This window comes from Caretta caretta, chromosome 2, assembly GCF_965140235.1.
Source record: "Caretta caretta isolate rCarCar2 chromosome 2, rCarCar1.hap1, whole genome shotgun sequence".
Classification (NCBI taxonomy): domain Eukaryota; kingdom Metazoa; phylum Chordata; order Testudines; family Cheloniidae; genus Caretta; species Caretta caretta.
The window spans coordinates 9,439,781-9,511,518 of NC_134207.1; the positions used below are offsets into that span (position 1 = coordinate 9,439,781).

Sequence of the window (71,738 nt, forward strand, 5' to 3'; positions counted from 1 at the left end):
TATAGACTTAGGGTCCTAACTGTAGGCACACGTTTTTTAAAAATTGGCCTGCCCGTGCATGCCCACATATCCTGCACATGCACCAGACCTGATTTTTCTACTGCCAGGCATAGGCGCTTAAAGCAGTGGGGGTAAAACACAACCAGATCGGAATGGGAGCATTTTACACGCGTAGTGGTGTCGATAAGGAGCAACTCCTCTGGGTGGTGGAACACCAGTGTAGAACTGAGGTGAGAGTAGAATCCAGCTTTGAATGACCATCCATAAAAGTCTGCACTGCTCTATAGGCGATGTTCATCTATGTTCAATACACACACTCTTGGATATTACACTTGCCCACACACCATCCCACAGCTGCCTGGTTCCCTCCTAAAGACAGTTATAAAACTAGCCACTTACTCCTCTTTCTCCCCCCCCACCCCCGCCGCCTAAAATGGCCTGTTACCAAAATGAGCCGGGGATGCTAGAAAAAGGCACTGACGTCAATGTAAAAGTAAACCAAAGAGGTCTGGTTCCTGTATTACTCTGCAGGGCTCCGCGCTGGGGAGTAACTGCACTGTCATTCGATTCGAGGATCTGGGAGCAGCCTTCAAGACCCGCAGCTGATCTTTCTCAGTCAAACTGTGTAAGTACTGTGCTCTCCTCTGCACTGACCTCCCTGAGCAGACAGTCGGTCTGATGTTCCCTCAGGGAGTTTTAGCAATTGCAGTTTAGAAATGAAGCATGTTCGGTCCTGGCGGTTGGTTTATACATGTGTTGGAGGGCATGTCTTAAATGTACGGGAGAGGCAGCAGAATACAAGTAGCAATGGTCCTTAAATTACAGAAAGTCTCAGTCATTGATGGCTTTCTAGACAGCAGGGTCATTCTGGAGTTTAACAGTCAAGTATCTGGTTCAAAAATGTCAATATCATTCTTCAGTTTAGCAAGGGAAAAATCCAGTGTTTTCCATGTTGTTCAATTATATCAGAACTGATCTGTATATAGAAATAAACACGTTATTTATATCTGTCTGCTATATGTGCATGTGTGTCAATACTTACACACACGCACAAGCACAGGTGTATATACAAACATCCTGTGGATAGATGTCTGTTAGCATTTGGTATAATATATATAGCTTTACTTGATAGAAGATACCCGTAGATTGTACATGTGTGTATATATAAATCCAGAACTAGGAGTAATGAGTTTAAATTAAGATAATGAAAACTGAGTCTGAAATCTATCAGGATGAATGAACTTCCTAGTGATGGAAGCAGTTGGGGTGTGGGAAGGTCTCCCCAGGGTAGAAGCCCCATCACCTGAGACATTCAGAAGCGGACTGGTGAAAGCACTGGGAAATATACTATCGGGACCAATCCTGGTCTAGTTGTGGGATGGGTTGAATGGCCTCGTAGGTCTCTGCAATGTCTATGATTTGGCTTTTCTGTATCGGTGCACACCCAGTGTGCTCACAGCATAGTTAGTGGGTGGGTGTGTTTAATTGAAAACTCAGTTATCTTTTGGCTCACTTCACACAATGGTGTTAGCAATCAATGCAAGGCACCTTTTCTTTAAACATTTCTTAAAGGCAGACTCCCATTTCTTTCCTTAGCTAAAATCTGGTATCTTCCTGGAGCTATAGCTGCATTCTTAAAGCAACAAAACCTGCTGTATCAGAAAGCGAAGACAGGATGGCAATGTGTATATGAAATGTGGCATCCCTACTTATATACTAAAGGCAGAGTCCCTGATGAAAACCCAGGTGCAAACACCCTGGTTTCTGGGTTTAGATCTAAACTTTGTGCCTTGGGCTCATCGCTAATAAACACATAGCTGTGCAGGACGAGACGGCAGCCATGCGCCAATCATGTTTGCAACCGGTCACATGAAAAATCTGTCCCCTCCAACACTACCCTCTGTGCAACGGTACTGACATAAGGGGGTCACACCGGGAATAAGTGAGGGGAAAAGCGCTGGCCGTAGTCTGGTCAACTTTTAAAATGAGAATGTTTTAAACTTCTTCTGCCAGAAAATAAACCCCTCAGCCAATCCAGGAGAAAAACCAGAGAGACAACTTGCCCCCAAGCCCCAGCACAATGTTAACACCTAATCCCTCAAGTGAGTCTCAGGGACTCATTGATATGAAGGTCCGAAGGGACCATTATGATCGTCTAGTCTGACCTCCTGCACAATGCAGGCTACGGAATCTCACACACCCACTCCTGCGATAAACCTCTCACCTATGTCTAAGATCCCACTGACTCCACCAACTTTTGCTTTGGTCCATTTCTGCCACTTGACCGCCTCCATCTCAGCTGGAAAGCCAGGTGTAACACTGACAGACCCCAGTTGTTGGCAGGAGGGAGATCGAACCTGGGACCTCTGGAGCTTAGTGTGCATGAGCCTCTACTGCATGAGCTAAAAGCGATATGGTTGTTAGCTAAGGCTGTGGAGCAGACTCAGTCTCTCTCTCTGGGTGGTCTCAGTCCCACTAGATGGGACAGAACACCACACCGAGGCGGGGTGTGGGTTACGCAGGCACTCGCTTTGTATAAAATAACCCGTCCGTAAGCTCTTCAGACACATACTGAGCCACAGTCTACCTTCCACTCTGCAGAGTGTAATGGAATCAAAAGCCCCCAGAAAGCCTTCAGTCACTGAGGGGGCAGGAGGAGGCAGAGGGACGAGACCTCTCACAGCTGCCCTCTGCAGCACGCTCTCCTTGTGTCAAGGCTGAGTTCCACGCAAAACTCTACCTGGGAGTTGCAGTGGGTCAGACCAGCAATAACACCCCCGATGTGATTGCAACACCACATACACGTAAACAAGGGACAGGACGACAACGCCGCTCCCCACAGCATGCAGTTCAGCACCGCTGTTCTCTAAAATCCCATTGCAGTCCATGGCGGGTGTGGGGAGAGGTCTGGTACGCTGATCAGCACGGCAGCTGCATTCTACCTGCAGCTCCATCTAACCGTCAGCAGCCGTATCCCCTGTCCAGAGGGAGGAACAAATATCATGGCCCGAGTTTGCAGAAATGAATAGTGATTCTGAGCGTCTCAGTGTTTAGGTGCCCAGCTGGAAGGGGCCTGGTTTTTAGATGGTGGATGCTCAGCGCTTGCTGAAAATCTGAGGTGACTCATGTAGTGCACCCAAAATCTCTGAGCACTTTTGAAAATTTAGGCCAGTGATTCTGCATTGTTTTAGCTCGCTTACAAAACTCGAAAGGACACGTTGTTTATACATTGTTTGCTCCATGGAGTATTATAAGGTGTTGTTGTAAATGCCGAGGTGTTTACCAGTTTACTATGCAATTCTCCATGTGGGTGAACATCCTGTGACATTTCTACAGACGTTTCTTACAAATGTCCTCCTCCAAAGGCCCCTTTGCAAATATTTTAAGGACCTGCCCCCCCCTCTTCTCCCTCCATATACTTTAGTTTTCCCTGTGAGTTTTAGCGGCAGCTCTTTATCACTTCTAGCAGGGCCACAATGAATCGGCCAGCGGGTTAGGGACTCCAGGCCACACAGCAAATCCTATTGATTCTCCTTGTAGGTAGGGGAGGGACTTCTGATCCAGTTGGCCATAGAGAATGGAGAATGAAGCTGGATGGGATCTGGCAAGGTCCAGAAATGGAAGAGATTGGGTTGAGGTCAGGGGCCAAAGACAGAAGTGGGAGAGGTGAGGCCAGAAGGGGAGGAGCCAGAAGACAAGGAATCATAGGCCAGAAGGGGCTAGGTTTAGCTAGGCACTGACATCAATGGGTGTGATGTCACCAGATGAGGTGGTGCCCCTTAGCTACATGATATCTGTTCCATCTCCTATCTGTGCATCAATCCCAAGGAGACGTTTACTGTGGTATACGAATGCTGCCAAGATCCATTCTTTTTTATTCACTGCTTGTTTATTTAGATCTATAAAAGCCTCGCTACGTGCCCATTTCATCAGTTAGAAATACGCAACCCAAAGGGCTGCTCCTCGCACGTTGACAGATATCTATTTACCAGCCAACATGATGGGGGCAATAAAATAAAGCCTGAGGATAAACCTCAGCCCGCCTTGTCCATAAAGACTGGTGACAAGGTGGGCTTGGCAGCATGTCCCCAAGGTTAAAAGATCTGGGCTCTGGCAGTGTGCCCAAAGCCAAATCCCACGCATAGAGCATGCCCGACAGGGAGCTCCCCAGCCATTTGCACACTGATGTTGCTAGCCTCTGCAATGGATGTGCTGCGAGGGACAGAGAAAGGGAGTTTAAGTGATACACTGAGTGAATGATCAACAAATGGTTTTGTTTGGTGCATGGTTCCAGATCTAAGTCATCATGAGGGAATTAAGCTTTGATCTGCCAGCTAACATTGATGGGCATCGATCTTAAGTGTCAATGAATCATTCTAAGAACCGTGTGGGATGTTTGCTGAAAATCTCCATTTTATCCAGCAGCAAAATGGCAGTGGAACCAAACTGGTCTTAAAGTACGAGGCTGTGTTTCTCCTGTGTCGTCATTAGTCATCCAGGCCCTAAGCTCACCATGAACTCTGTGTGAGTGGAGCTCTGCACCCCTGCTCACTGTGAGATTCCCTAGCCCAAGCATGGAGCAGCCGAGTGGGTATTGGTGTGGCTCGGGGAGCTGTTCATGGGGTAAGAGGGCATTTATTCATTCACCTTTCATCCAGAAAGATCTCAAAGGTCATCCCAAAACTACACTCAAGGCGCAACAGTGATGTACTAAAGCAGGTTACCTGCATGCAGCAGGAGGAAAATTGTGGCCAAAGACACCAGGGCAAACAGCTTCTCATATGAAAAGTATGGCAACTCTCTAATGGCCATGCACAGAAGACAGGATCTTGGTATTTAAAATATTCTGTAAAAGACCCGACCCCCCCTCCCCCCCAGACACACACAGAGAGAGCTCAGTTTGGACTTTCATCTTTCTGGGATTCAGTCCTGCAGCTCTAGGAAACCTACAAACCCCAGCCCTGCTGCTCTGAGCGCTATGGCTGTGCCATCCCCTACATCCGGATTAAGAGACTCCTTTGCCTCGAGATCACCTATTTGAATCCAGCTAAGGGGTCTGGCTAGAAGCAGACTGCTGGGGTGGGGGGAGCTGCTGCTATCGCTACCCAGGGCTGTACCTGTTCTGTTGATACAGAGAGAACTTCAGTCTCCCAGAGGCTTCAGTCTGGCACTTTCCCTGGTCATTCATATTGCATGAGCCTGCCACGGAATGAGTATCTGAGATCACTCCAGGCTGCTGAGCGGTATTACACAGGCTCCAGTGCTCAATCATGCCCGTAAATCAGCTGTAGTGAGAAGGACACGGTAGCTCAGCAAATGTGCTTTGAAAAATGAAACACCCTGTTTTGCAGGTGTCAGACTCAAGGATCTGGGCTCCTTTTACCAAATATAAAGACAAAGGTCTCGTGGCTGCAGACGTGTGACAGACACAACACAGGGGTTCGTGCTGGCTGTAGAAAGTGTGTTAGCTGCAGAGGAAGGTGTCACTGTTTTGGTTTATCATACAGCACTGCTTGGCATCTGCCAGCAGTTTCCACACACAGATGAAACGTGGTATTATCTGCATTTTACAGATGGGGAAACTGAGACTCAGAGAGGCAAAATGACTGGCCCAAGGTCACACAGTGAGTCAATGGTAGAGCTGAAAACTAGAACCCATTCCAACTGACTCCTCTGCTCCTGTCCCTGAGCCACCAAGCCCACTACCTTCCCTATCAATCACTTACTACCTTGACACACAGCTGGGGTAGAGCGGTGGGTGGGAGGGGAAGAGAAATTAAGTGATATCAGTGAGTTAATGGACCAGCTTTCAATTTTGGAATATTTGAGTTCAAATGCTGGCTTAGGTCACAGGCACATGAGAGGTTGATTGTCCCGTCCTATTCTCCATTAATACTTAGATCGCCCCTCAGTCCAACCCAATTGGCAGCCTCTTCTCAGAAGGGACTCAGGATGGAAATACTAGTTGTTACTGGAGGTCAGAACAAAGATTCACTAGCACGGGTGTAAGAGGAAGCTTGCACAATCCTTGTCTGTGTCTGGTCTGGTTCATACTGCTGCTATGAGTCCCTCACTTTCATGAGTATTAGATGTACTGAGAAAAAGCCAGCTACTAATGCCCCAGCCATGATAAATCCCTTTGGTATGATTACACACCTAAGAATATGCATGATCATTTTAAAAGCATTGATTTATTAAATGCACTTGAGGCGGTTTAGTCACTGGTCCTTGCCCAAGAGAGGTTAACAGTAGATGATGATTTACAACATTGGGACTGATCTATACTTGGCTACGATGAGATGGCAAAATTTTAAAATAAAAAATGTGTGGTTTATTTGTCCTGGAAAAGGAAAGGAGACAAGAGGAAGCACAATCTATTTTAAGAATCCTTGTGTGACCCGAAAGATTTTTGCAAAGGAGGAACCAAATTTGTCCAAATGAGGAACTTGTCAACCTGAGGGCATCACCTAAGTTGCATTATAGTAAAAGGAGTGAATTGCAGCTGCAAAACTGCTTAGGTAAAAGTGGAGCAATGCATGCTGGGACCTGTAGTTTCTGCAGGCTGTACCTGTCATACAGATTAAGGTGGACACACTCCGCTTTGCAGGCACAAAATATTTGGGCCCCACGCCAGACTCGACTTGATAAACTGAAAAGATTGATTTCCTTCTCTTTCCTGCTGATGATGCCTCAATTTTTACTGCTGCCGAAGCCAACACATCACCATAAAGAGAACGTGCCCCAACAGCAGAAGCCATGCCAAGGGCTAATTCGGTGCTACGTCCTTTCAGTTTCAGACAGAAATGTAAACCCAATTCATGATTAAGTCATATCAAGTTTGGACGCCTCAAATATATGTGTGTCTATGTGTATGATGGATATGCGTGGGTGTGTACAGACAGAAAATAGGTATGTTAAAACTGCTGTATATGCAAACCAAGTGCAAATTGTAAACTGGACTCTATTGTGTCCATTTAGCTAACTAGGTTTTGTAACAGATTTGTGGGTCTACTGGTTCTTGGGACCACTCGACCTCCAGTTAAAGCCAACAGCCACCAATGGAACCCAACAGAGGGAGGCCAGCTGATTTTGTTTGAATGAAGTGGACTATCATTTCCATTAGGGAGCTCCAAGATGATAGTGTTCGAGCCTTAGGAGGGCAAGAAACAGGATCTGGTTTGGGTTGATACAGGGCACAGCCCGAGACAAAATAATGAAACATAATGTAACAAAATAATGAGAGAAAGCTGCAGAAGTGAATCAAGATTTTACAACACAGGCAGTTTGTACTTAAGTCCCTGCCAAGGAACTCGTCGCGTGTCTATAAAAAATGAGGGTTGATTGAGGGGCCTGAGTCTTCCAAGAAGATGAATTATGGATGACCTTATGATTTAGTTCTGGCCCTCCCCAAATATTGCCTTTAGTTGCCTGCTCTGCAGCAAGTTCAAGGCTTCCTTGGTAATCTGCTGTCAGGAGTTACTCTCTGCTGCTACATCCCCGAGGGGGGAAAAATTCTCTTGGACTTTTGGTTAACCAGAGCTACCTCTGAGATAGCAGAATGCAGCAGGGTCACTCCATTCAGCCAGTCCCTAGGAAACAGGAAAGACAAAACTGGAATAATTCATAATGTGTTATTCTAGAGAGAAATCTTTCTGAAGAAGTAACAATTGAAGGTACTGTCATCTTACAAACAAAACCCTCCAATCTGATTATCAGGGCCTGTAGAATTCTGCTGCACTGTTTTTAGAATTTAAGAGAAACTGTATATTTTGAATTTTTAACAGTTTTTTTATTCCAATTTCTGATAAAACCCCCTTAAATAAGATCTCCTAATTCTCTCCCCCAAAAAAATCCCTTTTAAATATCAGTGTTTCTGTACCTCTGGTATTTATAAGGGTTTTTTCAGCCAGGGGAAACTGAGACACCAGCCCCACAATGAGCCAGGAGCAGAGGTCCACTCACCCAGAGCTCACTGTCAGATCGGTGCCTGGCTGACTGAAGAACCAAATTACTATAAAGTAAAACTATCCTGGGGAACTGCCAGTGCAAAAGAAACAAACTTGGCAATTAATAGAGAGAAAAAAATCAGTTCTTTTACCAGGTTCTTTCACATACTGCGATTTTACACACCCCATGTGGAGATAGCAGCCACAGAATTTGCAGGGAGAAGCGTGATTTTTGAAGATGACAGGGGCCCTGTATTTTATGTACTTGGTTGCAGGCTTTCAGCATGGTATTTATTATTATCCATTCCAATCATGCCTAACGGCTCCAACTGAGATCGGAACCCATTGTCCTGTACCCACCCCCCAGGAGGGACAATCCCTGCCCTGGAGATCTGACCATCTAAATTGACAAGACAAAGGGTTTGCTGGAAAAGGAAGCATCCCTGTTGTACAGATGAGGCACTGTCTGAATGACACAAGGCCCCAAAGGCATTTTGGGGTAGAGCCAGCAACTGAAGCCCCCTCTTCTGAATGTTAAGTCAGTGCTTTAACCCTAAGGCCCTGACATCACTGGGGCGACTCACCTTCCTACGTGCTTTGCTGACTCAGGCCCTAAGGCGGTTGTCCTGTAACCGACTGCACAGTCACACACACAAGTTGCACGATCGGGGCCTAGGTATGTATCTGATTACCTCCCCGGTACTGGTGAAGTTATATTGACAACACCCCTTCGAGACAGGGCATGTCCACCGCGTGACCCCATTCTAGGGCAGGGGCAATCAAATTCTGCACTGGTAATCTGCAAGTGCCGTAGCTCTTTTTTTCTCGTTTTTCTTTCTGTCCGTCAAAACACAGAGATCGGCGACTGCATCCTGCTGAAATCTGAGCCAGTTCAGCACCGCTAGTTTAACGCTGCCTACCATGTGTAAACACAGATGGCCTCAATCCAAAGCTCTGGATCCAAACAACCCTGGTTTTATGGGTGGGGTGTCTGAAATCCAAACCCTGATCCTGACCGAATTCTGTAGTTCAAGCCCATCCGTGCATTTGCCCCACAGCCCCATCCTGTGAACATCTTTGAGTCAGGCAGGACATTTGTCCCTGGAGCAAGGGCAGGAATTCAGGGCTGGCCCCTCTGTGACTGGTAGAGGTCCCCAGTGACGAAGGAGGTCACTTCAGCTCAGTTGCACCCTTCTCTCCTGTGGGTGCCCAGGGGATGCGTGGAAGGTGTAAGGAGCAAATGGGTTTAGGAAGGCTGGGCTTCCCATCACTGGACTCAGCTGAAACCCAGGTGGTTACATTAACGTAATTTTCTTGCTGTTTGCTGGAGGGAAGGGCCTTGCCGACTGAGACTGTGTTTCCCTGCAGAGTCATTTCAGCAGCCCCCAGTGTCTTCAACTCATCTGCCGAACCCACAATTTGCCAGGTTTCCCCACTCTCACCATAAAGCCGCCCTCCACTCTTCTGGCAGACCCTGGGCACGCCCAGCTCCAGCCACTGCACCTTCCCACTGACTCCAGCTGAGCGAATTACCCCACCGGGCGCTGACCTGCCAACGAGCTGGGACCTGGGCAGGAGCAGTTTATAAGGGGGGCCTGTGCTGAATTCACAAGTGCATCTGTTATGCAAGAGTGATCGCCTTCCCCCCACACACACATCCTCCTGCTCAAAATGCAAATGTCCCTCTGCGTCTCCCTGACAAACAAGCCCAGCAGGAAATCCTTTGCTGGGAACTAAAGAAAGATCCACGTGACACTGCAAAACTGGATGTAGCATTCTTGGCAGAAAGCTTCTTAAGCTTAAAAAAAGAAACAGCTTCTAGTGAGAGCAATGGCGCAGTGATATCACATGGAGCGGTGCCAGAGGAGGGACCTGAGTTCAGACCTGGACCATCAGGGCAGTTCAAAGGCAATGTGGTACCTTCAGAGCAGGAGAGCCGCTCTCACTGAGATGTGTTGAGCACAGCTCCCTTTGGAGCTCACAAAGAGAGGTCAATCGGGAACGTATTAGACTAAAGGATAGTCTCCTTAGGAGTAGTATCCTGATTGTCCGCATCACTTAAAGTTGGCATGGACAGACTGTACTGTAGGGAAGAACCCTGAACTGACCCCCTACATATGGATTAAAAGGGCTTTTAGCTCTGTTCCATTTTCAGCTTCCATGACGCTTCAGCCAGAAGGGTGGGTTGTCCTTGGGAGGGAATTAAGATCAGGAAGGTGACTTCAACAAAAAGCCACCTTTCGTTCTATGGGGGTAAAAAGCAATTGTCCCCTTCTGGTCCATTCAAACCCTTGGGAACCGGAGCTCTTAGAACATGAGGAAATACTAGAGCCCGACTCATCCACAGCTAGAATCTTGTGCTGCTTAAAACAGCTAGGCTGGTGGTGAGCTGAGTCCTGCTTCTTAGGTAAAACAAGCTCATTTTACTGTTACCTCATCCCCTATCTCCCCCACAACCCGTTTGTCTGTTCCACCCACCTGCTCTGTATAATTATAAACACAGGTGGTAAGCTCGCTGGGACAGGGTCTGCCGTTTCCCTGTATTTTTGTAGAGCCCTTAGCACAATGGAACTGTGATCTTTGATTGGAGGCCGTTAGTCACCAGTACAATACAAATAACAATGGTCAATGATGATAATGCTTCAGAGCAGGAGTCAGGAAGGAATATTTCCGCAGTGTGCAGCATGGCCTGGCACAGTTGGCCTGCTGGGTTACTGTATAGGAGGAGGAAGAGGGTGTTTCGTCCTTCTGAATTCCCAGGTATCAGGCACCTTCTGGAGGCAAGATGCTCACTGGTCCGATCTGGGACGGCCAACCCAAAGAGGCAAACGCCATAGCTGGCAATGAGCCTGAAGCAAATATTTAAGACCTGGATCCAGAATCTGAACCCCCTCTAACATGTTGGTTCAGCCCATGATATAGCTAGGGGACCAATGTAAAATCTGCATCTCGTTTTAGAATCGGAATCACTCCCGACCCCAAGAGCTTGTGGGGCTGGCTCCAGGGTTTAGTTCTGAGCCACCTCCAAGCAGGGCTGAGCACTAGCCTGGCACACGGGGTGCGTGATGTAGCCAAGGAGCTGCTCTCCCAGTGGCAGCCACCTCAGCACCGCAACCTGGGGTGTGGCAGGGCACACCGTCACAGGTCCCCTTGTAGAACAGCATGCAGGGGAGGCAGGAGGCGGAGGTGTAACCCAGGGTAGAGTTTGATTGAGCAAGTCTTGGCCCTGTCTGAGCCACCAGCCCTGATGGGTTATGTCTGATATGACAGCCGGCTACCAGCTGCAGTACAAGTCATTGTACGTCCTGTGGCATGTTAGGTTTAGGGCTGTCGTTCAAAATCGAGCGCGGGAGGCTGGGAAGCAGAGCTTGGTTTCCGATCACGCAGTGGCAGCAGTGGATTGAAAGTAAGTTGGGCTCAACAATACTTCAGGGGACCCAAAACGTCAGGCCCCCATGTAGACGCTTCCTTCCAGCTTCCCTGATCCTGTAAACCTCGATTTGCCCCTGGAGGGACTCTACTGGCCATCAAAACCCCGTGGCATTCAAGAGCTGTCTGCCTGAGCAATGAATTTTAGCCCTTTTCCTCAGCTGCAATCACTGTGAGCTAACGTCCTCCCTGCCGTAACTCCCCCGGAGCCAGCCAGGGACAGGAGGGGTAAATCTGGCCCTTCTCCACTCTTGCATCAGGCTCCCCCTCAGACAACTGGGCCCAGTTCCCAAGGAGCGTGAGCCTCCAAATGAAGGGGGCAGGGGGAGAACCAGCCTGAATAAAATGAGAACCCTTCAGAATCCTCTCCCAGAACGTGAACATGGCCCGTGTCAGAGTTGGGAGGAGGAGCCAGGATTGCTGACTCCGAGTCCCCTCCAATAACCATTACAGCAAAAGAACAGCCAGCAGCTCTCTCGGAGCTGGGTATCCTGCGCTCCATGATCAGGTTGACTCGCATCCCCCTCTCTTTGCTGCAGGTAAACGAGTTAGGCCGGGGGGGTTGTGAGCAGAGGGTACACTCTCCAGGAAATCAGGCTGTCACCTGGTGGAATCTCGCCCCTTCTCCACTACACTCCGTCCCTCGGATTAGAACTGAAGCGAACGGTTTGTTCAGTGCCCTTTTGAAAATGTTCCCACACTCCTGTCCAAGGATTGCTCTCCAATCACAGAGCCCTTCTCCGCTGCTGCTGCTGGAGTGTGGGGAAATAAATACGTTTCCCTCGTCAACGCTGATGTAAACATGATGGGACCAAAACACTTGAGAAAACATTTCCATTATCGCTGCAGGTTCCTCCTTCATGTTTCACAAGGAAGGAAGTTCTTGTAAGTTGTGGGCAATGGAAGAAAATGACCCTATTTTTCCCCCTCTATTGTTTGATGAAGTTGAACAAAGAATAATACTTTGCAGTTTGCCTCCCTTTGCAAAGTGCTTTGAGATCTGCAGATAAAAATAGCATTATCCCCATGTTACAGACGGGGATGGTCAGGGTGGAGCAGCATTACGGTGACTTGTCCACAGTCTTCCAGCAAATCAGTGTCAGGATTCACAACCGTAACTAACACCAGTCCTCCAGATTCTCAGTCCTGTGCCAAATTCACTGCATGGTACTACCACCCTGGCTGACCAAGAAAATGAAGGGCCTGGTCTATCAGGATCGGTGATTGAGGAACTGCTACATATTGGAGAGGGAGGGGCTCATTTTTTCCTGAACCAGTTTGCACATAACTAATAGAGAAGTTCCTACTAGACACACCAGTATCGTTCCCACTGTTTGATTTCAATCAATTATTCTTCCACAGAAAACCCCACTGATCATTTCAGTTTAAACCACAAGACTGATTCTACTACTGCCTGAGAGCCCTTTACCGGAGCCAAGGGTCCTCTGGATATGGACTCCTTCCCCTGCCCGACAGCAAGAGGAACACCTTCTTGAACCCTAAAAACCCCATGAAATCCAGATCTAACTGTGTCAAAAGTCCAGGAAAGGGTCAGATTCAGGATTTTGGTTTGGCTTATTACAGAGAAGAGAGCGCCACAAACCTGCGATCCAGATCCAGGCTCCTGCAAAGTTCATGGGGATTTGATCTGGGGATTTGGTCAGGGGCCATCACTAACTACAGTACAATCTTTCATTATGTGACCACGCAGTTCTGGGCACTGGTACATTCTATGCTGCTAATAGAATTATAATGTTAAAGAAGTTCATTCATTTTATACTGCTTCTCCAGTGAGCGTGTGTAATTAAGATAATGCCACTTCTCATCTGATGTCTCATAGCACTTGGATAAGCAGCATTGTCCCTATTTTACAGAAGGGTAAACTGAGGCACAAAGCAGATAAGTGACTATAGACTCCAGGTCCCCTGCCTCTCAGTCTTGTGCCCTACCCTGAATACCCCACTGTCTCCAATATGTTGTTTTAGGTTTAACTAGTACCTTTTCCCACCTAAAACATTTGAACACATTATACAGTACTTTACATCACTGCATATTCATCTGAGCAAGCATGAGAAATTCCAGCCCACAAGCTTGGCATTTTTTTTTGTTTGTTTTTGTTTTTTTGAGACAATTATAAATGACTGAAAATAGGGACACAGTGGCCCTGATGCTGCCCTTGAGTTGTGCCCATGCCTCCTTGTAGTCAGTGAAAGCTGTGCCTGTCCAGCATTTGGCTCATAGACCAGCTAGGCCGTCTCCACCTTAACTGCAGCATCTGGCTAGGCCTACAGGCAGCCATGGGAAACCTGCCTCTCGACACACCATGCTCGGCACAGTCTCACAGGCCACTTGAAATGTTCCAGCTGTTGCCACTGTGACTACAACTCTAAATTCAGCACTGAGGGAGAGTATGTGACAGCAGGGAAAGCTCTCTTTAACCCATGTGCTAGGGATGGGAGTACAGCGGCTGTGTGGCATGCAAAGTCAGCAGGGGGGACAAAGCAGGGAGCCACCCAGTCAATGAGCAGGTGAACAGAACACCAATATCAAGAGAACACCCTGGGAGAAAAATCCCCTCCTTCTCCCTGACCAGGACTTTGGAAAGAAGCCCTCCCAGCACATTTAACTTGAGATTTACTCTCTAGGGCAAGAGCATGTCTGGAAGGTCTCCGTTACGTTCCCATCACAGCCTGTATAGAGGAGAATAAAGTATTTGCTTTGTTTCCATGGGTTCACCCCTTCTCTGTTGTACTCTTCATTCCATTGCATGCCAGCATGGAAGCTGGAGCCTTGGTGGAGAAGATGGTGGGAGAGTGTGATGCGAGCTCCTGCATCAGTCCAATGATTAGCTGAGAAGAGATGATTCATGCAGCCCTTGCCAGGCTGCTTGCTTTTAAAGTCCCTGGGATTTCGCCGCACGCAAGTGACGTGGGTGTCCAGAAGGAAAGCTGTGTTGGAGCTCAGGATGGGAAGGCTAACTGAACTGGAAAGCTCCCGAGGTCAGGGAGGATGTTCCAGAAATAGGGACAGAGAACCTGTTCCTGATTATGGGGAAAACCAAAAATAGACAATTAAAGAATAACACAGAACCACACAAAGTTCAGCCTGAGGCTCCCTGGGAAAGATCCAAGGATGACAACATTCCAGAAAGTGTGGTCAACCAACCTTCTCTAATAACCACTGCTCCAGTGAGACACTGGTGGGCTGAGTTTACCATTGGTCTATTTATGGGCCTGGCCTATGGACCCAAAGTTCAATCTCCCTTGAATGAACCTGTGACATGCTGATTGGCTGTGTCCCAGCCTTCCCCAGTTTGTTCTATTGTGCATCTACACACGGTGTTCAAATATTGCATTAAGCTATTTATATCGAAATTCGGCAGCCACTGAAGAAAACGGCTTCATAATTAATCATATTGGACACTACATTTACCGTTAGTGTTAATTTTCATGACTGAGGTGATTCCTGCCTCTGCAGCTGTGGATGAAATCCCCAATGGCGGGTGAAATTCTGTTCCGTAGCAGGGGGGTCTGCGGGGTGCCATACACATTCCATGCTCCTCAGATTAGTGCCCCCACAGCAACGTGCACAAGGGATGGGTGGGAATGGGACAAGGGGGCAAGGCTATGTAGATGCTCCTGCCTTTATCAACATTCCCTAGCCCTGCCCAGAGGCTGTATTACAGTCAAAGGGGCTACTGGGGTAGTGTCCATGAAGCGACTCCAGACACGCTCTGCGACCATTGCCTTGGGAGGCTTGTCTTGCGTTGGCCCTGTTTCAGGAAGAAGCTCTTAGTTACTATTATCAATAAAATGGGTTGGATGGTTTGTTTGGTGAACTCCCTGTGGAAACCACACCCTCTCATTTGCTGCATTCAGTGTCAAAGAGGAGTTGGACATTCACAATACATGCACATGTAATGAGAACTGGGTTTCTTTATTTAGCCAGGTCTGACCAAAACTCAGAACAGATCATAATAATCCAGCTATCAAACCACTGCTACTGAGACTGATTCTGTGGTGAAACTTCTAACCACTTTTTGGCCTGTCTTCAACTGGTGCCAATCTGCTCACTCCTTTCAGTGTCTGAAAAGCTTGCAGCTGGTTAGCTAAGACTCTGCAATCATGCTAATCATAGTATTTGATATAGTGCCTCTCTTTCGAATATCTCAACTCCGTTTATGAACAGTAATTAAACTCATCATTCAGAAGCGTAAACTGATGTGCCGAGATGTTAAGTAGCTTGTCTAAATTCATACATATGGGAACAAAACCCAGGAGTCCTGACTCTCTACTGATCTAACTTATGAGCTACTTGCCACTAGGCAGATAGCTGTCTAAACTTCTATCAACACCATTGTTCCAATGAGTAGGATTTTGAAAAGGGAAGGCATTTATTGATGTTTCTTCTTCCCAAACCATGGCATGCAAGTCATCTGGCACTTCAAAATGCCAGCAGATTCCACAGATTAGATCAAAAATTATTTATCGTTTGCAATGTGGTAGCACCCAAAATCTGTAAGACACAGTAGTCCCTGTCTAGGCAACTTCCTCCCTTTTTGCTCCCCCAATGTGTCCTCCTCGTACCATGCCCAGCCCCTGGTAGAGATTCAGGCTCTGTATGAGAGCTTGGCAGGAACAAAGCAGTACGTCAGATGGTATCTATATTAATGAAAGTGCAAAAGATGGTCTGCAGGACCTCTCGCCTGTCCCCTGAATTCACCAGCGGAGGAGGAAGCTCTTGGAGATCTTGATAAGAGCAATGAGATTAGACAAAGGCAATTTAAAACTTGACTTACACCCTGAAGCAAAAAATATGTCTCCTGATTTGTACCAAGGCGGGGAAGCTCATCTCCCCTATGGAGATAGGAAAGCTACCCCATGGCAATGGACACCGAGATTTATTGAGTAGAGATGCTTAGGCATTAGTATCATAGGGAAGGTCTTAAGTCCTCTCCAACATTTCTAACACTTCATAAACTTCAGACAGACTTGGGCGAGAAGCCAGATGCTTGCGAAGAAATTCTGAATGCTGAAGGCAAGAAGTGGAATTTTTTTGTTAGTATATTTTTTCCTCTTGGTTTCAATGCTATATTTAGGGAGGTGGGGGGAGGGGAGAGAGAGATTAGGCATTTCTTCATCTTCTGTAGTCACTCCAGTTGTTCTGCTCCTCATAACCGATGTCTCCTTTTGGGATATTGTTCAGCTCCACCAGGGAATTTTCTTAACCAGGGCTTCTGTAAGGGCAAAAGAGGAAAGCAGATCAGAGGTAAGTCAGCCTGTCACTTCTGAGGCAGCACATAATAATTATTGCTCTGATGAACAATGATCAGTTATTAGCCAGGGAGAATGACTGAAGTCGTTTCAGAAAAGGTTTGGAGTAAGTGAACCAATTCTGCTTGGTCATTCCGGGGGACTGAACTCAGCAATCCAGTGCTATGAGTTTGAGAGTCCCATAGCAGGCAGCTGTAGCCGACTCAGATCGTCCATGGATTGGGAGGAGAGGTGCAGATGTAGTGCACTCTAAACAGTGGGGTATATAAGCTCTCCTGGTCTTGATTTTCCCATTGCAGTAACTCTCTGGTTTTGGTTGAGTCACTCATTGCCCGTGAAGGGGGAATGAGTCCTGGCCGGACTCTGTTCCTGACTGTTCTGTGTGGCCTTGTGCACATCCCCTGAACTTCTCTGCAGCTGAGTTTGTAAAATGGTATCACCGTATTTATCTACTTCACAGGGAATTTACCTAATTCACAGTGAGAATTATTTAAGGTTTACAAAGTGTTTTGCATTGCTCGTGTGAAAGGCATCACATCGCCATTAACATCTGTCACTACTTTGGGTCTGTATTTGGTTGTTAAACTTGAATTCTTGTTAAAGTTGGCTTACACAGATTAAAAAGTAGGAAGGCCATGCTGCTCTGTGCATTGTCTCTTTACACATGGCACAGAAAGCTAGGCTTGCTGAGGGCTGGAGAATGGTGCAGGTCTAAGCTTGACGGCGCAGCAGAAAGTGAGAGAATCTTTCAGAACAATGCAGCTTTCCTTCTTTTAATAAAGTGCCTAGGTCACTATTAGAAGAAACACTTTAGCATGGTCATATGACATGCCCTTTTGATATGGCTGCTACTAGTGGGAAATTGGGGTAAAATACTCGATCCGTTGCTCATTTCAAACCTTTTCCTCAGGGAAAATTAAACTTGCAAAGCCCATACAGTTGGTCGGAATTGCAGTGAGCCTGGCACGTGTCTAGTGCTAAAATCCTATAGAACAAGAGGTGAAAATTTCACTAAAAAGAGTTGAGACTCAGACATTTGAGAATTCAACCAAGCAAAAGTTTATTTCCTGTGGAACCTTTATTATTGATCTACAGAGAGAGAAATAGCAAGAAAGTCCAGTCCAATGGAAAGGGCAGTTGTTTGGGAGTCATAAAATGTGCAGTTTCTTTCTATGTATGCCACTAACCTGCTATGTGCCTCGGTTTCCCCGTCAGTAGACAGAGAATAAGGGTACTCAAATAGATCATTTGGAGATCAAGGGATGAAACTGCTATTCTGAAGTATTTTGATTAGCATTCAGGAGAAGCAGTGTACACTTTGCCCTCTGCACTTTCACTCAGCATTTGAACCAAATTCTGGAGTGGCCAATAGTGTTCTCTCTAGTGGCAATGACTAAAATAAAGGAAGCCTATGTGGGGAAGTCATATGTTGGATGACATGCTGATGGAGTGATTCTCATAGGTCTGCCTTTGTTTGGCACGTAACCCTGGGCGAGAAAGTTAAGGGACCAAACATAACTCCCTGTTGAAAGGCTCTGCCATTCATAGCCCCAGCCAATTCTGCTCAGGCCTGTTGTCAAATCTAAGAGCAGCCAGGCGGCTGGAGGAAAAATAAAGAGCAGAACTTCACCTTAATACACAAATGGCTCATGGCTCAGAGGTCTTTCAAATAAAAGAACCTTCCCTTTCAAAAAGGTACTGCACAGATGTCTTTTGCCTCTTGTAGGGAGTTACTACGTAATAGAGATACAGAGATGATGGACAGCATGATGTAAGATGTATTTCTCGCCTCTGCTCACTAATCCATCTCACCCAGGTGTACTATTAGCATTCAAAATCTCTGAGCTTCTTTCTGAAAGCGGCCCCTTTTTTAAAATAATAAAGATCCTGTTACAAAAAGGCCTGTCTTCCTCACAGACATGGACTTTCCCCCGGTTATACTGATCCCTCGACCGGGACTGACAGATCTCAGTCCTGGATCAATGAGGTCTGTATTCCCACACAATCTCCGGTCTAGAGACGAACATGGTGTCCACTGGAGATGTGTCATTCCAATGCTTCTCAGCGATAGATGGTGTTTGTTTCTAGCTCTGGCAGATTGTGAGATATTGAACCTTCCAAATCACAATGGGAGAGCTTAATAGATCATTTGTACAGATATGAGAATGTACCGCTCAACCTAAGGCTTTACAGGAAGAGGGACATACAAAATACTATGGCACCAATAAGATGTTTGAAAAGTCTAAACATTTCAGGAGTAACTCTTCTCTAAAACATGGCATGAACAAGTCTGTGGTGGCTTGAAGGCTTTATTGGCACTGAGACAGGCGACCAGGGTAATGTAACCATTTCTGATTCGTGATAAGAATAAACTCATAACAGCACTGACCATTGTGTGTGTATATTTAGTGACAGGCAAGTGACATATTTCTATATATATATAGGTCTTCTTCTTCCCTCACGTCTACTGGTGTAAATCAGGAGTAACTGTTGAAGTCCGTGGAGTTACACCACTGCAAAATAAACATAGTAATAGACAAGCCCTTGAATATTTCCTAGTATGCAGATTTGTATTTTCACAAGCTTCAGTCCATATTTTCCATGCTTGAGCAATGACAGGGCTGAAGGAGTGCAGCTCTTTCCGGGTTTTAAATAGAGTCTCCAGAGTGTCTAGCATTGCTGATATTTCGCCAGAGCATCAGCTTCTAGCCTGCTTTCAGAAAGAATGCATCTGTGCCCAACTGAATGGCCCAATTACACTTTAAAAAAATAATTCTGAAAAATTGAATTTGCCTTCTGTAATTGATAAAAATCCCTTTAGGTCTTTGGCATGACACTGATGGGACGTTAGGATATATAATTGCTGGAACATAGGTATAGTTTTCTGAGGGGATGCTCCCGCAATGTGATCCGTGAAGGATCCTGCATCCTTGTGGGTCAGTTGACAGGATCCTAGCCCTAGACTGCAAGCTCTGAGGAGCAGGAACTGTATACACCTGTATGCATGTGTAACCCACCGCTCAGTGTGTGTTGGTGCTGATCCGCAGAGCCAGTGAGCTGTTAAAGCCACAAGCTACAGAAGTTTGGTTCTTTAGCTCAAGTTGTAGCAGGTCATGCTTTTAGCTCTGGCAGGCTGCAGTTCAAACCCCAGTGTGCCAGCAGAGAACGTGGATAATAATTCAAGGTCCATGAGTACTTCCATTCTAACCCCCTTTTCAGTTACTTTCCAACTTCCAAACTTTTCGCCCGTCAGAACAAAACTTTCAGGGCCTTGCTTTTTCCTTAAGTTTGAGCAAAATACTTCCCCATTTATAAAACCCTGGTGACTTTTTTGAAGAGCTCTAAATGCCAACATACCGAGGAAGCTTGGCAACTGGGGAAAGTTGCATTTGGCATGGAAATAGCCCTAACAGAAAAGAAATTCATTGGAGAGGTCTGGTTAAAAAAAAAAAAAAAAAAAAGCCGGGGCGGGGGTTTGATTTGACTAAGTTATGAGGGCTTGAAAATTGTCCTCTCTGCAGACATAGTAGACAGGGTCTAATTTTTAAAAAAGACTTGAAACAGGGGTTTTTTTCCTAACCAGCGTTCTGGGTGAAAGAACACACCTGACTAGAGTTAGTGTGGTGTGCGTAACCTTAACTGCAGCATCCTCGATTTGCAGGGTTTCGTTCTGCAAGCCAGATGCTGGCGTAACAGTGTTTTCTATAAGAGAGGGTAATAAATGTGAACAAATGTGAAAAGTGCTGATCTGATGTTCCTGAGTACTGAAATTCTCCAGCCACAGAGTGGACACTGAGCTTGGTAAAGGCAACTTTCCCCCATTCAACCCCAGCCCACCTGTCTCAACTGTGATATGATGGGGGCCAGACTAGGGGTGATTGTGATCAGTCAGGGACAGATTTTTAAAGAGATTCTAGCCACCAAAAGATGCAGCTAGGTACCTGGCAAGATTTTCAAAAGCATCTTGGTGCCTAACTCCCACTGGTTTCAATAGGAGTTAAGCACTTTTTAAAAATCTCACTGTGTCCATCTGCATCTTTAGGGGCCTAAATCCCTTCAGCCGCTCTGGTGCTTTCAGACCTTAGCTTCTGCTGAGAATGCCAATGAGGGTGCCACTTAGTGATGGGTCTTTTAGTGATGGAGTCAACTGTCCCCTAGAAAAACCAGCACATTCCACAAAGCCTGTGAGCTTCCCCCTGGATTTGTTTAGCTAGTTTCCTTTCTTCTGAACAGTTCTGAACTCAGGGTATTCTGCTGGCAGTATGCAGCATAGCCATCCTTTCCAAGCTCACTGAGATACACATGGCATAAAAGCTGTGCTCTGTCTACAAAAAATACCATATTTGGCCAGTTTGAGCCATAGTTGAGCAGGAACTTGCCAGCACGCGGATCTGACCATTTTAAATTGAAAGAGAGCGGGTTTAACCCTTCGTTTATAAATAAGATGATAAATCACTGGAGGAAATTTAAACACAGAGTGGCTGCAAAGCTAAACACACGCCGAAACCGTTCCCAGAGAGCTGGGTAACGTTCGAAGGCAGGAGGTGGGTAGGAATTAGCCCAGCTGTTCAGATTCAGGGCTGTGAGACGGGGAAAAGCCAAAGCATTAACTTTGACTGTTTATTTGAATTACACTCTGGCTTGTTTGTTAATGTTCTTTTCGGCCTTGGCTGTCGCACCATGTGGCTCTCTCGTTCCCTCACTCTGTGCCCCCATGCCGAGATCCTGTCTGCTTATGCCGCTAAATAACCCTTTAACGGTTCAGGTGCTGCTACAACACAGCTTGGGTAGTCCCCCCTGGCTGCCTGTCTTCTGCACCCCACTTTGCATCGGAGGGCCTGAGCCAAAGGCCAAGTGAAAAGACTTCCCTGGTCTTTGCTAAGCATTGGACCAGGCCCCTAAAGCCGAGACTGACGTCGGTGTTTGCTGCAGAAGCAAAACTAAAAATGCAGTGAATGAAAACCTGGTGGTCAGCTCTGCCCTGCTGGGAGCGGCCCAACAGTCCCAGGGCTGAGCTACCTATGAGAAATAAGCTGACAACAGGCAAAGAGACTTTAGGGTCTGGTCCAGCAAAGCAGCCGTCCGTTTCCTATCTGGAAATGGAATGGAATCAGGGCCGGCTCTAGGTTTTTTGCTGTCCCAAGCTGAGGTGGGGCCGGGGCTCGCAGGCGGCGCTGGAAGTGGAGGGAGCGATGTCACCTTCTCACAGTGCCTGCAGGGGCTTCCCCCGCCACCTCTCCCCTCCCCCCCCGGCCTGGCCGCGCAAAGAAGCCCCGAGATAAGGGGTGGCACAAGGTAGCGCAGCCCCGGCTCCCCGGCCGGACTCGCCCTCTCCTCCCCAGTTACCGGCTGGGCCCTGGCAGCTCAGCATCCCGGGGCTGGGGCTTCCCCTTCCCGCTGCGGCCGGGGGCACGGCGCCCTTGCCCCGTCTAAGTGGCGCAGCTCCGAGAGCGCAACTGCCCCGAAAAGAAAGACTGGCCGGAGCGCCGCCCCTGGAAATGTGCCGTCCCGAGCACGTGCTCGCTTTGCTGGTGCCTAGAGCTGGCCCTGGATGGAATCAGCCCGTGGCATGGGTCAGGGATAAAGAATCGCAAAGAGAGTTGCTCTTCTAACACTGAACAAGGAGCTTGGTCAGAATAAGGAAAACAATAGCAACCCTAAGCCTTTGTTTTCTCCCTTTCCCAACCCCCATCCCGCCTAGCTGCCTGCTACAGATTTAAAGAAACCGGGGGCATGTGCAGGCATTTAAATGTCACTGTTTTTGGAGGGGCAGGTTCTGTGCCCTTGCTGCAGCCCTGGGGCCGGGGGAGCTCGCTCTCCCCACCCCGGCCTCAGAAAGAAACAGCATACAGATCCTCACAACCTCAGGTGCTGAATCTGGCCTTTGATAATAAGATATCTGACAGTGGTGTCGATAACTGAACGGTTAGGCTGACGCCAGATACTTAGACGATGATTAGGTCTGCAGAAATGGGTAGGAATTTGGGGGGAGAAGAAGCTTTTTCATGATATTATGATGCTTCCACTCTGCTGTCACCGCGACACGCAAATGAAAATAATTGGATAAAAAGATAAATAGATCTGAGCAGCGAAGATCTGACGCAGTCCAGTTCCAAACTGTCCCAGCATGTCAGGGGTGCTTGAGCCAGAGGGGTAACATGGTCCTGTGAGCAGTGCACCCGGTTTGGAATAAGGAGACCTGGGAGACCTCTGGAGAGTCTTGACTCTGCCGCTGACTTTCTCTTTGCCCTTCAGCAAGTCACTTTGGACAAGATTGCTAAAGGTGTTTAGAGATTGCTGCACTCAGCATTGCCATGCCCAACAGAGTTAGGTGCTTAAGTCTCATTTTCAAAAGGGATATAGGCACTTAGGAGCCAAAATCCCATTGGCAGCCAATGGGACTTAGGCTCCTCTGTGCCTAAATCACTTGTGAAAAATGAGACTTAGGCTCCTAAATCAGGTAGGCATTACAAAGTTGAGTGCAGCAATGCTTAAACCCCTACAGAAATCTGGGCCTTTGCCCCTCTGTGCCTCTATATCCCCATTTTACAGAAGAGGACAATATACCTTTTGTCAAGCCCTCGGAGCTCTACAGCTGAAAAGTACTAAGTAATATTAACTGGGATTTTGATCCAGAGCCATCTCATTTTTAAAATATGGGTGGAGGCTTTTTAGTTTTTGCCTTACCAGCTCCCCAGTCCCTAATGCATATTACCAAGCGATGGGGGTAGAAAAATAATAGAATGTGACCCAACAATAAAAGTCCACTCACCTTATATTACAACTCTCTCGTAACGATTTCAATTCTGATCTGGAGAAGGTGCAAGCTCTCTTTTGCATGGGGCCCAACTTGCGGCTTTTGCATTGCCCGCTAGTGAGGAAACCTTTAGCGTAGGGGTGGCCAACCTGAGCAGGAGAAGGAGCCAGAATATACCAAAGTACACTGCCAAAGAGCCACAGTAATACGACAGCAGCCCCCCATCAGCTCCTCCCCGTCCCCGCTCCCAGTGCCTCCTGCCCACCAGCAGCCCCACCGATCAGCACCTCCCTGCATCTCCTGATCAGCTGTTTTGTGGCGTACAAGAGGCTCTGGGGGTAGGGGAGAGGAGCGAGGGTACGGCAGGCTCAGGGGAGGGGGGTGGGAAGGGGTGGAGTGGGGGCAGGGCCTTTTGCAGAGCCAGGGGTTGAGCAGTGAGCGCCCCCCGGCACGTTGGAAAGTTGGTGCCTGTAGCTCCAGCCCTGGAGTCGGTGCCTCTACAAGGAGCCGCATATTAACCTCTGAAGAGCCGCATGTGGCTCCGGAGCCCCAGGTGGGCCACCCCTGCTTTAGCATAACCTTTTGGGCTTTGTTACTGAGACATTGGTACCAAGGCAGGCACAAGGGACGCCAAATAGAAGCCATCTCCACGCCATCCTGTATCTAATTTTCTCCGACACAGATCCTTCCCTTTTCCATGGAGACAAGCAGAGGCAGGGTGAACAGATCTAAACCAACCATGTTGGCCTCTCCCTTACAAAAATCCAACACTGTAAATTCAGTTTGGCAGACAAAGGGTTACCTACCACCTTTTGGATACTAGGTCTGCAAAGGCCAAGAGCTTGCTTCACTTTAAACTGGGGCTAGGTGAACAAGCCATATGATTTGCCTCAAGTATCTACAGTATATGAACAATATTCCTCGAGGCTGGGGCATGTCCATTTTATTTGCCTGTAAAGCACCATGCATACCTATGACACTCTCAATTATAGTGATAATGAGGCATGTTTACAGCATATTTTGCTCAAGTGGCTAACTTGAACTGAACTGGAGTAAAGGAAAATGTAGGGTGAATATTGGAAATTCCTATGCCAGAGGAAGAAAAATCGCACAGGAGAAGTAGTGGAAGCTCATAACTTGGGACATTTAAAACTAGACTGGATGCGTAGAAACGATGATAGACAAAGAGCAAACCGGATCACATGACCAAGGGCAGCTAACAATTCAAATTTGGCTGTCTCAGTTCCCAGGCTTTGTTCTCACTGCCTAATGTAAATTACAATGAAATATTTTTGGTGCCGTAATTTTCTGAAGGCGTCTATCTCCAGTGTTCTGCTTTCTCTGATTTGGATCACTGTGTCGGTGTGTTTTTCATTTTTATTCTCTTGTTTGCATTGTATCTGACTCTTACTTGGGGGCTGATCCAACACCAGCGGGCGTGTTTCTTTGACTTTCATGGGAGATTAGGCCTTTGGTCTCATATGTTTAATTCTGTCCTTACTTTAATATAAATTAAAATGCCATTGCCACCCTCAGTTCCAGCTTGAGAGGCGGAATAGAGACTGTGTCATTCTGTATTTCAGACTCAGGTAGAAACTCTCAGATCGAGCCGGGGCAGAATTGGATTTCTATTTTTTTATCATTTCAACAGATAATATCAATGTTCATTTTAAAGCATTTTTTTTAGCTTTTTAATTATTTAAATTTTCACAGTGGCAGGAAATTATCAGGGGGAGAGTCAGACAAAGCAGCAAACTTGTGGCTCTCCTCATCAGGGCAGGCCAGATAAAGGGGATTCTGTTTCATGGAGCATTTTGATATTTCAGATTTGGTTTTGCCGCGATTTGGAACAAAACCCAACCATTTTGAAATTCTCCATGACTTCCCCAGAGCTGCGAACCTTGAGACCCCTGGAATCCCCAGCTCCAGGGCCATGCCCTTCATGGGCTACCCCAGAGCCACGGACCCTGAGATCTCCAGTTCAAGGGCCTTCTGCCTCATGGACTGACCCTAGAAGCCCAGAAATTCCATGCTGCCCCAGAACCACAATCCAGGGAGCTTGGGAGCCAGTGCTCCCAGGACTTCCAGGTTCCCAGCTTCCCATCAGACCACCAGATAGGCTGCCAAAGAGCTGGGAACCTAGAAGTCTGGGATCCCCAGCAGCCCGCCACTTCGCTGAAATTGAAGCAAAGCATTGCATCTAATCGGCATTCCCGGACGGAAACCCGTTCCCCTGGCGAATTTCCAACCCACTCTGCTCATTAGGTTGCATTTTACAGGGGTAACTATTAATAGGAGCTTCTTGCAGGCAAAGCAACGCTCGTTCTGTTTCCAAGAATTTCTCATGAGCAGCAGAGTGGTTGAGCACATGTAGAGAGTCTCTTCAAATGCTCCAACGCTCACTTAGAAGAGCACTGGGCTTTCTAGAAACCTTCCCAGGCTTTCTGCAGATTGCACAGGACATTTCACCTTCTCTGACAGGAACTCCAAGGATATTTCAAGTTCTGTTAATTCTGTTTACATCTAAGTTTCTCATATTACTAAGTTTATTCATTGATCTCATGTGCTTTAAGCTCGTTTGGCCCAGGGCTTTCAGTATTATCCTCGGCTGATGCTCTCGGGGGGGGGGGGGGGGGGGTTTAACCCCCAGGTCCCAAGAGGCTGATTTGAGGTATTCCAGATGTTTTTCAAACCACTTATTTCAATCAGCCAAGTTTCCATATATCTAGTTTTTATACCAATATGTTTAAAATAGTGGGTAAGTCGGGAATGATTTGAAAATTAAACTATTGGACCCTGGCAGTAGCAGCTTGGTTTGGAATCTCAAGGCTAATGTTGCTATATCTACAAAGCTCTAGAAGCTGCTACACAGCTGACTTTCTACACAGCTGACTGAGTCTTGGGTGTAAAATGAAGCTGTTTCTTACTTTTATGGTGAAAGTAACTGCCTGGAAACTATCTGACTGTATCTGAAGAACTCAGACCCTCTATCTGCCCACCCCAATCACAGGTCAGAGCACCAGCAGACACTCAAAGCAAGGCTCAGCCTCTGGTACACTCAACAGGGCACTTCTCCCTGTTCCCACCTGTCCCCGTGCCTCAGTGAGTCGCAGCTGAGAATACCAGATTCAGGACAAACTGCTGAGAAATAGGGCAGGCTCACCTCAAACTGGTGGTTATTCTATCATAAAATCATAGAATATCCGGGTTGAAAGGGACCTCAGGAGGTCATCTAGTCCAACCCCCTGCTCAAAGCAGGACTGGTTCCCAACTAAATCATCCCAGCCAGGGCTTTGTGAAGCCTGACCTTAAAAACCTCTAAGGAAGAAGATTCCACCACCTCCCTAGATAACCCATTCCAGTGCTTCATCACGCTCCTAGTGAAAAAGTTTTTCCTAATATCCAACCTAAACCTCCCCCACTGCAACTTGAGATCATTACTCCTTGTTCTGTCATCGGCTACCACTGAGAACAGTCTAGATCCATCCTCTTTGTAACCCACTTTCAGGTAGTTGAAAGCAGCTATCAAATCCCCCCTCATTCTTCTCTTCTGCAGATTAAATATTCATTAGATTGTACAAAGCCAGTAATAAAAGTAAACTTCGGTCTCACCACACTGGTTAACAAGAAGCAAAATATGCAGGCTCCTTTGGCATTCCAGCCCTTATTGCACCACTGGACTTTGTGATGAGTGTTTCCTGAAATCCAGTTTCATCAGACAAAGAGATCAGACCACACAGCCAGGTCAATATACAAGAACCACACTGCTGCCAATCCTTTAGTCACTAAAGTCTAGTTGTTTATTAATAAAGAAAAGAAGAAGAGAGTTAAAATGGTTAATAGAATCATATACCTACAATAATGGCAATGTTCTTATAGCAGGTTTTTAGCAGTGATGTTACAGACGGCTGGCTTGTAAAGTCTCTGGTAACTTCCAAAAGATTGGAAGTTCCTCAGTCCATAGTCCAATATGCTCCTTTTTGTTGTAAATTCACAGTCCAGAGAATCAGAGAAGGAAAAATGGAGTCATTTCAGGGGTCTGTGATACCCTTTGTCATGTGCCTGGAAATGTACAGTCCCAAACAAAGCTCACAGCACAGTTTGCGGGAAATTACTGGCACAAGATGGAGTCCAGGGCCTCAGGAGCATGTCACATGCCCTTACATGGCTTGCTGACTCACAAGGGCAGCCATTGGCCATATCCGTCCTAAGGTGTTCACAGAAAGACTTATCCAAGTGGAATGAGTTTCTCCTATGGCCCGTTGTGAGAGGGAACTGTTCTTAATGGGCAATCAAGGTTGGTCATAGTTCAACCCTACAGCATCACTGCCAAAGCTCACTTCTCTGCTACCACTTAACCCCTAGACGACCCACCCCCAAGACAACACAGAGCTCTAGGCAGAGAGAGTGCCCCTGTGGTTCAGTCCCAGGCTGTGACACCATCACTTCTCTATGGCCTCACCCCTCCATCTGGAGTGGCAAAAGAAGGAAGAGAGGCAGGGACAGGGGTAGTGATCTGGGGCCCTTTCTTACATTCAGACTGCACCAGGCAGTGGGGAGGGTCCCAGTATTTACATGCTGGCCTCTGAGCTCTCTCTGCCTGGCTGGATGAGCTGGGCATGCTGCACCTTCTCCTTCTGCCACACACAATCCTCCCTTGGGGGAGTATTGGCAGGGCCCCTGCTACTTCCAGGTGTCGTTAACGGGTCATTGATATCCATGGGACAGTTCACATCTCTCCGAGCAACCATTGTAGGCTCTTTGTATGCTCAGGGAGATGTTGCTGTCACTTCCAGGTGTAGTTAACCCCCTATTGAAATTCATAGGACAGTTCACACCTCTCAGAGCAAGTGTTTCAGACTCTTTGCACACTCAGGCAGATGTTGCTGTCTTGGTTATGCCCACTTCATATTTTCAATCTTTTCTTCCCAAGCTTGAGGGCTAGAAGCTTACCCCAGACCTCTGTTGATGTGCCCAGTGTTCCCACACTGCCCCAAGGCCCACCTGCTGTGCTTGTCTGGCACTTTAATTATCATTATTATTTACTTATGGATTTGTATGAGAATAGTGCTGGGTGCCCCTGTCATTGACCCCGTTGCTCTAGGCACTGGACAAACACCGAACAAACAAAAAGAAAAGGAGGACTTGTGGCACCTTAGAGACTAACCAATTTATTTGAGCATGAGCTTTCGTGAGATAGCTCACTTCATCGGATGCATCGGATGCAAAAGTACTCCTTTTCTTTTTGTGGATACAGACTAACAGGACTGCTACTCTGAAACAGAACAAACAATGAGTCCCTGCTCCAAAAAGCTTATGCAATCTAAGTATGAGACAAGAGACACAAGGTGGATACAGACAGATGAATAGTGGAAGCACAAGGAAACAATCAGACACTACTGCTCAGCATGACAGGCTGTGATGTCAGCACACCAGCTGCCTAATTCTTGCCTAGATAGCATTTCTACATGTCCCAAGCTTCTGAGCAATAGGATTTTCCCCAGCCCGCTAAGTGAAGATTTTTAAATGAGAATGAAGAATTTGGAGACCATTTTTCCACCATGGTTGGCTCACCTCTGTGCCCAGTGGCATCAATCATACCACCTGTATGCAAGGAACAAAGTCACCCTGCTCTGGTCTGCCCAGTCCTTACTCACGATTCCTGTGAAACTCTGCTGAAAGGTAGTGCCTCTCATTGACTCCCAGCAATAAGTGAGTCAACAGATCTGTGTCTTCTTTACTTTAAAAACTGAACAGATGTGTGCATGCCTAAAGGTACATCTGAACTTGGCGCTGGGGGTACGATTCCCAGCTCCAGGAGACATACCTGCGCTAGCTCTCATCCTACCAGTGTGCTAAAAATAGAGCATAGCCCCAGCAGTGCAACCAGCAGGAGGGGCTAGTTGCCCTGAGTACATGCCTAGGGTCTCTGATGGGCATGTATTTCGGTCTGCTAGCTCAAGGACAGCTAGTCCGGGTATGTCTCCTCAAGCTGGAATTCACCACTCCCCCCAGCTCCAAATGTAGACATACCCTACATTCACTTTGCCTATTGCTGTACCTCTTGTCCATCCACAGATCTTTCCCTCCTTGTGGTTTGTTATCCCATCATGTTGGGCCGTATCTATAATATGGAGTGTAAGCTGTTCAGAGCAGTAGCATGACTCTGCTTAGCTTGTGAGATGTGATGTGATCGCAGACTGAGATGGTCTGGCTGCAGGCCCCTGGGGAGATATAATTATCCATAGATTCCCAAGCCAGAAGGGACCATTGTGATCATCTAGTCTGACCTCCTGTGTAACACAGGCCATGGAACTTCCCCCAGATAATTCCCAGCGCAGATCTTTTAGCAACACACCCAATCTCGATTTTAAAATTGCGATTAATAGAGAATCCACCACAACCCTTGGTAAATGCCTTCAAAATGCCTCGTAATGTGGCTGCAAGTGTTCTATCCTGTGAACCTCTGCACATGCCTGTAAATGTCTCTTTGCTGTTGCTTCCTTCTTCCAGGTCCCCAGAGCACTGAGTATGCACGCCTCCTCCACCCGAGTACCAGCCCTTAACCTTCTCAACTCCACGAGGGCGCCCAACTCTAGCATCTCAGATGAGGACAACTTGTTCAACAAGTTCATCCATTTGGACCAAGAACTTTACCAAGACTTCTACAGCCTGTGGATAGCCCTGATGGTGGTAAATGCCATCATTTTCCTGGTGGGAGTTGTGCTGAACAGCTTAGCTCTCTACGTGTTCTGCTTCCGCACCAAGACGAAAACCACTTCTGTCATCTACACCATCAACCTGATCGTTACTGATCTACTGGTGGGCTTCTCCTTGCCCACCCGAATCATCATGTACTACACTGCAGGGGATTGCCTGAAATGTTCCTTTGTTCACATCTTCAGCTACTTCGTCAACATGTACTGCAGCATTCTCTTCTTGACGTGCATCTGCATCGACCGGTACCTGGCCATCGTGCAGGTAGAAGCCTCACGTAAGTGGAGGAACCCCAGCTGTGCCAAGGGGATCTGTGTCTTCATCTGGGTCTTTGCAACTGTGGTCACTTTCTCCATCCTGACCATGGCGATAACCTTCGCACCCTGCTGCCTCGCCAAGATCTTTGCCGTGATGGTCTGCGAGTATTTCTTCCCACTCATCATCATCACCTTCTTCACCACCAGGATAATGTGTGCGCTGTCCAAGCCCAGCCTCATGCACCAGAGCCGTGAGAGGCGAATGAGGGCCGTTCAGCTCCTCACCACCGTTCTCATCATCTTCATGATCTGCTTTACACCTTTCCATGTGCGCCAGGTGGCCATTTCCATCAACCCAGACATGCCCCGTGACATCAGCTTAATTGTCTACCATGTGACCATGACTCTGAGTAGCCTCAACAGCTGCATGGACCCCATCGTCTACTGCTTTGTCACCAACAACTTCCAGTTGACCATGAAAAATATCTTCAGGAAGTCAGAGCCTGAGCAGATAAGTGGGGACATTATCACTATGAACAAGAGCTCCAAGGGCTCAGGTACAAATGCGATCATTGCCTTCTCAAACACAATAGGCAGCCCTTTGAGCTTACCTTCAACAAACAGTACACAGATATAATCAGCTCCTAGAGGGACATGCTACAGTAAGCCAGTGTGGAATATTGCTGGGCTGTCTGGTACTATTGCCCTTGGCCTCTTGTTTTCAAATACGAGCTTTGGAGCGACTGTGTTAGAATTTATTCCACGAGAACATTATGCTCTTTTTGGAAAGAGGAACTCTCAGTGCCATTAGTACCAATACAAAAGAAAGTCCATTAATTACAGTTCACAACAGGAATGCTCTGTTTGCATTTTAATATAGATGTTTTACTAGCAGCAAATCCCTTACTGTTGTGGTCTTTCTTTCACTGTTTCACACGGCAGTGTGACAGTAAGATACCAAACTGCAGGAGGACTTAGAAGGCCATAAACACTCTTCTTGTCGGTGAAAGCCTCCCAGCCTCGGGAAGGAATATTGTTGTTGAGTAACGCGGATTCTGCTGACCTTTCCAAGCTACTAGAGACAGCAAAGATTTAAGACACCAAGCAGAGTTGTCAGTTTGAGGTGACTGAACTGAAGCGGGACAAAATAAATCTAACCCACTTGTCACTAGCAGCTATTCAGTTGTTTCTGAAACACATCTGAACTTCCTCAGGGAAGGCACTCTAAAGCAAAACAATATCCCCCCCTCACCCCCCCAACACACACACCCTTAATATATCAGCTATAAGGAGAGGATTTGTATGACTTTATATAATATATAAACATGCAAGGATTTGTATTGCTTGGTTCAGATTATTCAGTTGGATCACCAGTTTCCTTTTGTTTCAGAGAGGCATGGAAAGAAGCTGTCCAAGCATATGTGATTTCTTGGAAACTCTGTTTCCCACATTTGCTCCCTCTTCTAGCAAATCGGTGGTGATGAAAAGCAGAACTGAAATACGAAGATGTGTCAGCCTTGTTTAAGTTTATTTTGTGATGCAGCATTAAATTAGGGTTTGCTATAGCAGATCCTACCATTGGTCCAACTAATCTGTATCTACCTTTCCTTTAAGGCTTCAGAGGAAAGCAACAACAACAAATCCCACAACTAACTCCACAACCCCATAAAATATCTAGGTTGAAATCCATCCCAGGGCAGAACCCTAGGCATAATTTAAGACCTATGTTTAGGATTTAAATTATGTTGAGGGCCTTTTCCCAGGGAAGAACTTCACCTCTTTCAAATTCCGTCATGCTGTTCCTGGGAAGGGATGAATTCACTCCTGATCCCCTGCAGCAATCAGTTTACACCCCAAAGCAGGCGGGTAGGTTTACACCCTTCTTGGAGCATGAATTACCTTTTTCATCGTGCAGTGTCATAAAATGAGCCAACCCTTTGTAAAAATCCCATCGCAATGTTTGACTCACAACATCGGCGCAAATGAGAGTCCCTATTTCAATATTACAGTGCTGGCTAGTGGCTGTATCGTTTGCATTCTATATTGCACCATTTAAAAAGCATAAGCATGAAAAAGCATCCCAGAGAAACAGCAAGACCCAGAGCATGAATGAAAATGATCATTGCTGTGATTATTCTCCTAGTGGAAATGTCACTTGAAATATTTTCAACGGGTTCCATCTGGCTAACTAGGTTTGAGGAACAGAGCAATGGATCTATTGGTCTGTTGGTTACTGGGACTACTGGTCCTCCAATTTAAACCAGTAGAAACCAATTGAGACTAGTTAAAGGATTCTAATGGAACCCACTGGAATTTCCACTAGCAAACTCTGCACAGGAGCCAGCAAAGGAGATCTGCACGCCAAAATTTACAAATTAGGGTCAAAACCTGCTCTTGCTACAGGGAGCCAAGCGAAGGAATGGGGCAGTGGAGTTTGTGCAGCTTTATGTGTCCCATTTCTTGCTTGTGGGGAGAAGTCAGGGATTTCCCCCTCAAGGTGCTCCCCCACCTCAGTCAAGTGGCGGTAGGTCTGGCGGAGGTAGGCGCCTATTCTTGGCAAGCCCCAGGAGCAAGGGGGGGTTGGCGGGATTTAGTGAAGGCCAAGGTCCGGGAAGGAGTCAGGGGCCTCGGGGGCTAAACGGAGTCAGGGGGCTGCAGTGGGGAAGAGTCTGGAAGAGGGATTGTTAAGCAACAGGCGATGGAGCATCGAGGGGTGGGAACAGGTTGCCTGTGGCAACCTGGGGTTGGGGCTATTGGGGGACAATGAGGGTCTGGCAGGGGGTGGGGGAGGGCCTGTGGCGGTCTATCATTGGGGCTGTTGGGGAATAAGGGGGACGGGGCACTAGGGGTTTGGAGCCTGGGGAGACTGTTGGGGCACTCCATTAGCATCCCCCCATTCTGCCCTCTCCAGCCCCGTCCTTCATTGTGCGCTCACACACACACACACACGCATACACACTCCTCCCCTCGCCCAGCTGCCACCACCACTTCCTCCTGGGGGGCTGGGTATGGGTCTGCCGCCAGCAGGTCATGGCAGAGACCCGCCTCGCTGCAAGAAACCTGCACCACAGCAACCCCTATAGCTGCCAACAGGAATTGCAACTTACTGCCAGGGGAATGAATGCCGGAGCTCTTCACTGGGATGCATGAAGGTGTGCGCCGTCTGCCAGATGCGTGCATGCCCCACTCGAGGCATGACATTTGGCCGTCCTGGGTGCTGTCCAGGATGCAACTGGTCCCGGAGGACTCCTGCTGGCGCAGGGCAGGGTGGGCGCGGTGCTGGGCACGCTGCCACTTCTGTGAAAAGGAGCAGAGCAGCACTCCTTGCTAACACACACTGCAAACTACAGACTGTACCTAACCACACCCCCTAACCACCTAACCAAACCCCCAAACTAGCAGATCCCACCCCATTGGATAGTGGAGAACCACACTCGTAAAAGTCTCTTGAGCATTAGGTGGGTCTCCTTCCCAGCTGTTACACTGCTGCACCAGGGATGAATGGCTGCCTACACCAATTCCCTTCCCACAATGCACCTGCACAACACAGAGAATTGTGCCTAAGGAAAGCTTGCACGTGAAAAGTGAAAAGTGGGTAATTGTGCACATTCAGATTTCACACACAAACCAGTACCCATGCATGCACTGGCCTGGCCTGAGGTTAAACACCTCTTTTGTAGATGCAGTATGTGTGTATTTCTTCTGTCAGGCTGGCCTGGACTTTATTTCCTTCATCATGAATTGGTCTCTTCCAGCATTCCTCACAGTGCACATATTTTGCAGACATCTAGGTTTGAAAATGTAGGGCTGGCTCCTTAAAGCCTTCTGCACACGATTCTTCTGGTGAAGTCAATGGAAGCTATGCACATGGACAGCTTGCAGGGTCAGGATCTCAGCCCCAAAGTACAAATAATAATAATAGGGATGGCTGGAAATTCCACATAATCAAGCCTGGAATTTAAAGCAGAAGACATTCTCTAAAGGTCATTAAAAGCTCAATAGAAAGAGCTTTGTGAAAAGGCTATATATTTCAGTGTCGCCATGGTGTCCATTTTCCTTTGGTTCCTGGGGTTTCTTTGACTGTATCCAGAATCTCTGAAAGACAAGTACTGTTGGTGAAATCTCCTCCTCCACTGGTTGTCGATGGCTAACAAAGAGAATATCTGCAAAATGTCATGTGTATTTATATCTGATGTAAACAATTTGTATTGCAAGAAGCTCTGTATTCAGTGTAATAGTAGCCGCGGGAGTCAGTGGGTGCTGACTTCTGTCATGTGGCAGAGGTGTATAACCTTCTGTAACCTTGACATATGTCAGGTGATGCAGGCCAGGAAATAAAGCTGTCTTTTACTACCATGCCTGTGTGGGCCACCTTGATTTCATGAAGGATGTTCACTAGTTCAAAGGGGCATTGCTATCATGTTTGGGGGCATTCGTCATGGACCAGGGCTCCACATGTTTCTTTACAGAGACATGTTTCAGTTTGGGGCACGGCGGAGCGACAGCGTGTAGCAATGACCAGCATTTAACTTGCTTGCAAACACACTCCAACTGACAGGGTTAAAATGCTTCCGTCGAATGCCAGATGTACGTCCAGCATGAGAAGCCTTGACTCCAAACATCTGGTCCCCCAACTTACCAACTTCCGTTAGGACAGTTAACGAGCTCTACTCCCCCCTCCATGTGTGCATTTAAATCCTGTTCATTCAAAAAGGAAATGGAACAACGATCCATTCCACATAGTCAACGGATATTTCGTCCGTGCTGTTTAATTCTTTGGCCTCTGCCACCCCTCGGATGTGGAGAGTTTATGCACAGAAGTCCCATTAGCACATAAAGGCAGATCTGAGCCTGATTTTTAGAGGTGATGGACTTTGATGGGACTTGAAGATCTTCACACATACCCTCTATATTGGAGCATGCAAGAATATATTATTAGTAACATCATTTGATTATTATAGAATCATAGAGTGTTAGAACTGTCGGACTGGAAGGGACCTTGAAAGGTCATCTAGTCCAGTGTTTTTCAAAGTTCGGGTCGCAACCCAGTATTGGGTCATGGCATGTCAGGCACTGGGTCGCTCTAGTCAGCACCATCGACCGGGACATTAAAAGTCCCATCAGCGATACTGCTCAGCTAAGGCAGGCAAATGCCTAGCTGTTCGACACCGCGCTGTGCCCTGGAAGTGGCCAGCAGCAGGTCCGGCTTCTAGCCACGGGGGCCCACAGGGCTCTGCACACAGCCCCTCCCCCAAGCACTGGCTCTGGCCAATGGGAGCGGGGGGGGGGGCAGAGCCTGCAGGTGAGAGCCGTGCAGAACCGCACAGAGTCGCTTGCGTACCTCTGCCTAGGAGCCGGACCTGCTGCCAGCCACTTCACATGCAGCGCGGTCCACCATGCCAGGACATATGGGAAGCCTGCCTCTGCCCCCCAGCTGCACAGCTGACTGGGAGCCACTGGAGGTAAGTCCACGCCCCAACCCCATGCCCCAATCCCCTGCTCCAGCCCTGAGCCCTCCCAAACCTGGAACACCTTCTTGCACCCCAAAGCCTTCATCCCCAGCCCCACCCCAGAGCCTGCACCCCCAGCCCAGAGCCCTGACCCTCTCCTGCACCCCAATCTCCTGCCCCAGCCCAGAGCCCCCTCCCCACACCCTGAACCCCTCATTCCCAGCCCCACTCCGCAGCCCTCACTCCTGCACCCCAACCCTCTGCCCCAGCCCTGAGCCCCTCCCACACCCCAAACCCCTCCCACACCCCAAACCCCTCATCCCTAGCTCCGTGGGTCATGAGCATCAACAATTTTCTTCAACTGGATCCTCAGAAAAAAGTTTGAAAACCACTTATCTAGTCCAATCCCCTGCACTCGTGACAGGACTAAGTTCTATCTAGACCACCCCGACAGGTGTTTTTGAACCTGCTCTGAAAAATCCCCAATGACGGAGGTTCCACAACATGCCGAGGCAATTTATTCCAGTGCTGGGAAGTTTTTCCTAATGTCCAACCTAAGTCTCCCTTGCTGCAATTTAAGCCCATTGCTTCTTGTCCCATCCTCAGAGGTTAAGGAGAATAATTTTTCTCCCTCCTCCTTTTAACAACTTTTATATACTTGAAAACTGTTATCATGTCCCCCTCAGTCTTCTCTTCTCCAGACTAAACAAATAATTTTTTTCAATCTTCCCTCATAGGACATGTTTTCTCAAACTTTCACCTTTACTGTTGCTCTCCTCTGGACTTTCTCCAATTTGTCCACATCTTTCCTGAAATGTGGCACCCAGAACTGGACACAATACTCCAGCTGAGGCCTAATCAGTGCGGAGTGCAGCGGAAGAATTACGTCTTATGTCTTGCTTACAACATTCCTGCTAATTCATCCCAAAATGTTTGCAGCCTTTTTTTTTTTTTTTGGCTACTGTTGATTCATATTTAGCTTGTGACCCGCTATGATCCTGTGACGGGGCGCACTCACCCCGCACCGGAAGGGAAAGGGTTAACTCCTCATTGTTGGCTGAGGAAGCCATGCCCCCTTGTCCTACCGGGCATGAACCAAACGCAGTACTTGTATAAAAGGGAGCAGCCCAGCTGGTGGACTACCAGCGAGGAAGGCTGCATTTTGCCGGTGCCAGCCCGGGAACAGCCAAAGCCCCAGACCATGGAAGCCAGAGGCTCTGAGACCCAGGCAGATGCCCAGCTACCTGCAGACGTCCCAGAGAGGTCTGAGCAACCATGAGCTGTGCCCGCCAAGGAATCCAGAAGACTCACAGATCGCTGCCATGGATATCACGGTAGGATATCCATGGCCTGTGGGGGGACTAGCTGCTGTCCTGACGGTAGTCAGCGTGTTGTGGATGGACCCCCGTTGACTCAGTGGTGGATTTACTTGCCACTGACAGGGCCCCGGTGGAGTAGGGAGGGCCCAAGTTCCCCCTACCCAGGCCACCACCCACCGGCCATCCAGCCCCATCCAGCAGGGCAACTCTATTGACTCTGGCCACTAGGCCTTGCTGCCTGGTGAACCAGCGGAGCCTTATTGACTCTGGCCACTAAGCCTCACTGCCGTGTGAATCAGGATATCTCTATTGACTATGGCCTCTAAGCCTTACAGCCCTGAGGAAAAGGGTCACTCTGCAGACTTGAGCCCTTTAGGCCTCACTGCCTGGAGATGGGGTGGCTTGAAGGATGGGGTAAGCTCACCCCACATTGTATGGGGTCCCCCCACTGCATCACAGACCTCCAGATCCATAGATGACCCGTGCCTCCTAATACTGGGGAGGACAATCTACAGGGGAGGACAAATGACTGCCCCACGTGTCTCCTCTGCCCAGTGACACACACACACACCCCCGGCCATGCGCCCAGCCCGGGGCTGCTGAGCTCTCCCCACCCCACCAGAGTTTTCTGCAGGGAGGGCTCTGTCCTTCTCCCACTGTGTCTCCCCCATTGGCATGTTCTGCCACTCTCTCTGGCAGCCGGGCCCAGGTGGGGAGTGGAGGTGGCAGAACCATTTCTCACACTAGCTGACGGTGGCTGCTCAGCAGCTGCCTAAGAGAGAACCCAGCCGCTGCCACCTCCCTAGCCAGGCTCTCACAGGCAGCCAGAGCGGCTGGTGTGAGAAGTGGCTGGTCATGCTCCTTCGGCTCCCTGCCTGGGCCCAGCTGCCAGGGACAGGGGCCAAATGTGCTGGCAGGGCAGGCAGGGTGGGATGGGAGAGGCTCTCCCATTGCTGTAGTTAAGCACCTCCCCACCAGGTGGTAGCTAGGTTGACGTAAGATTCTTCCATCAACACCAGGGCTAGGCTGTCTTAACTACGTTGCTCGGGTGTATGAAAAATCCCTGAGGAATGTAGCAGGGTCGACCTAATTTTTTAGTGTAGACCTGGCCTCAGAAACCAGAAGATGAATAAAAAGCATCCACAAAGTATTTTGTTTTTTTTAATCCCAGGATTTTGCGAGGCCTGATTTATGATTTTTCAAAGTTTGGGGTTGGTAATGCTGCAGATCTTTACCACGAGAACCAAAGGAGAGCTCCCACAGCTGCTTAGTAGTAATAGATCATAAGAACAGCCATACAGGGTCAGACCAATGGTCCATTTAGCCCAGTATCCTGCCTTCTGGCACTGCTGGTACCAGATGCTTCAGAGGGAGTGAACAGAACAGGCCACGTTGTTGAGTGATCTTCCCCTACTGTCCAGTCCGATCTTCTAGCGATCAGAAATTTAGGGACACCCACAGCATGGGGTTGTGTCCCTGACCATCTTGGCTAATGGCCATTGATGGACCTATCCTCCATGAACTCACCTAATTCTTTTTTGAACCATTTTATATTTTTGGCCTTCACAACAACCCCTGACAATGAGTTCCACAGGTTGACTGTGCATTGTACTTTCTTATGCTTTCTTATGTTTGTTTGCTTTAAACCTGCTGTTTATTAATTTCCTCCAGTGACCACAGCTCCCATTTTCTGGGAACAGTGAACCGTGGCCACTGGGAGCTACGGGGGGCTGTGCCTGCAGCAAAATGCTTTGCGGACCACAATCAGATTACCCTGCTGGGCTGCATGCGCCATGCGGGTTGCCCACCACTGATCTAGGTTCTGATTTAGGAAAACAGCCCTCTTCAAGATAGCACTTAAACATGTGCTTAACTTAAGTCCCATGGGGTTTTACTTAACTTTAAGCATGTGTTTAAGTGCTGCCCTGAAGCAGGGCCCGAGTGTCTTCCTCTCCCTTAGCCTTTTCTTTCTGGCACAGTCCTCATTCTCACTTACCATGGCCACGGAGGGAATGTGCCGCTCAACACAGATCTGAGAGCCACCCTCTGCAAGAAGCAAAGCACCCAGATGAAATCAGGCTCAGAGCATGCCCAAGAGAAATCCAGGGTTAATCTAACAATGACTTCGACTGATTGCAACAGCCTGATTCTGTATCTATCAAAAGATAAGCATCCTTCTTTCGGTCTCCATTGCTCCTTTTGGATTTGCCTTAATAAGCATCAAGAATGAGAAGGGCAGAATGCTGTCTATCACCCATCAAGACACTGAACCAGAGGAATGTGAAGGTAAATATTTGCCATTGCTGTTTAGATTATGCTCCATTAATAGCAGGAAATTAAACAACTGGCAGCCTGTTCTGATCTCCTGCTTTCTTCATTGTCTTGACAATCTAAGACCAGCTTGGCGACAGCCCAGCAGAAAATGTAACCCATTTAAAACATCAAGGAGAGATGAAACAAAGGGACCAAGTGAGGGAAACATTTTCCACATCAGACTCTTCATTATATTCTTCTGCTTCAATCCAAATTGAATGAAGAACCCACCGTCTCTACCTGCTGCCCCCAAAAGCAGCACCCACCAAGGCTAACACACGTCTGACTTGGAGTTGCCATAAGAGATCTCAGTGTGCCTGCTACAGCCTCTAGCTTTTCCTTAGCTTGGTGCATTCTGGCCCCAAAAGACTATTAACCTGTTGCCTTGGATCGTGTCACCCCAGAGCAATTTGTGGGTGGGGTGGATTTCAATCATCTTTTAAGAACCTTTGATGAAAACCAAAAAAAAAAAAGATACAAAGGTTGAGTTGTTTCAATAGAGGTTTGTGAGGATCCGGCTTAAAGCTGATCCTTGAAAGACAATAGTGACTGTAACCAAGAACTGAACGTATCTGTCTCTGTGTGTTGGAGGGGAGGGGGACATGATAAAGAAGAGTTAGGTCCTCCTATGGATCCTGGGTGGGAATGTGTATAGTAACAACTGAGATTTATACAGCACTATAGAAATATTACGGCTGGTGATTAATTGCAGTTAACTCACATGATTAACTCAAAAAAATTATTCACAATTCACCACATTGTTAAACAACAGAATACCAAATGAAATTTATTAAATATTTTGGATGTTTTTCTACATTTTCAAATATATTGATTTCTATAACATAGAATACAAAGTGTACAGTGCTCCATTTATATTATTATTTTTATTACAAATATTTGCACAGTAAAAATGATAAACAAAAGAAATAGTATTTTTTCAATTCACCTCATACAAGTACTGTAGTGAAATCTCTTTAGCATGAAAGTGTAACTTACAAAGGTAGATTTTTTATTACATAACTGCACTCAAAAACAAAACAATGTAAAACTTTACAGCAGCAGTTCTCAAACTTTGTTGCACCGTGACCCCCTTCTGAAAACAAAAATTATTACATGACCCCAGGAGGGGGGACCAAAGCCTGAACCTGCCTGAGTCCTGCCACCCCACGCAGGGGGGCCCAAAGCCAAAGCCCCAGGTCCCAACAAGTCTAACGCCGGCCCGGGCAATCCCATTAAAATGGCGTTGGAACCCACTTTGGAGTCCGGACTCACAGTTTGAGAACCACGGCTTTAGAGCCTACAAGTCCACTCAGTCCTACTTCTTGTTCAGCCAATCGCTAAGACAAACAAGCTTGTTTACATTTACGGGAGATACTGCTGCCTGCTTATTTACAATGTCACCTGAAAGTGAGAACAGGTGTTCGCATGGCACTTTTTTAGCTGGCATTGCAAGGTATTTACGTGCCAGATATGCTGAACATTCATGTGCCTCTTCATGCTTCAACCGCCATTCCAGAGGACATGCTTCCATGCTGATGATACTCCTTAAAAAAATAATGTGTTAATTAAATTTGTGACTGAACTCCTCCAGGGAGAATTGTATGGCTCCTGTTCTGTTTTCCCCGCATTCTGCCATGTATTTCATGTTATAGCAGTCTCGGATGATGATCCAGCACGTGTTCATTTTAAGAACACTTTCACAGCAGATTTGACAAAATGCAAAGAAGATACCAATGTGAGATTTCTAAAAATAGCTACAGCACCCAAGCTCAACCCAAGCTTTAAGAATCTGAAGTGCCTTCCAAAATCTGAGAGGGATGAGGTGTGGAGCATGCTTTCAGAAGTTTTAAGAGAGCAACACTCCAATGCAGAAACTACAGAATCCGAACCACCAAAAAGGAAAATCAACCTTCTTTTGGTGGCGTCTGACGCAGATGATGAAAGTGAACATGCATTGGTCCACACTGCTTTGAATGGTTATTGAGCAGAACCCATCGTCAGCATGGACGCATGTCCTCTGGAATGATGGTTGAAGCATGAAGGGACATATGAATCTTTAGTGCACCTGGCATATCTTGCGATGCTGGCTACAACACTGCCATGCAAATACCTATTCTCACTTTCAGGTGACACTGTAAACAAGAAAAGGACGCATTATATTCTGCAAATGTAACCAAACTTGTTTATCTGAGCGATTGGCTGAACAAGAAGTAGGACTGAGTGGACATGTAGGCTCTAAAGTTTTTACATTGTTTTATTTTTGAATGCAGTTATTTTTTGTACATAATTCTACATTTGTAAGTTCAACTTTCATGATAAAGAGATTGCACAACAGTACTTGAAAAATACTATTTCTTTTGTTTTTTACAGTGCAAATATTTGTAATCAAAAATAAATATAAAGTGAGCACTGTAGACTTTGTATTCTGTGTTGTAGTTGAAATCAATATATTTGAGAATGTAGAAAACATCCAAAATATTTAAATAAATAGTATTATATTATTGTTTAACAGTGCAATTCATCACGATTTTTTTTAATCATGCAGTTAATCGTGATTAATTTTTTAATTGCTTGACAGCCCTTCAAAATATATAATGCTTCACAAATCTGTAAGCAGGTGACATTTCCACCCTGCTCAGCTGAAAGGATATTCACACTGGATATGATCCAAACTTATCTCCATCTTGGATTTTGTCTTTGTTGTTGATATAGTTTTGTTGTTACTATTTAAATTAATCAGCCTGAGCTTTCACCCCAAGCTTGTCTGGGGTATTCCTGGGAAGACCTCTCCATCTCTGCCCCTCATTCCCTCTCTCACAGACACTCCCTCTCTTGCACTCCTAGATTGAAATTAATCAGACACATCAGCAAAAATACATCTGCAAGGTTCAAGTGCCTGACATCAAAATGACAGGTTTCAGAGTAGCGGCCGTGTTAGTCTGTATCCGCAAAAAGAAAAGGAGTACTTGTGGCACCTTAGAGACTAACCAATTTATTTGAGCGTGAGCTTTCGTGAGCTACAGCTCACTTCATCCGATGCATTCAGTGGAAAATACAGTGGGGAGATTTATATACCAAAAGAAACTACAGCATTTGCTCAAGAAACTCCCTGAAAAAGCACAAGAACAAATCTGCACAGGCACACCCCTAGAACCCCAACCAGGGGTATTCTATCTGCCACCCAAGATCCATAAACCTGGAAATCCTGGGCGCCCCATCATCTCAGGCATTGGCACCCTGACAGCAGGATTGTCTGGCTATGTAAACTCCCTCCTCAGGCCCTACGCTACCAGCACTCCCAGCTATCTTCGGACACCACTGACTTCCTGAGGAAACTACAATCCATCTGTGATCTTCCTGAAAACACCATCCTGGCCACTATGGATGTAGAAGCCCTCTACACCAACATTCCACACAAAGATGGACTACAAGCTATCAGAACAGTATCCCCGATAATGTCATGGCAAACCTGGTGGCTGAACTTTGTGACTTTGTCCTCACCCATAACTATTTCACATTTGGGGACAATGTATACCTTCAGATCAGCGGCACTGTTATGGGTACCCACATGGCTGACTTAGAACAACGCTTCCTCAGCTCTCGTCCCCTAATGCCCCTACTCTACTTGTGCTACATTGATGACATCTTCATTATCTGGACCCATGGAAAAGAAGCCTTTGAGGAATTCCACCATGATTTCAACAATTTCCATCCCACCATCAACCTCAGCCTGGACCAGTCCACACAAGAGATCCACTTCCTGGACACTTCGGTGCAAATAAGCGATGGTCACATAAACACCACCCTATACCGGAAACCTACTGACCGCTATGCCTACCTACATGCCTCCAGCTTTCATCCAGACCACACCACACGATCCACTGTCTACAGTTAAGCTCTACAATACAACCGCATTTGCTCCAACCCCTCAGACAGAGACAAACACCTACAAGATCTCTATCAAGCATTCTTACAACTACAATACCCACCTGCTGAAGTGAAGAAACAGATTGACAGAGCCAGAAGAGTACCCAGAAGTTACCTACTACAGGACAGGCCCAACAAAGAAAATAACAGAACGCCACTAGCCATCACCTTCAGCCCCCAACGAAAACCTCTCCAATGCATCATCAAGGATCTACAACCTATCCTGAAGGATGACCCATCCCTCTCACAAATCTTGGGAGACAGGCCAGTCCTTGCCTACAGACAGCCCCCCAACCTGAAGCAAACACTCACCAGCAACCACACACCACACAACAGAACCACTAACCCAGGAACCTATCCTTGCAACAAAGCCCGTTGCCAACTGTGTCCACATATCTATTCAGGGGACATTCAAAAACCAGCCGGAGAACACTTCAATCTCTTTGGTCACTCGATTACAGACCTAAAAGTGGCAATTCTTCAACAAAAAAATTTCAAAAACAGACTCCAACGAGAGATTGCTGAATTGGAATTAACTTGCAAACTGAATACAATTAACTTAGGCTTGAATAAAGACTGGGAGTGGATGGGTCATTACACAAAGTAAAACTATTTCCCCATGTTTATTTCCCTCTCCCTCCCCTCCCCACCCCCCACTGTTCCTCAGCTGTTCTTGTCAACTGCTGGAAATGGCCCACCCTGATTATCACTACAAAAGTTTCCTCCCCGCCCCCACTCTCCTGCTGGTAATAGCTCACCTTACCTGATCACTGTCATTACAGTGTGTATGGTAACACCCGTTGTTTCATGTTCTCTGTGTATATAAATCTCCCCACTGTATTTTCCACTGAATGCATCCGATGAAGTGAGCTGTAGCTCACGAAAGCTTATGCTCAAATAAATTGGTTAGTCTCTAAGGTGCCACAAGTCCTCCTTTTTCTTTTGACATCAGAATGACTCAACAGAAGATACTGGCTTCAGTCCTGGAGAGGTGGTATTTTTGGATCAGTATTTTAAACAAATCCTTGACCTCTTAAGGTTATTAAAAGATCTCAGGGCATAAGATTGCTCCTCTGTCTCTTCTTCACTACTGTGTAATATTGCTGGCTCTCTTAGATACTTACAGGCTTTACCACCACCCCATGAGGTAAGGAAGTGCTATTATAGGCAACTGAGAGGCAGAAAGACTAAGTATCTTATTGCCTCATTGTTTCCTTGGACTCCCCTATCTGTTGTCTCTTGTTTTATACTTAAATTGAAAGTTCTTTGGGGCAGGGACTGTATTTGTTCTTGGCTGTGCAGCACCTAGCACAATGGGGTCCTGGCCCATCACTGGGGCTCCCAGATGCTATGATAATACAAATAATAAAGTGACTTGCCCAAGGTCATGCAAGAAGCCTGTAGCAGAGCAAGGAGTTACACTGAGTTTCCAAGTCGCAACCTAATAGCCCACAAGCATTGGACCATCTTATCTTTGATCCCAGAGGTAGCTGCATTTCCCTGGTGAGTAAATGATCCCTGTGCATACATTCTGTACAGTGCTTCAAAGATGAGTCTCAACCAAAACCCCTGAACTTTGGGATAGCTCAGAAGTAGACCAGATTCCAAACTTTCTGGGTCAGGCCCTTCTCTGATTGATATTATTTAGAATCTGAAATGCCATCCTGCCAGCATTGCTCTGAAAATACCATAGTGCACCCAGCATGCCAACTCAGATGAATTTCTCACTGGAGCTGCCCGGTCACATGTGTAGTGGGAATCTGTTGATAGGTTCTTGACAGAAATTATGTCCTGTTTATCTGGCAACTTTCCTTAATCCCTACTACACAACCAGGAAGTCTGTGCTCTTCTAACCTCTTGGCCTGCCGTTATATACAGAGGAGCCTATGGTATAAATTTGGTAATCATGTTTCATCCTATGACAAACACTGAGTAAAGCAAACAAATCCATGATGTCATCATTAAAGCAAACTATTGGAGGTTGAAGATGGTACATATCTATGCAATCTAAACATCTGCACTGATTCTACTGCTATATCTGGGAATCATCAGCTTAGCCATACAAAGCTCATATAGCCGAGAAGCCTTCTGCAAGCCACCCTAGTGTATATTAACCCCTACAGCTTTAAAACCAAGGCATGCAGCTTTTGTAGCCCCTGTAACTTGCTGGATATTTTTCCCCATAGATTTTAACGCCAGAAGGGACCATTATAGTCATCTAGTCTGATCTCCTGCATAACCCAGGCCGTAGAACCTCACCCAGTGATTCCTGCATCAAGCCTGTAACTCCTGGTTGAGCGACAGCGTGTCCAGAGGAAGACAGCCAGTCAAAGACATGAAGTGGCTGGAGAGTTTGCTGTATCCCTTGATAAGTGGTTGCAATGGTTAACTAACCTCACTGCTCAAAAGAATTGCACCTTATTTCCAGTTTGAATTTGTCTAGTTTCAAACTCTAGCCATTGGATTGTGTGCCTTTGTGTGCTAGATTTTAAAAAAACCTGGCATCAGATATTTTCTCCCTGTGTGAGTACTTGTAAACCATAACCTTAGCCTTCCCGTGGATAAGCTAAACACACTGAATTTGAGTCTTTCACTTTAAGGCGGGTTTTCCAGACCTGAAATCATTCTTGTGGCTCTTTTTCTGACCCCTCCTCAATTTTTCAATGTCCCCTTTTGAAGTGTAGACACTAGAACTGGACCAGCATTCCTGAGATGGGCTCACCAGTGCAGTACAGAGAGGTAATCCCAGCTCCCTGCTCCTGCTTGCTATGCCTCCGTTTATAGGGCCAAGAGTTGCATTGGCTCTTATAGCCAGAGCACTGGGCTGGGAGCTCATGTTCAGGCTGTTTATGTTCCATGACCTCTTAGAGTCCTTTGCAGTCACTGCTTTCCAGGATCCAGTCCCCATCCTGTCAGCATGACTGAAGCTCTTTGTTCCTAGATATCTGACCTTGCACTTGGCTTTATTAGAAAGCTTGTTACTTGTTTGTGCCCAGCTCTTCCTGTTAACGTCAGTCAAAGTCCTGGAGCTAAGGCCCGTGGTTATAAATATAAAGGGAAGGGTAACAACCTTTATGTATGCAGTAACATTAAATCCCTCCTGGTCAGAGGTACAGAATCACTTACCTGCAAGGGGTTAATCAGTTCCATTAACCTTGTTGGCACCTGACCAGAAGGACCAATGGGGAAAGAAAATACTTTCAAATCGGGGGGGAGAGGGGGAAGGAGGTTTTGTTTGTGCTCTTTTTGTGTTCTTTCTTGAGACAAAGAGAGAGACCAAGCAGGTAATTCAGCTCCTACTGAAATGATGCATCTAAAATTACAGGAACTGTAAGTAATAGCAAGGAAATGCATTAGGTTATCTTTTGTTTTCGCTTGTGAATTTTTCCTATGCCAAAAGGGAGGCATTTTTTCTGTTTTTGTAACTTTAAAGTTGAGCCTAGAGGGGAATCCTCTGTATTTTAAATCTTTTTATTACCCTGTAAAATTACCTTCCATCCTGATTTTACAGAGGTGCTTCTTTTACTTTTTTTTTATAATAAAGTTCTTCCCAGCTATTCCTGTTAACATCAGTCAAAGTCCTGGAGCTAAGACCCTCTATTCCCCCTTTAAACAATGTATGGCACAGGGGGAGCAGAGAATTATTTTTTCTGACTCTGACTTCTTTCATTCTTTAAAGTGACCAGTAGTATAACTGTCCTGTAGATCAATATTACATAGGCCAAAAACAATCTGGGCCTGTAATACATTAGAGGTAGGGAACATCTGCAGATTGAGTGAAGGAGAGTCTGGTGTCTCTGCATAGACCCTTTAGTCAATGTATCTCAAAGACTGTCTCTAGTTATTAGGCACTCAACTACCACGGTTGATGGGCAACACAGGAGTCTTCTGATTCCCTTCAGGCCTCAGTGGAGGTCTTTGTCATGCTGTCCTCCCAGGTCAGCTTTGCTTTGCGATGGCAGAAAACTGCTGCACAGCTTGGCATATAGTCCACACATTGCATGGAGATTGGACACCACCAGCACACTCCTCTAGCTCTGCAAAGGTGAGAGGGGGGTGATTTGTGAGAGAGCTGCCCATCCAGTCACCAGAGCAAAACTGATCAGCAGCAGCTGCGGGGCAGGGAGTGGAGACCTGCCAAGTGCAAGTCTGTGTTTAGCATCAATAGTCAGGGGGCTGCTCTTCCCTCAGGCACAGGACAGTGAAAAATCAATGGGATCAGTTCTGGCACCTGGTGGAGGAGGCTTTGTGAAGAAATCTGAGAACTATGCTGTGACTCTGTACACCGCAGGCATGCAGGAGATACACAAGGACATATCAAAGGCTAAACTGGAGATGGGCAGGGATGGGAACTGTCCCTACCTCCTGGGCATGCTTTGGTGCCACTAAAGTGTAATGGGAAATCAAGTAAGCCAGCCTGGCAACGGTAGCCACAAGCAGGGAACAAATCAAATCACCATTGGGAAGCCCTGCTCTGAGTGTGGGTTGTTGAACTTCCTGCTACATGGAGAAAATTGCAGATCGGGTGCGCTTGCATCTAAGGCATTAAGTGAATCGGAGTCTTTCCACTGAGGGCTTGGCATCAGGCCCATGCTGGATACTGTATGTCCCTCAGAAATTCCAGTGTTGTGTGAACATCAGCCCTTCAAAGGGAAGCCACCGCTACGTCCTGTAGAGCAATGAAGACGTAAATGGCCGTACTTAGAACAAGGAAGTGAAACATTTGTATAATCACCGGGATAAATTGTAATCAGAATCCAAAGAGACAACTGGGCGGGTGCCTTATTCATGATTTAGCAATGGCCAGAGAGGGGGATCTGACAACCCCACACAACTATCTTAGGGGTGCAAACACCAAGGAGGGAGGGGAGGTGTGATTCCCAGCTTGAACAGACATACACACGCTACACCTGATTGAGCTAGCATGCTAAAATTAGCCATGTGGCTGCAGCAGCACGGATGGTGGCTCAGGCTAGCTACCTGAGTACAAACCCATCCAAGGCTCTAGGACTGAGCCAGCCTGCGCTACATTTCGAGCATGCTAGCTCAATCAGAACTAGCATGTGTACATCTATCCAAGCTGGGAATCCCATATCCCAGCTGCTGTGTAGACGTACCCTTAGAGTGACTCTTGTTACTAGGAGACATAGGATGAAAGTAAGTGTACAGGCAAATATGAGCTGTGTGATGAGGTGTACCAGGCCCTTTGAGGCCCCCTGCTGGAGGCCTCGCAGTCCTACCACACCCCGCCACAGAAAAGGAGCAGCAAAGGTGGGTCTTCCCGGCCTGCCTAGAAGGGCTGAAAGGAAGCAGCCAATCAGAGTGCAACAGGGCTAGTTAAAAGGAGCTGCAGGGCCTGAGCAGGTCAGTTGCTGGCTGGGACCAGAAGGGTGAGACAGGAGGAAAGTTGAGATCTTCTGCCCCGAGGGAAGGGTGAAGTGCAAGGGGCTACATGGGAAGTGGCCCAGGGAACAGCCGGAGCAGCAATTTCAGGAAGCACCACATGGCTGCTATTTGTAGGGTACCTAAGTTGGGACCCGCAGTAGTGGGTGGGCTTGGCCCTACCATTGGCAGTGTGGTCAAAGCTCCGAGAAGAGGATATGTCTTATTTAGAGGCCCAAGTGACAGGCAGAATGTAAAGAGTCTCCAGGGAGAAAGCCCTTGGGGGTACTGTGCTATACCAAGGCATACACAGACTTAATGCTAGCCCAGAAGAGGCTCAGGACTGAGCCAAGAGACAGGGTTATAGATAGTAACAAGGGCACAGGGACAGGCCTTGTTGGACCTTTTTACCCCAGAAGGGGTTCTTTCACGTGGTTAGACAGTGTGTGTGACTCAGCCAGAGGGCTGAGCCCCTGAAGACCTGCCTGATGAGGGCAATAGCCGTCGGGAGGCACCATGAGCAGAGAGAGTGCAGGTTCGCACCCAGCTGACACGAGGCACTCATGAGAGGTGAGGGCACCCCATCACAAGCTGGGTATCAGGAGGAAGTTCCTAGCAATGGGATCCTCTACTCTGGGGGATAGTCTCCCTCACTGGAAACCTTTGATATCTAGGATGAAGAAACCACTGGAGAACTTCAGAGGCTGATCCTTGGGTTCCAGAGGGGGGCCAGGATGAGTCAGTTCAGTTTCTCTATCTGCATGAAGAAAATTGATACATCAGTGTGCCCAGGGAAGAGGGCTACTTGTGAGTTTCTCTATGGAAATTGAAGAAGAAGTATACCTAGCTCTTCTGCAACACTTTTCACTGGTAGATCTCAAAGCATTTTCCTAGAGAGGAGGAAACTGAGGTGCAGAGAGGTGAAGTGACTTGCCCAAGGTTATCCAGCAGCAGAGCCAGGCATAGAACCCAGGTTTCCTGACTCCCCAGCTGGAGTGCCAAGCACCAGGCCACACTTCCCTAGCGTTTCAGCCTGAAGTACCAGGCCCGTGAGGCAGCACCCGATGCGTTTTGCACCACGTAACGGATATTATTTTCAGCACCCTACGCACAGCTCCAGGGCTGCCTGTGTCGACCTCTCATTCTTTACTTGTGGGTCACCAGTGCCAGGCTGGGTGACACAATTTCCCATAGGTGGTGCTGCCTCTTGGTGTTGCCCAAGGGTAGCCAGGATCATTCCCAAGCATGGTCCTCTCCAACTCATTCTTTTAAAAGTCCCCCGGTGACTCCTGAAGTAATGCTATTCACAGTTTCTGAACTGGCATTCCTCTGCTACCATCCCCGCAAAACAAGCTGGGCTTAAAAATTAGCCGGGAGCAGTAACACAAATCTAAACAGTGTTAAAATCATTTAAACAGTTTAGGGGAAGGGAAGAACAAAGCTGTACAAATTGATCTCTGCCCTCTACACTATCACAGGCCTCAGCTTTACCCACGCACCTGTGAGCATTCTACGCTGCCCTCTAGCTTGAACTATTGTGAACCTCCATTCCCCGAGGGCCGAACTGGTTGCAAGTTGTTCTGCGCGGCTTACAATGGGTATCTCTGAATGGATGTGGAGTTTTGCCTGGGCCCAGCACAGCTTGGTCATACTGGTGCATCAGTCGCAAACTCCTGGCGCACTGGTAGCTTTGCGCTTGCTGTCGCTCGGGAACCAAGATCATATGCCATGGAGAACTGATGACAATAGGGCTGCTCTAGATTTACCCAGCTATAACTGAGATCAGAATATGGCCCCTCCCCTGGATTTATCATGGTGTAACTGAGACCACATGGGTTGAGTCTCTACTCCCTCGCATTGTGGGTGACCATTTAACACCTGTGCACATTGCATAGCAAACCCAGAACTCTCTGCTTTACGTGCACTTTGCACTCACTCTACATGGGTGTGGATGACAATTGGGAAAAGGCTGGCCCAGGGTTTGGGCACGCACATGGGACCAGGAGATCCAGGGTCCTCTCCGCCACAGACTTCTGGTGTGGCCATGGCTAAATCGCTTAGCCACTCTGTGCCTCAGTTTCCCCAGCTGCAAAATGGGGATAATAGTACTCACAAGGGGGTGGAGAGGATAAATCCACTGAGGCATGTAGGGTGCTGAGATATCATGGTAATGGGAGGCCAACGCGTGATTCCCAATGGCAGGTGGCTACAGGATGTAACTGAAGGCAGGAGCTGACACTCCCTCTAGCTGTAGGTCAGAATCTGGCCCCTTGTTCCCTATGGGAAGGAGCACAGAAATGCCACGCCTCTATTTAGGTTCTGTCCCACAGGGTGTCTGCTTTCTTCAGGAGGCAGCTGGTGGTTACAGGCTTAAGCCAGCTGGGTGCGAAGAGTATTTACAAAGCTGATCAGAAGCAAGGCACCAGCGTGTGCTGCCTTTAAAAGAAAACAATCATCCCATTCTAGCAAGCACCCTCAGCAGGGCGATTTCATAGAATCATAGAATATAAGGGTTGGAAGGGACCCCAGAAGGTCATCTAGTCCAACCCCCTGCTCAAAGCAGGACCAATTCCCAGTTAAATCATTTCCCTCGCCTCCATCGCAAGGCACAGTTTGTCTTCCATGAACAAGTGAAAGGCTGAAATCTGTTTTTAATGACCCTCCCGGGAACCCTCTCCACCCAGCCACTACAGAATACACTCACAGAAAACTGTCTGCCTAAGAGCAAATGGAGAAGATGAAGCTTGTATAAAGAAAGCATAAGTACTCCTATCAGCTATTTTTAGACAGAGGGCCCAATCCTGCAGAGTGCTGAGCACCCGTTGAGTGCAGTGGGAGCTGAGAAGGCTCAGCACCTTAGGGAATCAAGCCCTTGCTGGTTTATGGTGTCCCACCCCGGCAGGCACTTTCCGTGGGCTAGCGGGCTCGGTGTGCAGAGCACTAGCACTGGTTCACATTGAACCCGAGTGAAGCGTTGTCTACACAGCTTGTCAGAGCCGACACATTTGTTCCTCCGACGTCAGTGCAAGTGGCAGGACTGTGTGAGTCAGAAATAGCTCAAACAATTGTCGTTTTATGGCTCGGCTCTCACAGTCAGTCCAAACTAAGCTGAGCTATCTGTGATTTTAGTGCATCAACCTGTCAGCTCTAGGGCTGACTTCTCCAGGCCAGGAATGGGTCCAGTTCCAAAGAGTACAGTGGCACTCAGCTTGCACCAGGTCTGGATTTGGACCCAAGTGTAAAATCATGCCTTGGGTCAGAGGCCGAAAAAGTGCATGCCCCTGTAGGGCCCCAGACTCCCCACAGTTTAGTAGGGTTGCCATCTTTCTACTCACACAAAACCGCCCCCTTGCCCCATCCCCTGCCCCACCCCTTCTTGAGGCCCCGCCTCCCACTCACTCCATCCCCTTCCCTCTGTTGCTCACTCTCCCCACCCTCGCTCATTTTCACCGAGCTGGCTCAGAGGGTTGGGGTGCAGGCTCTGGGGTGAGGCCAGAAATGAGTTCAGAGTGCAGGAGGGGACTCTAGGCTGAGGCAGTGGGTTGGGATTCAAGAGGGGGTGAGGGCTCCGGCTGGGGGGGGTGGACTCTGGAGTGGGGCTAAGAGGCTTGGGGTGCAGGAGGGGGCTCCGGGCTGGGACTGAGGGCTTCGGAGGGTGGAAGGGGGATCAGGGCTGGGGCAGGGGGTTGAGGCCCAGGAGGGGGTCAGGGGTGCAGGCTCTGAGCAGTACTTACCTCAAGCAGCTCCCGGAAGCAGAGGCGTATCCCCCCTCCGGCTCCTGTACGGAGGCATAGCCAGGCTGCTCTGCACGCTGCCCTGTTCACAGATGCTGCCCCTGCTGCTCCCATTGACAGCTGTTTCCGGCCAATGGGAGCTGCAGGGGCAGCACTTGGGGCAGAGGCAGTGTACGGAGCCCCCTGGCTACCCCTACATGTAGGAGCCAGAGTGGAGACATACCGGCTGCTTCCTGGGAGCCACGCAGCGTGGAGGCTAGCAGAGAGCCTGCCAGCCATGCTGCACGGTGCTGCCAACCGGACAGTCAATGACCCAGTCAGTGGTGCTGACCAAAGCTGCCAGGATCTCATTTCAACCAGGTGTTCTGGTCGACAACCAGAAACCTGGTCACCCTACAGCTTAGCATGATTGGCAGCCTGTGCTCAGAGGCTAGGTGTGGAGGGAAGCTGTGCTTGTAAAGATCCATGCTGTGGTGTACTGCCAGAACTGAGCAGAGTTGCACGGGGTGCACAGCTAGGTATGGCTTTGTTTTCAATGTAGGTTAGGGGTCCTCAAACTTTTTCTGCTGGGACCCCCTTTGAAAATATTTCAAGCTGTGATGACTCACCCTCTCCCATACCAGGCCACCCGTACTTCTGGACTGCTGCGGGTGCTGACACTGCCTTCAGAGCTGGGCATCTTGCCAGCAGAGACTGCTCTCAAAAGCCTCCTACAATAGTCTTGTGACCCCCTTCTGGGTCAGGACCCCCCAGTCTGAGAAACACTGAGCTTCTCTTCATATTTCCAAGAGGGAATTTCTTACTCAGAAACCTTTGGGGTGGGCTTGAACATCCTAGCAACCCGCCAACCCACCCTTCCCTTTTCCCAGCGCCATTTACTGCAGTTCTGATCACCACCTGAGGCCATTAGCTGCGTGTTTCTGCTAAAATGATAGTCATTTCAATAGCTAACAACACTGACTTTTAAATATTCACCGTTGGGCTTCTGAGAGGCCTCCCCTTGAAGTGTTTTCTCTCAACACTATTGCTTCAGACCTTCTGCAGCCTCTGGCAGCCATGATGACAGTGTCGGTGACATTTGAAGGTGTTCTTCATAACCATGGTAGCTGGAAACCATGTCTCTAATGCTCAGGATCCGCTGAACAACTCAGCAACAAGGGGTGATTTCTGTGACTGCAGATTCACAAGCTGCAGCTGGAGCTGCCGATAACTTTTCAAGCCATGGTCAGAGGAAGCCATGTTAACCCTGAAACAAAAAACAGCCAAGCTCTTTCGCTTGCACTGGGGGATGTTATACAAAGCTTGGGAGAATGAATTAGCAAGTTTAAGGAAAAGGAGAGCAGAGGGTACATTTAAGGAGCTGTTCTGACTTCTCCTGTCCCATCTCCCACTGTGCTGTGCTCCCCAGCGCAGAGCTGCCATGCAGCACGATGGAGCTCCTCTGCTTCCACGTGGCCCCTATACTGTGCTCCTGTGTTTCCCTGCTTTTTTGCTCCCATTACCAGTCCTATTTCAGAGGTAGAAGGGCCTGATTCTCCACTGTCTTGCACCCTAGGTACTCATTTAGGTCAAGTTACTCATGCTGAGTTGAGCCTTACTTCAGGAGTAGCCCCACTGACTTCAGAGAGGTTACTTGGCGAGCTGAATAAGGGCATATTAATCCAGCCCTAAAACATGGGTCAAATGGGTGAAAACTAAGTGTAAGTGGCAACCACATCTGAATAGCAGCCTTCTCCCCCGCTCCTCCATTTTGCAGTCCCTGGCCCAGATCCTCGGAGGGCTAGCGTCTCCTCGCTTCCTGATTTTACACAGGCCTCCACTCAAGTCAGCGGAGTTCTCTTGGTGTCCCACAAGATGAGTATCGGGCTGGGGGAGAGCACAGCTCAGGAGGGAGGCTGCAGACTTGGCCTCTGCAAAAGACTTTGGCTCCCCTCAAAGTCCTCAGGCTGCTCTGGGTGGGCCCACGCCTTAGCTGTACTTAAAGCAATTAGACGTTATGCCAAGTGCCATCAGCCCAAGAGGCCAATATGGCAGCCAGGGTCTGGTTCGACATAGGCAAGACCCCGCCGTGCCCTGCTTCTCACGGCTACACTCCCAATTCCAGTAGCCAGAGGGGAGATTGCCAGAGAAGCCGCCATGACAGCTCTCTGCCAACTCAAACTCCCCTTACTCTGGGGTGCTCCTCGTATGGTTGATGATGCTACCTTTATGGAATGGCGCAAAGCAGCCAGGATGCAAGGCCAGGGAGAACATGACTAGCCAGTATCCCTTTAGAGGTTCTTTTTTCCAGCATCTTTTCCCTTCCCCGGGTAATGGGATGCCCAGAAGATGGAATGCCCTTCAGTATTGCTTACACACACGGGCAGAGTTTGTTAAATATATTGTTTGGTGCGGTTTTATAAACATGGCTAACGTTTCTCAATTTCTCTTCATTTAAACACTTGCAGTTAACTAAACACCCGGAGTATTAAAATCCAGCAGTAAATCACCCATTTTACACCATATCAGCCAATCGTAATTTGTTCCAGGTGTTTGCAATTTTTATTTAAGAAGTCATTAGGGAAACATTTGTTGGATTTTTTTAGAGGCTTTGCTGCCCCAGCATAGCAAGTGTGTTGAACCACTGCAGAGAATGAGAATATAATTGAGATTTGTGTTGTCTCCTCCTAACACGCAAAAGCATAACACACTGTAGAGATTTCAGACTATGCTAAAAATAAATAGAAAGCTTTAAGGCAAAATTTTTATGAGAAAGGAAATAGCTCACTGGCTTGGAGAAAATGGAGGTGCAGTAGGTTCGAGTCAGGCATATTGATCTCCCATCTCCCTCTGCTGGACAGAATTAGAATCAATAGTGCCCAACTTTGTGTCACCGGACAAGCCGGTCAGAAAATTTCAGTGAACACTAAGCTGTGCTTGCAGGGTCGGGGGGAACATCCCCAGACTTTCAGACTTGTTATTTCTGAGTAGGTGGAGTGATATCACTGATAATTCTCCCCTTCAGTGTAAGCGTAAGTGTCCTGTGTTCCTGGAGCAAGAGTTTCTGAGTTCTAGCCCTGCTGAGGGATGGATGTTATACTATATTATAGGTCAGAGGGATTTTTTAACAAAGAGAGAGACAGCCTTTGAGGCTTGCTGCTAACAACCAACCAGGCTTTATATTCACTTGCACATCGATCTCTGTTAGGGGTTCTGGCTACCATACTACAAAAGGTAATTTCCTGTACAAAGTATAATCCGAACTACCCTTAGATGGCATTCAAATAAACATGCCCCTGTTACTACATTCCAGCAGAAGAGGAGATGGAGACTGGACCAAGGCACATATATTCAACAATGAAGGGAATTAACCATTGGAATAACTTCCTAGGCAGCAGTGGATTCTCCATCACTTGAAGTCTTTAAACGATTGGATATCTTTGTATGCAGGTTTCAGAGTAGCAGCCGTGTTAGTCCGTATCCACAAAAAGAACAGGAGTACTTAGAATCATAGAAGGTTAGGGTCCAACCCCCTGTTTGAAGCAGGACCAATCCCCAATTTTTGCCCCAGATCCCTAAATGGCCCCCTCAAGGATTGAACTCACAACCCTGGGTTTAGCAGGCCAATGCTCAAACCACTGAGCTATCCCTCCCCCATACTTAAACTTATGCTCAGATAAATTTGTTAGTCTCTGAAGTGCCACAAATACTGGGGGTTTTTTTTATGCAGTGTTAATTGCAGAATATTAGAGAGACAAGGTGAACGAATGGTCCTTTGAAATATGTGTTAACTACTTGTGCTAAATGATCTGTTCCACCTCCCATTTAGCTGCGCCAGGCTGAGTATGTTTCCCAGACCTAAAGAAGAGCAGGCACAATACTGCAACACTAGGGTCTGGAGTCCGTGGCCCTTGATGGGGTCCCATACACACTCACAGATTCCCAGGAAAAAACACGGGATTTCTTTGCTAAGGCTGCCAGAAACTTTTGTAGCCAGCGTTGCAAGGTGTTTACGTGCCAGCTGTGCTAAACAGTCACCTGTCCCTTCATGCTTCGACCACCATACCAGAGGACATGCTTCCATGCTGATGATACTCCTTAAAAAAAATAATGCGTTAATTAAATTTGTAAAAAGAAAAGGAGGACTTGTGGCACTTTAGAGACTAGCAAATTTATATTGAGTCTCTAAGGTGCCACAAGTCGTCCTTTTCTTTTTGTGGATGCAGACTAACACGGCTGCTACTCTGAAACCTGTCATTAAATTTGTGACTCCTTGGGGGAGAATTGTATGTCCCCTGCTCTGTTTTTACCCGCATTCTGACATATATTTCGTGTTATAGCAGTCTCGGATGATGATCCAGCACATGTTCGTTTTAAGAACACTTTCACTGCAGATTTGACAAAACGCAAAGAAGGTACCAACGTGAGATTTCTAAAAATAGCTACAGCACTCAACCCAAGGTTTAAGAATCTGAAGTGCCTCCCAAAATCTGAGAGGGACGAGGTGTGGAGCATGGTTTCAGAAGTCTTAAAAGAGCAGCACTCGGATGCAGAAACTACAGAACCCGAACCACCAAAAAAGAAAAATCAACCTTCTGCTGGTGGCATCTGACTCAGATGATGAAAATGAACATGTGTTGGTCTGAACTGCTTTGGATCATTACTGAACAGAACCCGTCATCAGCATGGATGTATGTCTTCTAGAATGGTGTTGAAATATGAAAAAAGAAAAGGAGTACTTGTGGCACCTTAGAGACTAACCAATTTATTTGAGCATAAGCTTTCGTGACAAAAGCTTATGCTCAAATAAATTGGTTAGTCTCTAAGGTGCCACAAGTCCTCCTTTTCTTTTTGCGAATACAGACTAACACGGCTGCTACTCTGAAACTTGAAATATGAAGGGACATATGAATCTTTAGAGCAATTGGCACGTAAATATCTCATGACGCCGGCTACAACAGTGCCATGCAAACACCTGTTCTCACTTTCAGGTGACATTGCAAACAAGAAGCGGGCAGCATTATCTCCTGCAAATTGTAACCAGACTTGTTTGTCTGAGTGATTGGCTGAACGAGAAATAGGACTGAGTGGACTTGTAGGCTCTAGAGTTTCACATTGTTTTGTTTTTGAATGCAGGCATTTTTTGTACATAATTCTACATTTGTAAGTTCAACTTTCATGATAAAGAGGTTGCACTACAGTACTGGTATTAAGTGAATTGAAAAATACTATTTCTTTTGTTTTTTACAGTGCAAATATTTGTAATAAAAAATAAATAGGAAGTGAGCACCGTAGTCTTTGTATTCTGTGTTGTAATTGAAATCAATATATTTGAAAATGTAGAAAACATCCAAAATATTTAAATAAATGGTATTCTATTATTGTTTAGCAGTGTGATTAATCGCCATTAATTTTATCAATCGCGCGATTAGTCATGATTAATTTTTTTAATCACTTGACAGCCCTCGTTTTTACTTGCGGGGCTGATGCTGCCTTTTTAAGGATGGAGTTAATTTCCATTTGCTTCTTTGGAGAGACCCAGGGTGAGCTCCAGTACACCCTTGAAAGGGTAAGTGCTGTCCTGCTTTTGGGGAGAATCCAAGTGTATGCTTCCTGCAAAACAAAGAGACTGAATCTCTGCTTTGAGCAAAACCCAACTCAGCCTTAACCATGAAGCCATGACCAGCACTTCCATAGTTACTTGTATTAAGTCGCATCCAGAGGCCCCAGCTGAAATCCAGGCCCCATTGTGCTAGGCGCTGTACTTGGACATAATAAGAGACAGTCCCGGTCCTGAAGCATTCACAGTCTAGACAAAGAGGAAGGACAGATTATCCACCATTTTACAGATGGCAAACTGAAGCATGGAGAAATTAAGGCCCAGCTCCTCAAAAGTATCTAGTCATCTAATGCCCATTGATTTCAATAGGAATTCGGAGCCTTCGAGTATCTGCGCCAAAGTGACTTGCAACAGGCAGCCCAGGAAATCTGTGCAGAGCTAGAAATTGAAGCCAAGTCTGCTGTGTCTCAGATTAGTCGTGTTAACCACTGGACCATCCTTCCTCCTAGAGCACCTCACTTCTAGGCTAGTTCCTTATCTGTACAACCATCCTGGTTCTCTGGGCTGGTTTTGTTCTAAGAGCACTGATTCCATTCCACGGTGAGGAGAGACAGACAACTCCTCCCCTCCACCTGTTGCTTAGGGAGTTCAGTCTAGTGGTTAGAGCAAAGGCGTGGCCATTAGGGTGCCTGAATTCTATTGCCAGCTCTTCCACTGTGACTCATGGTGTGACTGGCCTGAGTCCCTTACCCGCCACTTCTTCCCAGACCAAGTCTCCCTTTCCAATCTCTGTAATAACACTCACCACCTGCATGAGGCTGATGGGAGGGTTAATTCAGTAATGTGTGTGTGGTGCTCTGAAATCCCTAGCTGGAAAATGCCAGAGACGTGCGTAGGGTTGCCAACTTTCTAATTGCACAAACCTGAACACCCCTGCCCTGCCCCTTCCCCAAGGCCCTGCCTGCACTCACTCCATCCCTCCATCGCTTGCGCTCTCCCACCCTCACTCACTTTCACTGGGCTTGGGCAGGGGGTTGGGGTGCGGGAGGGGGTGAGGGCTCCAGCAAGGGGTGTGGGGTCTGGGGTAGGGCCAGAAAAGAGGGGTTCAGGGTGCGGGAGGGGGCTCCAGCCTGGGGTGGGGGGGTGGGCTCTGGCTGGGGGTGTGGCCTCTGGGGTGGGGCCAGGGATGAGGGGTTTGAGTGTGGGGGGGCTCAGGCCTGGGGTAGGGTGTTGGGGTGCAGGAGGGGGTTCGGGTGTGGGCTCTGGCCGGGCAGTGCTTACCTCAGGTGGTTCCCGGTCGGCGGCACAGCGGGCCTAAGGCTCGCTCCGTGCAGCTCCTGGAAGCAGATGGCATGTCCGGCTCCTCCTAGGTGGAGCGGCCAGGGGGCTCTGCCCACACCTGCAGGCACTGCCCCCGCAGCTCACTTTGGGTGCAGTTCCCGGCCAACGGGAGCGGCGCTGGAGAGGGCGGGGGTAGCACGCAAAGCTTCCCTGATTGCCCCTCCACCTAGGAGCCATAGGGACATGCCAGCCATTTCCAGGAGCTGTGCGGAGCCTTAGCCCCGCTGCGCCGCCGACCGGACTTTTAACGGCCTGGTCAGTGGTACTTACTAGAGTTAACAGGGTCTCTTTTCGACCGGGCGTTCCAGTCGAAAACCAGAGGCCTGGCAACCCTCCGTGTGCACTGTTTATTGTCGCTGTAGGAAACGTTGGAGCCGAGCTGAAAAACAAGGCAGAGGAGCGATCGAACTGCAGAGTTTGCAGGTGGCCAGGCTTGCTTACAATGGTTAGCTTTCAACACGTTCTGAGCTCTGGCCTGAGATGCTTCTCATAAACCACCTCCTGGGCAGTTTGATATGCCAGAGAAATTGGACTGGAGTTCAGGCCTGTCTGCATGTATTAAATATAATCAAAGTGAAGGCTCTCATATATTGCACGTAGGAGAGGGCTAGATTTGTCCTTTTTGGAATGGGATTGAATTAGATATACTGAAGATAGCTCAGACACAGGGCCAAATTCAGCCCTGGTTTAAATGGGTAGGGCTTCCACTGGAGTCAGCAGGAGCTGACCTGTTTAGGCCAGGCCCAAATTTGCCACACAGGATTGTATCCCCAATTGGTACAGTCCCATTGACTGGAACAGAGCAGCACTTACATACAACAGCTGAAGATCTGGCCCCTGTTTTTTTCTTTGACGCTGGTGAGAAGCCCATCGCGGACTGGGAGCCTCCCAATTCCTCTGCAAAATAGCAAGACTAATGTCTTTAACATCTGTTCCCCAGGCAGGCCCCTCTTTGGCAGAGGGGTGAATATTCTGCCACCTTCTGTATGGCTGCAGAAACACTTTCTGCTGCTGTTGTGACCTCCATCCCAGAACAAAGTCAAAAATGACAATAATAAAAGGAAAATCCTAGATTGTATCTGCAAAACCTGTGGTGAGATTAATGATAAGCAGCGAGAAAACAGGATTTGCAAGCTCTCCTGACTAATGCTAGACTTTTTTACACCACTTTTTGTATCTCATTTTTAGCTAACTGCTCTTTCCGTTTACATTTTAAATATTAAAAAAGATGCAGTCAGTGAAGGAGTTAACAGTTCACTACACCTCCTCCCGGGCATCTCAGTATTCAAAGGCTTTCAACAAGCTGAAGGGCATGAAAAATAATTACGTCGCATTAGAAGTGTGATTTGGTGGTTAAAGCACATGACCAGGTGCCTGGTGAATTGATTTCTGTTCCCAGCCCTGCCACCCACGTGCAGTGTAACCTTGTGTGAGTTACTTAATGCCTCTGAGCTGCGGGTTTCCCAGCTGCAAGATGGTAATAAGTAAGGCTACGTTTATGTCACAGAGGTCATGGAAGTCACAGAATCCGTGACCTCCAAAGACCTCTGTGACATTCTCCACTTCAGCCCCAGGGGCTGCGGGACTCCGGAGCTGGCAGCCAGTGGGGCCCTGGCATGGTTCCAGCGATAGGCAAAAGGCAGCCCCCTGCAAGGTTCCAGTGACAGGTGCCAGACTCCCGAGGGGGCCCGCCTTAGGGTTCCAGTGACGGGCGACAGCCTCGCGAGTGGGGAGCAATGGGGATGTCTCTAGCGAGCAGCTGGGGGTGTCCCGTTTTCTCTTTGCGAAATATGGTCACCCTGCAGCTCTCAGCCGCCGTGGGTTGAGGGGGGCCCCCCCCTGCAGCTTCCAACTACGATGCGCAGAGGGGGAGCCCCACAGCTCCCAGCCACCACGGTGGCAGGGGAAACCATAAGCCGCAGCAGCAAACGTCACAAACAAGTCACAGCTTCCGTGAATTTTTGTTTATTGCCCGTGACCTGTCCATGACTTTTACTAAAAATAATCATGACAAAATCTTAGCCTTAGTAATAAGAGCTGTTTCACAGAGGTGCAGTGAGGCTTCAGTGATTTATAAGCGTTAAGATCCTTAGATTAAATGTGTGAGTGTTGTAATGAGCTGGCTAGTGTGCATGTGCACCACTGCCCTCTACTGGATGGAGTCAGAATTGTTCAATTCTGTGTCATAGGCCCCCCAACTGCCAGTAGCTAAATGTGCTTCTCCTGTAGCTAAAAAGGTGTAGAAAGCTCTGCTTTTCATAGATACTAAGGTCAGAAGGGACCATTATGATCATCTAGTCCGACCTCCTGCACAACACAGGCCACAGAATCTCACCCACCCACTCCTGCGAAAAACTTCTCACCTATGTCTGAGCTACTGAAGTCCCCAAATCATGGTTTAAAGACTTCAAGGAGCAGAGAATCCTCCAGCAAGTGACCCATGCCCCATGCTACAGAGGAAGGCGAAAAACCTCCAGGGCCTCTTCCAATCTGCCCTGGAGGAAAATTCCTTCCCGACCCCAAATATGGTGATCAGCTGAACCCTGAGCATATGGGCAAGATTCACCAGCCAGATACCCAGGAAAGAATTTTCTGTAGTAACTCAGATCCCACCCCATCTAACAGTATTCTTGTCAGCAAGTTAAGGAAGTATGGGCTGGATGAATGCACTACAAGGTGGGTAGAAAGCTGGCTAGATTGTCGGGCTCAACGGGTAGTGATCAATGGCTCCATATCTAGTTGGCAGCCGGTATCAAGTGGAGTACCCCAAGGGTCGGTCCTGGGGCTGGTTTTGTTCAATATCTTCATAAATGATCTGGAGGATGGTGTGGATTGCACTCTCAGCAAATTTGCGGATGATACTAAACTGGGAGGAGTGGTAGATACGCTGGAGGGGAGGGATAGAATACAGAAAGACCTAGACAAATTGGAGGATTGGGCCAAAAGAAATCTGATGAGGTTCAATAAGGATAAGTGCAGGGTCCTGCACTTAGGACGGAAGAACCCAATGCACAGCTACAGACTAGGGACCGAATGGCTAGGCAGCAGTTCTGCGGAAAAGGACCTAGGGGTGACAGTGGACGAGAAGCTGGATATGAGTCAGCAGTGTGCCCTTGTTGCCAAGAAGGCCAATGGCATTTTGGGATGTATAAGTAGGGGCATAGCGAGCAGATCGAGGGACGTGATCGTTCCCCTCTATTCGACATTGGTGAGGCCTCATCTGGAGTACTGTGTCCAGTTTTGGGCCCCACACTTCAAGAAGGATGTGGATAAATTGGAGAGAGTCCAGCGAAGGGCAACAAAAATGATTAGGGGACTGGAACACATGAGTTATGAGGAGAGGCTGAGGGAGCTGGGATTGTTTAGTCTGCAGAAGAGAAGAATGAGGGGGGATTTGATAGCTGCTTTCAACTACCTGAAAGGGGGTTCCAAAGAGGATGGCTCTAGACTGTTCTCAATGGTAGCAGATGACAGAACGAGGAGTAATGGTCTCAAGTTGCAGTGGGGGAGGTTTAGATTGGATATTAGGAAAAACTTTTTCACTAAGAGGGTGGTGAAACACTGGAATGCGTTACCTAGGGAGGTGGTAGAATCTCCTTCCTTAGAGGTTTTTAAGGTCAGGCTTGACAAAGCCCTGGCTGGGATGATTTAACTGGGAATTGGGCCTGCTTTGAGCAGGGGGTTGGACTAGATGACCTTCTGGGGTCCCTTCCAACCCTGATATTCTATGATTCTATGATTCTAACATCCCATCACAGGCCATTGGGCCTATTTACCATGAATATTTAAAAGATCAATTAATTACCAAAATCATGTTATCCCATCATACCATCTCCTCCATAAACTTATCGAGTTTAATCTTAAAGCCAGATAGGTCTTTTGCCCCCAGTGCTTCCCTTGGAAGACTATTCCAAAACTTCACTCCTCTGATGGTTAGAAACCTTTGTCTAATTTCAAGTCTAAACTTCCCAATGACCAGTTTATATCCATTTGTTCTTGTGTCCACATTGGTACTGAGTTTAAATAATTCCTCTCCCTCTCTGGTATTTATCCCTCTGATATATTTATAGAGAGCAATCATATCTCCCCTCAGCCTTCTTTTAGTTAGGCTAACAAGCCAAGCTCCTCGAGTCTCCTTTCATAAGACAGGTTTGAATTCATCATTCTTAAACATGGGAGACCAGAACTGCACACAGTATTCCAGGTGAGGTCTCACCAGTGCCTTGTATAATGGTACTGAAACCTCCTTATCTCTACTGGAAATACCTCGCCTGATGCATCCCAAGACCGCATTAGCTTTTTTTCACGGCCATATCACATTGGCAGCTCATAGTCATCCTATGATCAACCAATACTCCAAGGTCCTTCTCCTCCTCCGTTACTTCTAATTGATGCGTCCCCAGCTTATAACAAATTCTTGTTATTAATCCCTAAATGCATAACCTTACACTTCTCACTATTAAATTTCATCCTATTACTATTACACCAGTTTACAAGGTCATCCAAATCTTCCTATATGATTTCCCTCTCTCTAAATTGGCAATACCTCCCAGCTTTGTATCATCCACAAACTTTATTAGCACACTCCCACTTTTTGTGCTGAGGTCAGTTATAAAAAGATTAAATAAGATTGGTCCCAAAACTGATCCCTGAGGAACTCCATTGGTAACCTCCCTCCAGCCTGACAGTTCACCTTTCAGTAGGACCCACTGTAGTCTCCCTGTTAACCAGTTCCTTATCCACCTTTCAATTTTCTTATTGATCCCCATCTTTTCCAATTTAACTAATAATTCCCCATGTGGCACCGTATCAAACGCCTTACTGAAATCTAGGTAAATTAGATCCACTGCATTTCCTTTGTCTAAAAAATCTGTTACTTTCTCAAAGAAGGAGATCAGGTTGGTTTGGCAGGATCTACCTTTTGTAAAACCATGTTGTATTTTGTCCCATTTACCATTGACCTCAATGTCCTTAACTACTTTCTCCTTCAAAATTTTTTCCAAGACCTTGCATACTACAGATGTCAAACTAACAGGCCTGTAGTTACCCGGATCACTTTTTTTCCCTTTCTTAAAAATAGGAACTATGTTAGCAATTCTCCAGTCATATGGTACAACCCCTGAGTTTACAGATTCATTAAAAATCTTGCTAATGGGCTTGCAATTTCATGTGCCAATTCCTTTAATATTCTTGGATGAAGATTATCTGGGCCCCCCGATTTAGTCCCATTAAGCTGTTCAAGTTTCGCTTCTACCTCAGATATGGTAATATCTACCTCCACATTCTCATTCCCATTTGTCATGCTACCATTATCCCTAAGATCCTCTTTAGTCTTATTAAAGACTGAGGCAAAGTATCTGTTTAGATATTGAGCCATGCCTAGATTATCCTTGACCTCCACTCCATGCTCAGTGTTTAGTGGTCCCACTTCTTCTTTCTTTGTTTTCTTCTTATTTATATGGCTATAGAACCTTTTACTATTGGTTTTAATTCCCTTTGCAAGGTCCAACTCTACTTGACTTTTAGCTTTTCTCACTTTATCCCTACATGTTCTGACCTCAATAAGGTAGCTTTCCTTGCTGATCCCTCCCATTTTCCACTCCCTGCATGCTTTCTGCTTTTTCTTAATCACCTCTCTGAGATGCTTGCTCATCCAGCTTGGTCTACAACTCCTGCCTATGAATTTTTTCCCCTTTCTTGGGATGCAGGCTTCTGATAGCTTCTGCAACTTTGATTTAAAGTAATCCCAGGCCTCCTCTATCTTTAGATCCATAAGTTCTTCAGTCCAATCCACTTCCCTAACTAATTTCCTTAATTTTTGAAAGTCAGCCCTTTTGAAATCAAAAACCCTAGTCGCAGATTTATTTTTGTTTATCCTTCCATTCAGTTTGAACTGAATTAGCTCATGATCACTCGAACCAAGGTTGTCCCCTACAACCATTTCTTCTATGAGGTCCTCACTACTCACCAAATCTAAAATGGCATCCCCTGTAGTCGGTTCAGCAACTACTTGATGAAGGAATCCATCAGCTATTGCATCTAGGAAAATCTGAGCCCTATTATTATTACTAGCACTCGTCCTCCAATCTATATCTGGGAAGTTAAAGTCTCCCATGATCACGCAGTTTCCATTAGTATTTACTTCATTAAAAACATTAACGAGGGCTCTATCCATATCCAAATTAGATCCCGGCGGTCTCTAGCACTCCCCAAGCACTATCCCAGGGGAGGCTCTAGTAGTTTTCTTCCCCAATGTGATTTTTGCCCAGACGGCCTCTGTCTTACCCATTCCATCGCTTCTTATTTCTTTACATTCTACCTCCTCACTGATATACAGTGCTACTCCACCACCTTTACCTTTATTTCTGTCTTTCCTAAACAGCACATACCATTCAATACCTGTAGTCCAGTCATGTCTACTATTCCACCATGTTTCTGTTATCCCTAGAATATCTGGTTTCACTTCCTGCACCAGTAGCTCTAGTTCCTCCATTTTGTTACCTAGGCTCCTTGCACTGGTGTACAAACATCTTAATTTTTGCTGTTTGGCCTCGCTCACATTCTGTACCCTATTATGCACGGTCATTCTACAGCCAGTATAATCTGTTAGACTGGTATCCACACTGTCCTTCCTCCTTATATACATTCTCCTACCCACGGCTGTATCCTTTCTTACTTTGTTTTCTTCCCTCTCAATGCTAAAATCTGGCGTGGAGATTACTTGGACATCTCCCAACCATCTCCCCCAAATTCCTAGTTTAAAGCTCTCTTAATCAGTTGTGCCAGCCTCCATCCTAAAAGTCTATTTCCTTCCCTACTCAGATGAAGTCCATCCCGAGAGAACTGTCCTCTGTCCATGAATGCCTCCCAGTGGCCATACATCCCAAAGTCCTCCTTATAGCACTACTGCCTAAGCCATCTGTTGATAGTCATAATCTTGTCACACCTTTGTTGCCCTTCTCTAGGAACAGGCAGAATCCCACTAAAGATCATCTGAGTCTCGATTTCCTTAAGCGTCTTCCCCAGCCTAGCATAGTCTCCCTTAATACTTTCCAGCGAGAATCTAGCCGTATCATTTGTTCCCACATGAAGGATAATTAGGGGATTCTTTCCTGCTCCCTTTAGGATCCTTTTCAACCTCAGGTCTACATCCCGTATCCTAACACCTGGAAGACAGCACACCCTTCTATTCTCTGGATCAGCTCTGGTTACAGGCCTGTCTATTCTTCTCAGTAAAGAGTCCCCGATCACATAGACCTGCCTTTTCCTGGTGACGATGCTATTCTCCAGTCTATCCCCTGTTCCCTCTGGCTGCAAGTTCTTTCCATTCCTATTCTCCCTTGTAATCCTCTTCAACCCATCCTGTATCCTCCTGGGGCTCATATTTGGTGTAGTCTCCATTGACGCTACTCCTAGAAGACTAGCCACTCTTCTCTTCTTCCTTGCCCTTCCACCTTCAGTGACTACCTGCTGAGCCCCTTCTTCATTTTCCAACTCTGAAAACCTGTTCTTGAGCTCTGTTTCTCCTTCACTAGCCCGTCTTTTCCTCTGCCTGGTTCTTTTAGTCACATGCTTCCACTGACCACTTTCCTTACCCAGTCTCCCCTCAGAATTCCCCAGTCCTGCTTCTATCTGCAAATTTGAGCTTTTCCCTTCAGATACCTCATGTCTTTGCTCCATAATCTGCTTGAACTCCTTCCTAAACTCAACCAGACTTTCCACCTGCATCTCCAAACCTTGGATCTTTTCCTCCATCAGCTCTATCAGATGGCATTTCATTCAGACAAAACTCTTACCAGGTACCCCCTCCAGGATCATGTACATACCGCAGCTTCCACACCCAGTCATCCTCATTGTGTCTTCCACGACATGGGTCACTCCCACTGCTGCCTCTGTATCTGTCACAGCCTTCCCACCTAAATCCTGTTAATCTGGGAAACACAAACCACACCAAAGCACCACCATCCACAGCAAAAACAAACCCCAAACAAGCACCACAAGACAAACTCCCCATTCAAACTCCCCTTTCAAACTCCCCTGTTTACAGCTCTGTTTGCTCGCTCCTATGCCACTACAGCTGTCTGTGCCACGGCCTGACTGGCTGGCTACCTTTATGGGACCCCTAGTTAGAAAAGCCCCGCCCCCTAATCAGGGCTCAGCTTCTCTCCCAGCACAAAGCCCCTACAAGCCTCTCCACATACAAATAATAAGAAGAGCTGAATTCTAACCCTGCTGCTTTCATGAGGTCCCAAGCAGCCATCGTCTGCCTTTTAAAAACACCTGTGAAATCCTTGGAACCCTGAGAGTGTAGAGGGGAGGCCATGGCAGGAAGAAATTGGGTCTCCTTCCATGCCAGGGTCCCAACTTTCCTGCCTCCCAACAGACGCAATCCCTCCCTCATAAGTGGGTCTAAAAAACCCTTCAACTGAGCCAGTCCCTGGTGACATAAGGCTGGGCATTAGTCCGTTGCCTAAGATCCTGAAAGGACTGAGTTATGAAAGGAGAGTAAAAGAATTAGTAGTAACATCTATTAGACTGTAGAATAGTCTCCAAGTGGAAGGCCCCAAAACTCAAGTCATTCAAAACTGCATTGGCTAAAGCTCCAGTGACTGGATTGCATGTAGGCCTAATGTCGATGAAATTCAAATTGGAACAAGTATGCAGTGTTGTGGTAGACATATTGGTCCAATGATATTAGAGAGACAAGGAGGGTGAGGTCAGCTCTTTTATTGGCCCAGCTTCAGAAGTGCAAATGTACAGAAGCTTGTCTCTCTCACCAACAGCGGTTATTATTGAACCAGCTTGTTGATGAGAGAGACAAGCTTTCGCGCTTACACAGAATCTTCTTCTGAAGTTGGTCCAATAAAAGATATGACCTCACCCACCTTGTCTCTCTCATATCGTTGGAACAACACGGCTACACCAACACTGTGTACTGTTCCAATTTGAATATGACCTCACCCACCTTGTCTCCCTAAACTGGCACAGTGTAGCCAGCTGAACCCTTCTGGGAAACATTCCAGCTCGCTGCAAGGGTAACTTCCTCCATGAGTTCACTAGATGGAGCTCACACAAAAGGTTGGAGAACTGTCACGGGGCTTCAGCAACCCTCAGTGTTACACTCAATCACTCTATCAGAGGGGTAGCCGTGTTAGTCTGTATCTGTAAAAGCAGCAAAGAGTCCTGTGGCACTTTATAGACTAACAGACATATTGGAGCATAAGCTTTTGTGGGTGAATACCCACTTCGTCAGATGCATGACTCAATCACTGTGACACCCATTCACTTAAACATGCTCTTTCCCCAAAGCGTTACCACTGAGCTTAACCAGCACAATTCAAGCATTAGTGCATCGGCAAGCCACAACGACTGCATTCTGAAAGGCGAATTAATCAATTTTGTGCACTCTCCTCATATTACAGTAAAGCCAACAGCTTGGGGCATGACATGTGTCTCTGCTGGTTTTATAAGACCCTTATGTCAGAGACTACATGGTTACGCACCGGTTATTGTTGTGGAGTACATTGGGAAATGAGTTCTGATGTAACTAAGACAATGGGCCAGATCCTCTGCCCAGCTTTGCCCCCTGAGTGTCACTCCAATAGCAGAAAGGGGAGGGAAAATACCCTGAAACTGCCAGCTGGATGCTGCAAAGCCAGCATTGCTGGCATTATTCCACACACTCCTGACCCCCTCCAAGCATAGGGGCCTGGAAGAACAGGAACAGGTCTGGCCAAGCTCTTTGCACACTGGCAATCTGGACCAGTACAATGACCTCTAGGAAACTGCTAGCAGTTGGCATCACATAGAACAACTCTGAAGCTGCACCAACTAGCTTCTGGGTGCCCCCAGCATTGGAGGGGAAACAAGGGAAGCATAGTGCCCTCTCTGCAACCCTCCTCACATCCTGCCTTGCGCATAGCTCAGCCAGAGCCACAAATCTGGCCCAATGTGTCCATCTGTCACGAGTACTGAAGAATTGTCTCCTAGATCCCAAAGTTAGCAGAGGCCAGTGGGCACCATAAAAGGTGGCGTACCATGCCCGTGCTGACCAGGTGTGCACAGGGGCAAGGATGCTGCTTTAGCTTGCTCCAGTACTTCCCACTCACCTGAACCTTTCTGATAAATGTGCATTGGGAAAATGGCCTGTGGGGAGGATGCCTACTCATCTAGATACTTAGGTGACATAGGCTCAGATCCTCAAAGGTATTTAGGTGCCTAACTCCCATAGAAGTTAGGCACCTAAATACCTTTAGGGTCTGGGCAATAGTCATCAGATGATCTAGCATCCTTTCTACAATTTCCATGCACTCCATCGCTTGCCTTGGAATACTGTTCCACAGACTAACCCATCATATTCTGCCTGACGCTCAACCTAGAGTTTGCCTTCGTAAATCTTGGCCAATTACCACTTGCTATGCTCCCTTGTTCAAGCTTAAATAGTTCCTCCCCAACCTTGATGTGTGTGCCCTCCAAATGCTGGCAGACTCTGACTATGTCCTCCCCTTGGTCAGATCTTAGCCAAGTTATGTAGAGTCAGCTCTTGGAACTTTTCCTCTGGAGTGTCAGCACTGTTGCTCTTCTCTGAACTCCATCCAGTTTGTCAGAATCTGGTTGGTAAACTCTAGAGATTGGGAGTTAGGAGACTGGGAGTCTGAAAGTAGGCTAGGCCATAACTGCCTACTGCAGGGCTCCTTGCACCTTCTTCTGAAGCATCTGGTGCTGGCCAATGGCAGAGACGGGCCACTGGACTAGATGGATGCTATTCTGATCCAGGCTGGCAATTCCTGTGTTCTTATTCCTGTACCCCAGCTGAGTACAATACTACCAACGTGCGTTCACCAGAGCAGAACAGACTGTTCCCTTTCTGTTCCATGCCGTGATGCCACCACATGGGCAGCTCTGCACTGCATAGGTCTCTCTTGGCTTTTCTTTTGCTGACGTACGGTAGCAATGAACAAGCATGTTTTATTTGTGCTGCTCCATATCATGTTTCCCTTTACTAGCAAACCTTAGAAAATGAGCATGCCTAATTTCCCCTCCCCCTCCTCACCCCCCAGTTCTCAGACAAAAAGTCCCCATTCCTCAGAGGTATTTAGGATCCTAACTTCCATTGAAAGCATCAGGAATCTGGGCCATGGCAAATCCCAAATGGATTTGGCCTCTTTGCAGATCATGTGCCACCTGGATTGATCTCTGGCAAAGTGTTTAATGTGAACTGGTTGTATTTTCAGTTTTTGTCTATCCCTGGCGATCTTGTCACACCCCCAAAGCTTCTGACACCCACATGATCGCCGGCTGTGTAGCAGTATTCCTTGGTGTACACCTTTTAGAATTAGTTGGTCTTCCAACACATGGAAGACATGTCAGCCGCAAAAGATACTACCAGATCAATAGCAAACAGATGCTCACTTACTTAGATATCAGCACTCGGATGGCCTTCAGTTCAGCAAGGGAACAATGTAGAGATCATTTGTCTTCAAATATTTCTGGTCTCTCTCTATCCCGGTTACACAAAGACCTTGCCTCCTCCCACTTCTTTGATTTGCTGCTAGGACCTGGGGCCTCTGTCTCCTGGGAGCCTTCTTTGGCATTCCTTTTCTAATCCTTTTGAACTCTAACAATTTGACAGGTCAGGCAAACCTAACAGGGTTTACCACCAGCTGGCTCACTCATCTTTAATTAGCACCTGAAAGAGCAAAAGGCCCTCACAGAGAGCCTCGTTGAGCCTGTGAAATATACAATCCAGCAAGCAGTTCAGCCAGAGAATTGACAGTAATCCTGTAACCTTCCCTCTAGTTCACATTCACATGTACTGGACACGTAGCCTGTCTGTGAATCTCGTAGAGCAAATTGCCACAAATCCTCCCCAGCAAGGAAGAGCTTTTGAAACTAGACTGTCCTGACTTTCTGCTGCCTCCCTCCAGACAGCAACAGCAGCCGGGTAACACGTTTCCAGACACAGAGATGTGAGCAAATGGTGCCATAGTGATTCATGCAAACCCGAAATGGGGCAAACCCACTGACCCTCTGACATAGCCAGCCTCTTTTGTAACCCAGTCTACAGGCGGGGTGGGATTTTCTGTCTTGGCGTGTCTGAAGTCTGTTTTGGTGCTGATCCATTTCAGAAGGACAAGTCGATTAGAAGTAAAAGTGTGTTCTGAGATAGCCTATAGTTTTCAACATGTTAACAGCATCTGGGCAACTCCAGAAGGCCCCGTGTTCCCTTAGAATTAAACCTGTTCAGACAGACTTAGTTCAGACCCCCATGGATGGTCTAGTGAACTAAGAATGACCTGGGGCACAGATTCTTCTGAATTCTAATCCTGGCTCTAACACCGACCCTCACGCCTT

The 71,738-nt window shown here is 47.3% G+C and overlaps 1 protein-coding gene and 2 long non-coding RNA genes across 4 annotated transcripts; 1 reads left to right on the forward strand and 2 right to left on the reverse strand.

The window, feature by feature from the left end:
• The first annotated feature begins 559 nt into the window (after positions 1-559).
• GPR20 (G protein-coupled receptor 20) lies at positions 560-31,650 on the forward strand. 2 transcript variants are annotated; one of them, XM_048841762.2, is made up of 2 exons: positions 560-625; positions 29,919-31,650. In XM_048841762.2, exon 2 carries the CDS (start codon positions 29,937-29,939, stop codon positions 31,014-31,016), a length of 1,080 nt encoding a protein of 359 aa, XP_048697719.1. In that variant the 5' UTR covers positions 560-625; positions 29,919-29,936; the 3' UTR covers positions 31,017-31,650. The 2 variants fall into 2 exon arrangements, with proteins under 2 accessions (XP_048697719.1, XP_048697718.1); XM_048841761.2 differs by lacking the exon at positions 560-625 and adding an exon at positions 16,404-16,643.
• Positions 16,518-33,583, reverse strand: LOC142070931 (uncharacterized). Its single transcript, XR_012666859.1, has 3 exons — positions 33,487-33,583; positions 23,421-23,554; positions 16,518-16,611 (listed from the first exon to the last, which is right to left on the reverse strand). It is a non-coding gene; the product is annotated as an uncharacterized LOC142070931 (long non-coding RNA).
• A 24,330-nt stretch (positions 33,584-57,913) lies between these two features.
• LOC142070725 (uncharacterized) lies at positions 57,914-70,866 on the reverse strand. The gene is made up of 4 exons (XR_012666677.1): positions 70,801-70,866; positions 60,198-60,281; positions 59,655-59,763; positions 57,914-58,292 (listed from the first exon to the last, which is right to left on the reverse strand). It is a non-coding gene; the product is annotated as an uncharacterized LOC142070725 (long non-coding RNA).
• Between the last annotated feature and the right edge of the window lie 872 nt (positions 70,867-71,738).

Excerpts from the sequence above, each read along its gene's own strand:
- GPR20 (XM_048841761.2), top strand. The coding sequence starts at position 16,404 with ATGCTGAAGGCAAGAAGTGGAATTTTTTTGTTAGTATATTTTTTCCTC. Across the intron at positions 16,644-29,918 it reads AAGAGGAAAGCAGATCAGAG|GTCCCCAGAGCACTGAGTAT; the intron begins GTAAGTCAGCCT and ends TCCTTCTTCCAG.